This window comes from Ascidiella aspersa, chromosome 6 (assembly GCF_963924565.1).
Source record: "Ascidiella aspersa chromosome 6, kaAscAspe10.2, whole genome shotgun sequence".
Taxonomy (NCBI): domain Eukaryota; kingdom Metazoa; phylum Chordata; class Ascidiacea; order Phlebobranchia; family Ascidiidae; genus Ascidiella; species Ascidiella aspersa.
Genome location: NC_139452.1, coordinates 7,228,861 through 7,300,949, shown reverse-complemented (window position 1 = coordinate 7,300,949; position 72,089 = coordinate 7,228,861). Strand labels below are relative to the sequence as shown.

The window sequence follows — 72,089 nt, the reverse complement described above, 5'->3', positions numbered from 1 at the left end:
CAAAAGTCGGGAATGGTGTTTGGCATTGGTCCTTGGGTAGCAATAAATTTCTTGTCATTTTGGTAGCCCTAAAAAAGTGAAGAAAGTTAACGCTACAAGGAAACAAAGTTTCTGTCAATCAAATTTGTTTTGAAAGTAAAAGCACGAGGCCTTACTGGAATGTAGGAGGCGTTGATGTAATCGTTTCCTTCACTTCCACCAAAAACAAACACTCTAGAGTGGTCGTCTATAAAATATTGTTCATGCTTGGTTAAAATAGTAGGCCGTGTGTATTCACAACAAAGCAATGATTGAAAAGAAAATTAACTTTCTTTGAACAGATTTAAAATTGCCGTAACTAGCTAGCGATTACATTAAATTTAAAACGGATAATCAATGTACACTTACATGTAAATATGTTCTTGTACCGGTTTCGAGGTGCATTTAAATCTGATGTGGCTTGTTTGCAGGATTTCGGTGTGCTTTTATCAATTCGAATGATTTCCTACAAACATTAAAACTAATCAGTTAAAAATAAAGCTTTCTTGAGAGACAAGTCAAGGCCATTATCATATATTTAAATCATATCTTTTAATATATCTGTATACCAGCGGCGTTATTTTATATCAAATCACCAAAATGTTGTCTTACAAAAAACAATACAAATTGTACAGCAAAGATCTTACACAGCCATTTTAGGAAAGTTTAGAGCGGCTGCCTTATTTCCTAATTTTGCGTAGAATCTTTCAGCAACGTTACCTGAAATTCTTTGGAAAATATTTTGCAGTTTTCAGCCGATTTTTTCTCGTAGGCGATCTTCAGCTTAAATTTCTTTTTTGATTCAGCATTTTTCGGTCGTTTGATTTCCACGTTCACGTATGGATTTTCGAACTGTAAATTGAAAAAAAAAACAGTTCCCTGCACGATTTACATTCACGTCTACAATTCTAAAACGTCTACAAACATTTTCCGGTGGTCGCGACGGTCCCGCTTGATTGACGTCATCCTGGCGTTTTTTTTCCACATCTGAAAACATGTATGACAACAACACAATAAACTACAGTAAACTTTGCCCAAAAATGGAAAAATTTAAAAATCAAGGTTTGTTTCGTAAACCTTACCGTTCGAATAGAAACTGACGGTGGATTGAATTTTATCTTGTGGTTTCACATTTCGGGCGTATCTGTAATTAAATTCTCACACCAGTGAAACGTATATAGCATTTAATTCTAATGAGGCTAAAAATTGTAAATAGCTCTGACTAAGAGACATTAAGGTGTCCAAAGATTGCAATGCTATAGTTCAGCGGTCGACAAACTGTGGGCCGCGGCCTAAATGTGGGTCCTTGTGCCCTTTTTAGTGGACCACTGGATAATTTATTTTATAGGGTAAATTTGTGATGTCGTACTAAACATTTTTATGCACTCGTTAACGAAATGCTAAATCCTCCTTATTGTCGTGAATTATTCATGCCAGAGCCCAATGATATAGTTGGTAATAATATAGCAAACAGTTAAATCTACCCAGCATGAATATATTTGTTTTTTTATAATACAATCAACCTACAATACTATGATATTCATACCTTCTGTATACGACGCACCCAACAGCAATTAGAATTAGGAAAAGCACACCAGCGCCAACAGCGCCACCTAAATGTAAACACAACAAGCGGTTGATCACAGCTAAAGCTTGAAGCAACAAGTACAAGTAAGCAAATCCAAAGAAATAATTTCGCATGTTTCACTTACTGACTATCCGTAATTCAAAGTCAGATGAGGGGTCGCCATCTGTAATACAAGGAAAATTGGCATTGGAAGAAATGCCAGGATTATCTGATATTTTAAAACCTGTTTTAATTTCTTGTTTCGTGGTTGACGGATTTGGAGTAGTCACTGCAGTTGAGGGATCAGGCAAATAACAAAATCCTTCCACGGCCTTAATCGTGCTATCTTCCTCGCACGAAAATGGTTGCACCTGTGTTTCAGTTCGCATTATAATATACGGAGAATTGCTCAAATTTTATTTCTGACGATAATACATGTTGAAAAATAATGCTTCAAAAGAGTAATTCAAATAATAAAAAATTAATTTGCATAATAAGTTTACAATAAAAGTGGCCTGCCCTAAACCGTTGGATAAAATTATGCTCGATTTTTCTTAGATCAGTTAAAATTTCATCATAAGCTTTGCCGTTTTAACTGTGGTTCGGTTGCACAACAATTAATTTTTGAAATTGTGACCTTTATAATTAAAATTGTGTCTTTTGTGTTTAATAACATTTTCGGTTAAATAAACTCATATTACATTTTTGGGATAAATTCATATCACATTTAAGGCCCTATGCCATGCCTTGGAAAGTACAAAAATAACAAACCGTAAAGGTAATATTGACCCCTCTTCCATGACTACTAGTGTCAATTGTAACTCCACCAAACCCTTGATAATTATGTGTGGTAAGTGTATGATTGGCTTCACCGTTGACACTAGAGGCGGTGATCTATAAACAAAATTCAGATTGAAGTCTAGAGAAAATAAGGTAAATAAAGAAACATTACTTTGTACGAGGTAGCATTGTCTTGCCAAGAAGTTTCACGAAAGGCGATAACACAAGGCTGTGATGACTTAATGTAGGCGTCAGTGATTGGATCCGGTATGCCAAATCCAGTTGTGACGTTATGAGTTGACGCAATACTGAAGTTGTTGGAATCGTAAAATATAACCTTAAAGCAAATGTGGTATTCAAGTAGGCTAAATCGGAATTTACTCTAAAACTCTAAAAAAAATCGAATAAATTTACTTTTACGTGGTAGTTGGTACGTTGCTCTAATCCTGATATTTTGATGCGGTCAGTTTGCAGTGCCTTGCTTACTTTAAACAGCTTGCTATTTTTTCTTTCGATTTCAATCTGCGGATAAAACAATTCCGAAAACTATGTTACTATTTTCTTCGAAAAATAAACAAAATACCTTTACAGTAAGATCAAATTTCATTTTGGTTGCCACTTTGTTAAAATCGTTAGACCAGTTCACGTAAATAATTGTGGAGTTACATTTCTCCGTTGTTATCCATGTTGTCACTAAATGTTGAACAATAAATCACAACATGTTTATTGTAATCAGTTTCTACGTTGTAATTATGATGTGAAAAGTGGTTTGTTGGTTGTGCATACTTACGATTTGATTTCACTTCACACGAGTAGTAGGCCAGTTGCCCAGAGCAGTTTCTATCTTCCAGATCTTTCATTTCATACGACAATGCTTTCTGTTTACATGTTGTAGGTGTTGTGGTAAAGTTGGCCATGGTTCCATCATTCCAAAGCCATAGCTTAGAACTTGTGTTGTATTGAGCTCCCACAAAAACGCTTCTCACTATATTAATTAAATGACGCATCATTTATTGTTATCAATATTAAAACCCTCTTACTCGAATATACGGATGTAACTTTGCTATGTGTAGAAGCGTGGAGAGCTGTAACTCGTATGGAAACAAACATATGTATAGGTCAATTTGAATTAAGTATACAGCAACTCGCTGTTCAAGTCGTGATTTCTAACAGTCTATTTGCAAACTAAGTCTAAACTTACACCTCTCCCATCTAATTTAATCCCGTGAAAGTAAAGCGGTCAATTTGTTTTTTTAGAAAGGATAAAGTCGATTAGATTTATTTTTGTATATATAAAATATAATAGCCGTAGTTAATAGGCATTTTTAGTTAAATAATAAAGTAAAATATTTTAAGTATAACATACACAAAACCATGTACAGCATACAATAATATATAATTTAAAATTTGTTAGTTTACTAACATGTCTAGATATTTACGGAGGGCTGTAAACCTTTTGTGATATTTTTCGGATACCTGGTAAATAAAATGTTTTCTTTAATAGATCAAATCCACCGTAAGGACCATTCACATTAGTCAACCTGCTTCCACGTGGATCAAAATTTCTCAAGAAGTTGTATATGGGTTCATATCCTGTAGCTGGCGAGCTTCGTGCGTATAGGTGGAAGTCGTCTGACCAACCTACATAAGCATATAAAGCTGTCAGAAAATCTTGAGTCTATAGACCCCTTATACTTGGTTTACCAATTTAACCCTTCCTTTAAATATGATTCACAGCTTCGTTTATTTGTTGATTTTATAAGAAACTTTATACTGTGTTACAGCGTACCGACTATAATCAATATTAAACTGTTAAATCTGTAGGAGTTCCAAACTTTGACAAACATGTTTCAAATAGTTTTGTTTTGGTACATGTATATTGTATGTATACTTGTGTCCAAACACATATTATTCACACTCTGACTCAACACTCACCTTCGGAAGTTGGGCAACCGTCGGTAATATTACCGCTATCTGATGGTTCTCCTATAGTCACCACCCTCCATCTTTCGTGTAGATATCGGCAAAAGTAAACCGCTTCTCGCTGGGTATCATCACTGTGATGCATGTTGATTATTTGAAGTAACGATAAACATATTGGCTCATATAACAGCGGAGTATGTGATAATTCGGGCCGTCACATAAATTACAAGTTCAAAGAAATCACTGTTTAAATAAATAAATTTACTTTAACCTATAGTGCAATCTTAAACAAATAGCAAATCCATGTTATTATAGTTTAGGCCAGGGAGCACAGACCCTTTGCATATATCAACATTTTCCGTCATCCCTTCATGTTAAAAAGTATACTTATAATATGCAGGTCGAAAAGGGCTAGCATACTACATTGCTCTACTAAGTGAACTACACAGGCTCAGAGCGAAAAACGACCGTTGCCTGCCGCATCCTGTCTATACCCACACCCTAAATTGAAGAAATTTATTCGACTAAAAACGTTCATATGCACAATGTGTAATCAGACCTTGAGTGAGTGGGCTGTTAATTTAATCCTGTTTAATTGAGGTTGTTTGTAGACACAGGCAAATGTACTGTGATCGTTGCCCTCTGAGCCTGAGTAGCTTAGTTGGTAGACCGGTGGTCCCGGAATGGCCGGAGGTAGTGAATACGAACCACACTGCAGGCTATTTGTTTATCTAGCTATCTGATGTAATATATAATGTGAGTCGTTATCGTTGGCCAGACCGACTTCAGAAGGTCCTGTTGACAAAAACCAAATTGTGCAGATAAACGTTTAACTTAGCTTATACCAATTACAACCATTAAATTATGTTTGATCCAGTGATTCCTAAACTTTCATAGTATATAATTAATTTTAATTTTAATAAATTCCCTTACGTTTTGTAGAAGTCCAAATACGAGAGTTGCCAAAGTTCGTTCGCATTTAACCAACCTCCCAGAATTGCTGAGTCATTGGAGAATTTGTAAACTGTTTTGTTCTTAACTTTGCCGTAAAAGATGTAAACTCTTTGAAGATCTTAACAAAAGTGCGCTTTAATACATTTCTTAAAGTTTTAGAAAATCAAAACTTTTAGAATTTAGAAAAACAGCTAACTCAAAGGAGAAGATAGAAATGTTATTTATTTCATTAGCTGTTTAGTAAACAAATACCTTAGTATCAATGTCAGTGGTATTATATTTTCACATAACTGATAAAATCTATTAGAACGATTAGAGCTTAAGTAATTACTTGACTTATGTCTGTGTATATAGTGGATTCTGTGTTTAACTCAGGGTTTCCCAAACTTTTTTGGACCACGGACCACTATAAAAAAAAAATCTGTTTTTTCGCGGACCGCTAAACAAAGCAAAAATTAAATAAATCCCAATTGGGGGTATTCCGGCATTTCTTTCAAATTTCTTGCAAGTTTGTATTACATTTCAAAAATAAAAATTAAAAATGTATGTTCAATATGATTTAATACGTTTTCCGTTTGTACGCGACGCACTTTGGCACTTGGCAGTTAGTCAGTCTTACACAGCACAAGAAGCGCTAATCTAGTTCAAATGGCAGCATCATAACGTAAACAAACCTGACGTATAAAGATCGTTAACGCAAAGCGCGAAAATTTGAAAAGTCAAAAAGTACAAGAAATGGACTCATGTCTAGTTTGTCAAAGAGGCTGCGGGTCGGATAAATTACATACACAGGCCGGATCCTAGGTTGTCGACTCCTGCTGTACAACGTATATGCGCAACTTTTTAATTTCTTGTCATATCGCCACGGACCACCTGTGCAGTCGTCACGGACCACCAATGGTTCGCGGACCACAGTTTGGGAAACCTTACTTTAACTAATTTAACCTAATTGCGTTAAGAGGAAGTTGGATTGTTCCATCAACAATTTCTGTTAAGTACAACACATCAACTAAACAAGCATTTGACTCACGTTTTGTTACGAATCCAGGTTATACTGTCAACTGGGGATGTCAAATACTAAATACTTTAATCCAATTCGGATAGCAGATATTTTCGGCAAAACGTAGCTTACCGGAATCCGATCCGATAACGAATGACGTCATAACAATCGCCCAGTTAGCAAATTTGGTCGATTTGTTGTTTAAATCTAATACCGCGAAGAATCATGTTCAAGGTATTGAACTTAAATTTTACGTTTTCGTTAGGAATTCTATTTGTCGATTTGTTGATTAATATATCTCAGAAATATATGTTTCCATGATAAAACCCTACATAAGATCGCAAAACATGACTGTAATGCATAGTTCAATTATGTGTCGGATCGGCACCAATACCACCCGACTATTGGACGGACAGTGATAATATCACTTTGCATAGAGTTAGGCTACGATTCGAAATTTTCGAACAACCTTTTGTCAAAAGCAGCAAATGTTTCACACCACCTTTATCGTACAAATAGACTTACCCGGGTTGTAATATCTGTTTTGGATCTCCTGGTAAAGCTTATCCCTAACAGATTGATCTTTCAAAACAGCAAGAGCTCCACCCAACAGTTTACACTTCGCTGCTGCCGTGTTCGCATCCACAAGTTCATCAGATAATGTGTAAATCGTATCTTCAACGTTAAATAGCGTAAAGTTGTGCGCTGCAAACAATAAATAAAAGGTCATCGCAGATTCAGACTAAATAGCGTTAATCTTTCTTAAAACAATCGTAAAACGTTGTTCACAAAATAAATCTTTTAAACTACATTTTGTTAAAAAGCTATACTTCTAAATCAGACGTCATGTAGAAATAAACTTGAAAACAGCATCGCAGCGTTAATTTTTGTACTTTTTTTAGATCAGTTTAAATGAAAAAAAGGGCCAATCTGTTTTATAGTGTATTTTAAAAATACGTCTTATAATTTTTATTAGAACGACGGAAAACCGAAGTGGCCACGAACGTCATCTCAAAGGGTGCGATAAGCAGCGCAGTATCTTTAAACAAAAAAGTGTTTTTGTAAACTGGTTAAAACATATTAAAATAAAGATTAGTTTCGCGCAAAGCGTGAAACATTATGCATTAATATTTTTTAAATTGGCAAAATATACAATTTGGGGGAGCATGGAATCGAACCAACATTAGATCCGACCCTGCCTTTAAAATGAATTAAAATATTCAGCAACAAACGAACCTTCTCCTTTTGTTATCCGCATAGATGAAATTAAGGCTAATACTAACAGAAGCCATAAACGAGCCACTTTGTCTGCCATTGAATTACAAGAACAAGTTTCAGTTCGGTATAGTGATAAACAGCATAGGATAGATTGGTACCTCGCAAACTGCTTTCCAACTACTTTAAAAGTTAAGAACCACGCTCGATCATTCTAATAATATTTATTTTTCTTGTTCTGTGTAGGTTGCGCGGGTTGAGTTATGTCACACGTTTGTGGTGCCGAAGCAATCACAATACCAAACGAACACAAAAAAAAGTCGCCCAATCCATTGCTTTCATAGTATAATAAAATAAAACTAGGAATTTGTTTCTGTTTGATTAAATAAATGCAGTAGACACATGACAACTCTATATGTCAGGAGTCACATTATTTATGTTTTGGCATCAAATTAAATATTTCTTTTTGTTTTAATCTTTTAAAAAATCGTACGTTTTCTGTCATGCTAATTGGAGGTAATTGTAAAGTGCCATTGGCTTTACTTGTGGTAAAAAACTGGTATTTTGAAAATATTGCAAATTTAGAAAAACAAATCTATATATTAATGGCAATAATCGGTATTATGGATTTTTTGGCAAAAAAAAAATCACAACACGATTCTTTGAGATATTTGATGTTTTTTTAATCGTGATACGATAAATAACTTTCGAAGATGCCATAATGTGGCGAAGAAATAAGGACGTAGGTTTATTTATTATTTTAACTTTGTTTACTTCCAACGACCAAACACACGATGAAAAACGATCTGCTGCTTTACTCTCCCAGTCGATTATATGTCATATATTGAAGTTTGTATGTTAAAATAGGCTAAACTGTATTCTAAATGTCTGACATGGAATAACGTGTTATGCACTTATATGGGCTGATACTCGCAATAGAACATGAAACTGAAACATTGCTGATATAAATTGTTTGTGTTATTTACAGGTCGTCCTACTATAACGACACACTAATTTATTTATATTAAAACAATGGGTGCTGTCTAAAATGCTTTATCGAAATTGTAGTTCTAACTGGCCAATAATAGGCTACCATGAGCCCTTGTCAAAGGTAACGCATGGGCCTTATTTCCAAACCTTTGTAGCAACTCTCATTTGTAATAAATCGGCAAGCGTAAGTAAACTAGACGCAGTAAGTAGTTTTTAGGGATAAATAATCGGCGTTGTAGTCTCCAAAAGTCCAAAGAAATTTTCCCGTTTAAGCGATCGTGGGTTAAACGCTTTTAACAGTAGGTTTAACCACGCCAAATGTTCGCACTATAGCGCATTTATGGCGGCGGTTTTTCTTTTATACGGATAACCGATTTTTCTAACGTCGGAAGACATCTGATGCGGGTATTACCTTTTTGCGTTTGCTTAAATATCATGCAAATTACACAACTTCTGCTATCACACGGACCGCATCCTTATACCATAGTTCTCTTAAGACACTTGAGAACTGACACGGATATCGTAAATAAACCACCAAAAAATATATTTGAATAGTGATTATCCCTGCAACATCTAGGCAGAGTTCACAAAAATATCGCGTTTATTGCAGCAGACATTAGGCAATTTTTATTTTATAACGAGTATTTCTTACGTTTGATGCAGTTTGGTACAGGGATTACTTGAATATCACGGAAAGTTAAACAATTGCTGCTACGACCTAAGGTTTTTGCGTAAAACGTTTTTTTCCCACCAAGCGGATCTGTTAATAACGGTGAATTTTTTTTATTATCACGCCCTTTGTTTGACGGCGAATGGGGGTTGGTAATTGTTACCACTATTAGCTCTTTAATGGCAATCATCAGCAGCAAATATTAGGGTTCTGATAATACAACTCCCTAAATCCTTTTACAGGGAAATTAAACTCAACCAACCATATACTTTTACCACAACGTTGGATTTCCTTATTATAATTTATTTAAAATAGGTCAAGGCACGCATGTTACGGCATGGTGTGCAATCAAACGATATAGAACACACGAACGCAGAGCAGAACAGCACCAAACAGCTTTATCAAAGATCGAAGCGTATGCGGTGTTATGCCTCCCTCAAAGAGGCAAAGTCTGAGAAAGCAGGAGAATGGACAACTCTTTGGTTAGCTGGCAAAGTCCTTGTTTATCAAATAAGTTTTGATGCTTGCCGCGGTTGGTTGCTACATAATTTGAAAATACAATTTTTTTATAGCTTTGTGTAGCAAAACGTGAACAGAATGTGTGCAAATTTCTTTTCTCAAAGCAAAACATGTTGTAATCGAAAATATGTGGTAAATTAAAATATATTTTTCCCACAAACGACAGTCAAAAGCAAAGCAGAGGAGAATTTGCCACAAATCAAAAGGAAAATGCAATAATACATTGGAGAGGTGCCACCACAGTTACAAGGAAAAAGCGTAAAACCAAAAGCATATACAATTGTTCGATAAGCACGCAAAAGAGCCTGACACAAATTTGGCACTTTGGATATGGCGTTTACGACTTTTGATCCAACATTTTAAAAATTGCGACCAACGATCAGCTATTGCACTACAGTCGCTGTTTTAAAATCCTCCTCCCCTATTGTCGTGAATTATTAATGCCAGAGACCAATGATATAGTTGCTAATAAAATAGCAAACAGTTAAATCTACCCAGGAAAATATATTTCTTTATTATAATACAATCAAGCTACCATACTATGATGTTCATACCTTTTGTATACGACGCACCCAACAGCAATTAGAATTAGGAAAAGCACACCAGCGCCGATAGCGCCACCTAAATGTAAACACAACAAGCGGTAAGTCACAGCTAAAGATTGAAGCAACAAGTATAAGTAAAGCAAATACAACGAGATACTTTCGTCTGTTTCACTTACTGACTATCCGGAATCAAAGTCAGATGAGGGGTCGCCATCAGTAATAGAAGGAAAAGTGGCGCTAGAGGGAATGCCAGGAATTCCTGATGTTTTAAGACCTGTATTGATTTCTGATTTCGTGATTGACTCGTAACCTTTGGTTGACTTCCCAGTGAGAACTGTGTTTGGATTCGGAGTAGTCACTGTAGTTGTGAGTTCAGGCCAATAACAAAATCGTTCTACGGCCTTGATCGTGCTTTCTCCCTCGCACGAAATGCCTGCACCTGTGTTTGTGTTGCGCGTAATTAGTGAAGAGTTGCTTAAAGTTTATTTCTGACGATAATACTTGCTGAAGTTTAAATAAAGCCTCAAAACAGTAATTCGACATAAAGAAAATTACATTTCAGCACATTAAATATGCATAAACAGCAAGTGCCTAATCCACGTTCCTTTATGTAACATACAGAAACCATTGTTTTGCTTATATTTTTCAGAAACCATTGTTTTGCTTATATTTTGTCTCGTAGGATTTTTGCAAGACAGCAACTGGGGGTTTCCTCATAGGGTTAAATAAATTAAAGTGACGGTAATTTTATTTTTTTATTTTTTTAAATTAGGAAAATGCAGACAAATCCCTGAAGATTTTTATTAGATGGGCCGTCATTTGTAGATTATTATAGAAACCGTTAATCGTGAGTTTTGTTTTACATCGGTCCAGTGCATGTCGTCTTTAGTTAGACGTTAGTGCGCCTCTTAGCGGATCGATTTTCATATGGAAAATACTTTATACCTGTTGAAAAAAACATGGTAGCCTTACTTTTGGCAACTGTGTTGTCATTAAAACAGTTCTAAATTCCTAAATTTGAACCGATCGTGTGGCATACTTATACGGATGAAGTCTTGCACAATGCTTTGCAGCCTATAACAGCACAGCATTCACAACAATTATTACGGACAATAAATATATGCCGATTTTATCTTTGATGTATTTATATAAAATAATGTCGTAAGGAAATATGCATAAATACAGCGTAAATCCGATTCATATTCAATCATGAGTGAAGATGATTCATTGCATCGCTAATTTTAATAGGAATAGCTTTTTACGTTAAAAAAACACCAAAATATCCCACAATTATAACTAGAACACTACTAATTTATATGTCGTTCTGCTCAGGTCCGGTATTACTGGACCATTTTTTCTGCAATGTACCAAATTATTAGGCTACGTCTGTGGCTTAGTCAAACCACAAATGTTTCATAATTATTCGATTAATTTGAAATTATCACCAAAAGTTACAATTTCACGTATATTAAATGTGAAATGAAGTTACATATTCATTAATAGTATTTTATCCAAACACACATCTAAAACTATATAGCTTTTCGAGCGAATCGTCATACCTTTTCGTGCATTTAATATTTAAATTATTGTGTTACTCATGCCTTAGCTATTTAATAAACAGGAAAAAGACCTTTATTGTTTATTGTGAATGGATATATACGTCAGATTGTTCAGCGAGGAGTGAACATTAAAAGACATATTATAAATTTGTTCACCCTGTTTTTGTTTTCGTAATAAATGTAATATTCAGATAAAGCACTATGTTTAGATAAAAAGAAACGCCGTGCACGTAAGTCGTAAGATGTCATATTCCGGTATATAAAATCACGATAGTTCATATCACACGTACTCACGTACTACTAGCAGTGTTACAAAAGAGTGTTTCCGAAGGTGTTAGACGATTTGTTCGCAAAATAACTTAAGTTTTGGTCTTAAGTCAACTTAACTTGAAGTACGGGTTTAAGTTGACACTTGCCCGAGAAAAGAATTATTGAATGTGGCAAGCAACAAACAAATACCAAGCAAAGAATATTAAACGCTAAAAATGAAATACACATTTCATTATTACAAAAATGTTTCAAGTGAAACATAAATTGTAATATAAGTCATTTGACAAATTAACTTGTCCAGGTCAAGTATATAGTCTATATAGTCTATTTACATGACTTAATTCAAATCTTTGTAGTCCTTGCAACACTGCGTATTACATGTAGCAAAGTTTTACACGTTTAAAACTATTAAAACCGTGAACATAAATTGTTTAAAACACTCTCTTGTTTACGCTTACAGTACGCTTCAAACCAACATAGAATCAAATATTACTAGAATTTACCATTTAATCCCAGAAAGTAAAAATATAAAATCACAAAATGACATACAAGCCTTATCCTAATTATTTAATAATCATAAGCGACATTGATAAAATTGCTACAACTTTATGACAATAGGTTTTTGATATTTTAATTGCCTTGACTCTTAAGTCAACCTTTGTGTTGGCAGGAAGAAGACAAAAATGCCAAAATCATGGTGTAGATCAGCACGTAGGAATCCTAAATAAAAAAATTTTGAAGTATTAATAAAAGTAACAAAAAATTATTGGTTTCTGTGGCAAAAACCCACCACATTGTCAACCATGTTTGGTCTCATATCGCGCAGATCCTTCACGGTCCTGAAGACATCTACTTTGTTCTGAGCTTTCAGACGTTCCAGAATGTTCACCAGGGCGATGAATACCCCGGTTCGGTTCCTTCCATCCCTATATAAAAATGCAAAAGCCTCGTCATATTAGCTTTATTAAAAAAAGAACACAAACTAGGCTTTTGGTTTTATTATTTTTGATTATGGAAAAAGAACGAGTTTAACATATTTTCATATAATGATTAAAGTGGTTGGAATCTTTGCCTCTGGTGTAAAGCTTTTAGTAAAAAAAATTAATTGGTATTTGTCAGCTATATGAGTACAGCCATGGAAAATGCCTTAGATGCAGGACGCGTGGTAAAACGGGGAAATCAATTGCCCTCCTTTTTGTTTTTAACGTAAATTAAAGTGTAATGTATTTTATAAAAGTTCAGTAATGTTTTACGCAAGTGGTGAGAAAATGTTTTAGCCAGTGAGCCATATTTCGACATTATGTAGTGGGTAGCAAAAAAGTAAATAAGGTTGTGTTTGCAAGTCAGAATACCGGAAAGCAGATTGGTTTAAAAAAAATTGTCACAAATTATGGATATAATGTAGTTTTTTCGCACTGTTCTTAAGCTTTTTTATCTTGTGGCACATCAAACAAATCTTACATATTTCGCGGAACACATGTTTTAAAAAAACAGCAAAGTAGATTTGCAATCGCCCTTAACACAAGACATACTATATGCAAATGTCTTAATGTTATCACTCGTATGATGGATGGCGCATATACAAGTCTGAAATGCTTTGGTGTATGTCAATTTATAACACAAATAACTTCGAACATTACAGAAAGTTTCACGGTACACCTAATGATCTTACAAACACACATATGTGCCACGTCATACAATTTGAGAATCACTGCATTACGGTAAGCAATCAAAGCAAGTGGGAGATTACGAAAAAAATATTTTATCATCACTTCACATAGAAAAAGCGTACGGTTGGCTTATCTGTGTTTCACCTTGTCTGATAAATACGGAAAATCAAATATGCATACTTGCAGCAAACTAGAACTCTCCCATATCTAGTGGCACTGCGTTGCAATTCTTGCATCGTTTCGATTGCTTCAAGTACTGAATGTAAACTAGGTGGCATACGAGGGTCGTTCCAGTCCTTAACGGCCAAGTATAGGATTTCCTTAGCTATCTGCAAAAACAGAAGGGCTAAATAAAACTGACAGCGAGTGAAAGAGACGATTTAAGCAATTTATCGCCCGGTCAAATACATAAAACATAATTTAGATGCGACGCAAGTCTTCAGGCGTTTGTGAAAATTTTGATCGACGCTTTATGAGCTGAAATACCTTGATTGAGCCATTGATTTCTATGCAGAGTGACTTTTGTGAAATATATTCTCCTTCCTTGACAGATGTTATATGAATATTTACGTTGTTTTCAAATTTAATTCTAAATTCCGAATCTGCTGAGGGAAAAGGGTCTCGGCAATCGTCCTGCGAAGAAACGAAAACAAAAGATTAAGCGATAGCTGTTAAATATGTTTTTGATTCTGTAACGAAATACAAAATGGCTAGATTTGTATCGTCGCAATTAAATAAAAAATAGTAAAACTTAAGTTACAATCATTGTTACACAGCCTGTTATTTTGAAATCAGATGTACTACATAAACGCTTTATAAAGAAAATATAACATAAGCACAAATGTATGAATGTATGACCACCCGCCTGGCCTGGTTCGAAAAAATTAGGTCAAGGTATTTGCAGCAAATAATAAGTCGATTTACATAAAAAATAAAGTTTTCTATTTTATTTTTCAACACACCAAACGCCTAAAACTTAACAATAGCATTAAAACCGATTTGCATAAAAAATGAATATCCCTTCGTATTTACTTTTTACAGTGCTAAAAGCTAACATTTTGATAGAGTTAAAGTTTAACATTGTCTTTATCAAAAAGTACGATATCCGTCGATATGCTTATGATTGGATAGGTAAAAAAATCATTTATTCTTTCAGCAACGAAATGCAAAATGTGCAATAGTAGATTGATATGTTCACAATTAAATCAAAAACATTAAAATTCAGGTCAGAAAGATTGGTAGATGGAACGAAGCATTGGCTATTGCTAAAAACACTTTACAAACGGGTTACCTGTAAGGAAACGACCACATTGACTTGTTTCTCCACTGCTGCTTTCCAAAACATTTGCTCAGTTTCACTGGTCGGTTGTTGAGATGCAATAAAATCTGTTGGACATCCCAGGTCCTGTAACACAAAACTCGGGCAGAAAATTACAATAAGAAAAGGAAACAGTTCAGCTTAGTATCTACATTGGAAATCGTATTTTGACAAAGCAAATTAACGTGATCGGTTGTATTGCACACCGTAATAAGATAAGTGGATTTGAAATCGTATACTATATACTATGTATACCTTTGAACGATGTAATTTTAATTGTAAACCGCTTTTGGGGCATTGAGTTCAAACACATGAGGCTAAATCACAGGAGTTGTACAATTTATACAAACATTGGACTTATCATTTTATAATATTTAATACTCCATTTTTTATTATACAATATTATAAATTTATGTTTTAATATATGAAATTCTTTTGTATCTAATTTCTGTAAAACATATTTTTAATTGATTTTCCCTCAAAAGCTAATCGAAAGGCTATAAGTGCAATAATCATGCAGCGAAAAAATTTCGCGAATTAATATTTTCTTAAACCTGTATAAAGGAAGCATTCAGCCTAACCACTTCCTGATATTCATCCACCCATATTGTGACGCCGAAGCTGTCGTCTAAAATTAAAACAAATCTCTGACTTTAATATACTGAAAGGTAAACTGAAGTTATTTGGCTAGAATACAGGGTATAGGTGTTTAACACTTACAAACTCTTTTATCATTTCCCAACGCTTCGGACAGAAGATAAAACTCGTCAAGTGCAATCCGGTTGCTGTAAAAAAGAAAATATTATGTTATTCACAAAAAGTAAAAAATGTGTGCCTTCTTTGGTACAATACATAACTTTCTATGTACTAGTAACAGGTCAATATGCTCAATAACTTTAAATGTCATTGAACTTTGTAACAGGGGATATTTTTATATGAAATGAGGTAAAAAAACGAGAATTACGTTTATATCACTAATGTAAAATATCGTAAAATTTTACCAGAAAAATAAAATTCGATTTTTAAATGTTTCCTAAAATAAAACTCTCTTTGAACTCTTCTCGCTTACATTTCGTCTTCAGTCATGGATTGAAGATCGCTTGTCGATCGGTCAAAGTCAGGAAACATTTCTTGCTCAGCAAGCAGTTTGTGGATGAACTTGTACTGTTCCTGTTTCAATAAAAATAATATTTCTTGCTCAAACACCGAAGCAGGTTAGCCACATGTTGGGTATATGTTATACAATGGTGGAGGCTGGAAACCTTCGCCTGTCACATAAAAAAACTGTTTTACTCACTAGGGTCTGAACCATGTCTGTTCGGCATTCCCTCATCCTTGACACAACAGAAGAAACATCGATGTTCTCTTTAGCGTCCAGTTGGTCAAATAAAGTGTCCATGGCGATGTAAGTCCCCGTACGCCCTACTCCAGCACTGTGTGGGTAGGTTAGCGTATTTAAAATTTAGTAGGCCTAATATTTAAAGTTTACCTTGAGCTAGAATGAAAGTAATCATACCACTTTAAATCATTAACATTCCGAGATAAATGTTCAGCAGCTACTAAACATTTTGCGTATTAGTATCAAGCAGTGTCAAAATGCCAATAAAAGGCTAAACTGGAGGGTTTATTCTTGTTTTGATTTGGGACAAAACATTCACCTGCAATGAATGACTAACGGTTTGGACGTGTCTCTTTCCTCTTCCACCATTTTTCTAAGGTAAATCATGTTTGTTGTTGTCACTGGAATGCCGTGGTCGGGCCAGGTGGTGTATTGAAAATGAGTAACTTTCAGGGAATTCTATTAGAAAATCCTTTGTAATTTATTAAAGTAAAAATTAGTTATTAAACCTTGAGACTGTAAAAAATCCTCGCTATGAATAATACTTTTTAATAGTGAATGAGCTTTATTAGATGAATGTTAAAGAAAATGTTTAAATACTACCAACCTCTTCCTTTTTTAAAGTATATTGTCTTCGAACTATTCCTCCAATGTTTATCTCTTCTTCCAGGGCGACAATTATAAGACCATGAGTCTCCTCACTTCTCAAATTTGGCCAGTAGAGATCACATTTTTTCTAAAACCAAGTTAAACTTTTAAGTCACTTATTTACTTCTAAAATATAAAAGCTATTCGCATTCAACTAGCAGTTTAATAATGCCATGTTTTCCATGTCTAACATATATAGTGGTTAGATGCAAGTATTTGTCATTTTCTATGCAACAGCATTTAATGTATTTGAACTGTACAGTCCGTGAAGAAATATCTACCTTGCCGTATTCCGACAATCCGGTTAGCATTACTACTACCGGTGCTTTCTGTTGCCAAACCATAAGCCAAAAGTCTGCAATGGTGTTTGTTTTTGGTCCTTGAGTGGCAATAAACTTTCTGTCCTGTTTGTAGCCCTGTATAAATTAACCATGTAATTTTATGCATGTAAGTATGCATTAATCTTATTGGCAGTTTATTGGTATATTCAAGTAAATTAACAAAGTCTCACGGGAACGTAGGAGGCGTTGATGTAATCGTTTCCTTCTTCTCCGCCCAAAATAACTCTGGAGTGATCGTCTGCCAAAAGTTATGATAATAAAGGTAGGCTGACTGTATTCACAACAAACGAATGATGTTATAACACAATACCAACAGTTCATTGTTGTTGTTAGGATATGCCAGGTATATGCGTTGCCAGTTCAAACAGTTAGGCAAACACTTACATGTCAATATATTCTTGTATCGGTTTCTTGGTGCGTTATGATCCAAAGTGGCTTGCTTGCAAGACTTTTTGGTGCCTTGGTCTATGCGAATAATTTCCTGAAAAAGCACAACGTAAATTTTTCGTCACGTAAATCTTTACCTAAGTGACGAAATGAAAGTATATTAAAGTCCGAAGTAGTGATAAACAGGGCAGCGAAGTCGGTTGAGAATAACCCGTGTCCGACTCCCGAGTATAACTCTAGCCCCACAAAAAGCCCCAACCTGACTCCCGACTCCTGAATCCGAGTCCAGCCAATTGTGCAATATCGTCGAGTTCCAAATCCGACTCTACTGTTTGTATTACCCCTATTTACGCAACTGAAATTAGGTGGATATTCAGCAATTCACTTATTAGGGTGTAATATATTTAATCCACCTACGGGATATATTGTTGGAAACTATTACATCTACACAATTTACAGTTTGCGATCTAGTTTCAAAATATAAAACTGTGCATGCCCCGTTAGACTCGGAACTCGGGTAGTCCTACTTAGTTCTACTCGAGTGACGAGTGCGACTTCAGCAAAGAAAACCGACTCCTTCGAGTTCCGAGTGCGAGTCCGATTTCGCTGCCCTGTTTATATAAATCCATCTGTATCATACAACTATACATACAACTAGGAATGTCCGATAATTGATGCTTTATTCCGTCAGCGATACCCGCTATTTTGAGCGAAAAGTGTCAAGATGCGATCTGATACTGAATGACGTCATTACCATGATCCAATAAGCAAAATTGGCAAAGTGACAAAAAAGTTCAATGGTAATTTGCAGCGTATTAGGCCGAAATATGCTATTGTGCTAGGAAGCTTGTTTATAAAACTTTGGGTTTGATGGCAAACATGGATATAAATTAATTAGGTATCGGATAGGCACCAATACCACATAAGTATCGTTCGAGTACCGATACTATCACTTGACATCGGGAATCGGATCCGATCCGATATTATCGGACATCCCTTGTTTAGCTTATAAAATATCGGTGGTGTTCATTTCTTGAATAATGCAAATATAAACACACTAATCTTTGTGAAAGTGGGTGCATTTTTTTTTGTCTATACACCTTACTTAACTTGCCTGAAAATTGTTTTTAAAAACTTTATCGTTTTCCAAAGATTTTCTTTTGTAGTCGTCCCTCAGTTTAAAAACTTTTTTGTCTGCAGTTTGAGGGCGATTAGACACATCATTTTCGCAAGGGTTTTCGTTCTTTACAAACCAAAAAAACAAGGCATTATAGGTGAATTAAATGAAGCTATTATGTACATTTAGGTTTATTGTAATATCAAAGAAAAAACATATGCATGTGCAGGACAACCTCGTATACAGGCCGCGCGTCAACTTTTACGCTGGCTTCATCGTCGGAAATTTCTTCTACATCTATAAAGAAATATTTTACAGCAATAGAGAGAACGGAACGTGCCCTATTTACGAAGTTTACATTTGTAAGAAGGGTCTTATACTAAAAACGTACCACTTTGATTAAAGCGAACGGTAGGTGCGACTTTATCATTCGGCTTTCTATCACGACCATATCTGCAACAACGTATGAAATAAAAATAGTTAAAATATGTTTAAAGAAGCAATGTCGAAAGACACATTATTGACTAAACATTTGAACAATAAAACTTCGCATCTTAGTTAACATTAGAAATACATTTTTCGATAAAGTTTTGATTAAATTATATGACTCATTTAGGATTGAAAAATAAAACAAACTAAACCTAAAGTTGTATCATGATAACAAATTTTTAACACAATATTTTTTGCGTGGCTTTAGTAAAATTTGCCATTAGTTGGTACGAGAGTAAGGTAATTCCTATATAAAATAGGTAAAAACGGCAATAATCAGCACAAATAAAGCATAGAAACTTCTATGTTTTATATACAAATAAATAATGTTCATCCTTTTTAGGTAAGTTTGTTGTAACCTCAAAGTAAATAAAAAATATGGTAGGTTCTTACCTTCTGTAACCGGTGTATGCCGCAATCAACAAAACAAGAACAAATATTACCGCCCCTACTGCAACACCTGTACCTGTGAAGAAAACCATGTGTTGTTTAAGATAAATGCGAAAATAATTGATCTTTGATGTACAAAACAATGTCTTGTATTTGCAACTTTAAAAAAGTATTTGCAAACTTAACGAAAGTATATCTTGGACTAATAGGTGTATTCTTTGCTTGGCGATTTTTGTGGAAATTTTAAAAGGAAAGAGCTTCAAACCAGAATTGTTTTAGGTGAAAACTCTGCTGCAATTTCACCTAGGCTGTGTGCTCATCTTATCTTACTTAGTCAATCGGCCATCCTGTCTGTAACATATTATTTATAACTATATGCACCTGTGATGCTCGCGGTATCGTTGCCATTCATGGTTGTGGTTCCATGAGGTAAAAGACAAATTCCCTGCACCGTAGCCACCTCGCTTGAACTCTCGCAATTCGAGGCTTGAATCTTTAAGCGCAATGATTAAAACAAATGTTGCTGCACAAGAGAGGATCCATAACTTTCACTTGGAAATGCCGAGAATAAAGTTGAATGGATGATGTCAAAAATTTACGTGATCACGTGGCGTCACAAATTACGTTGTAAAGTTACGTAAAAACGTGACACAAATAAAAAAGCCCTTGCGCGCAGCGTTTAAAGTTTCTTTGTATCGTTTAAGCTGCCCAACTTTTGTCTATGGTGGAATGAGACGCACGGCGCCTTGGAGCTCAACTGATTTTGCAAAATCGGCAAAAGCCTTACCGAAAACATAATTTCGCTCCAATCGCGAGTTGTTTTTGCAAATGTGTTCATTTTGAGTAGCCATAAAATACAACTGATTTTTTATTTTTCGGGAAGGAGGGTGGTTAACCACGCCACTTCCCCATCAATATGCCTCTGCTGCACTTTATGTAATTGTCCGCAAATTGAGTTTGTATATAGGCGTATTTCAGGAAAAGTTTCCGCTATTGTGGATTTTGTGCTGTATTATTAAAATTATCACTCTACTGGGTCTATTGCCATGGCCTAAAACAGTATTTGAAAACTTGTAATGTACCCTATCATAACCAGTGTTAAAATGACAATTCTTTTTTAGTGGATCTGTAACGATTGGTCAAGGGTCCTGTACCTCTTCGGGCTAAGGGTCGGGGGCCACTGCCCTAAGCTAAACAAAGCTCAAAAATATGTCAATATGAACCGTAAAATTGATGTCCACGCCTCCTTCGTAATCACTGATGATTAAGGACACCTCGGACCCATTGAAATAACTATTGGTAATCTTGTAATTGGACACCTTTTTGCTGTCCGTGGCTGTAATCTGTAAATAAAAAGTTCGATTCGCAAAAAATAGGATTATCTCAGAAGTAAATAGATTTACCATGTATGAAGTGGCATTTTCCTTCCACGAAGTTTTACGAAATGCGATAACACAAGGCTGTGATGACTTAACGTAGGCGTCAGTGATTGGATCCGGTATGCCAAATCCAGTTGTGACGTTATGAGTTGACGCAATACTGAAGTTGTTGGAATCGTTAAATATAACCTTAAAGTAAATCTGGTATTCAAGTAGGCTAAATCGGAATTTACTGTAAAACTCTAAAAAAATCGAATAAATTTACTTTTACGTGGTAGTTGGTACGTTGCTCTAATCCTGATATTTTGATGCGGTCATTTTGTAGTGACTTGCTTACATTAAACACATTGCTATTATTTCTTTCGATTTCAATCTGCGGATAAAACAATTCCGAGTACTATGTTACTATTTTCTTCTAAAAAGAAACAAAATACCTTTATAGTAAGATTGAGTTTCATTTTGGTTGCCACTTTATTAAAATCGTTAGACCAGTTCACGTAAATAATTGTGGAGTTACATTTCTCCGTTGTTATCCATGTTGTCACTAAATGTTGAACAATAAATCACAACATGTTTATTGTAATCAGTTTTTACGTTGTAATTATGATGGTGAAAAGTGGTTTGTTGGTTGTGCATACTTACGATTTGATTTCACTTCACACGAGTAGTAGGCCAGTTGCCCCGAGCAGTTTCTATCCTCAAGATCTTTAATTCCATACGACAATGCTTTCTGTTTACATGTTGTAGGTTTTGTGGTAAAGTTGGTCATGTTTCCATCATTCCAAAGCCATAGCTTAGAACTTGTGTTGTATTGAGCTCCCACAAAAACGCTTCTCACTATATTAACTATATGAAACTCGATAGTTGTTATCAAAAAATTAACACCCTCTTAATGGAATATAAGGATGTAACATGAAACAATGGGCCGAACTTAGGTTTGGCCGAATAAAACTTCACCCTCTTTGGAAGCGTAGAAAGCTGTAACATTTTCAAATAGTCGTGATGCAAGTCGCTTCGAAACAAACCTAGGTCAATTTGAGTTTAGCAAACAGCAAATCGCTTGTCAAGTCGTGGGTTGCAACAGTCTATTAAGAAACTAATTCTAAACTTACCATACTCCCATTCAATATAATCTCGTAGAAAATATGTGGTCAAGTTTGTTTTTTAAGGGGGGAGTCTGATAAATTTATTTTACATGTCGTTATATACAACAATAACGTTTATATTAAATATAATAGCCGTGGTTTGTAGGTATTTTTAGTTAAATAATAACGTAGAAGATTTTAAGTATAACTTACACAAGACCATGTACAGCATACAATGACATATAATTTAAAATTTGTTAGTTTTCTAACATGTCTAGATTGTTACGGAGGGCTGTAAACCGTTTGTGATATTTTTCGGATACCTGGTAAATAAAATGTTTTCTTTAATTGATCAAATCCACCGTAAGGACTTTTCACATTAGTCAACCTGCTTCCTCGTGTATCAGAATTTCTCCAGAAGTTGTATATGGGTTGGTATCCTGTAGCTGGCGATCTTCGTGCGTATAGGTGGAAGTCGTTATACCAACCTACATAAGCATATAAAGCTGTCAGAAATCTGGAGTCTATAAACCCATTATCCTTGGTTTAACAATTTGACCCTTCCTTCAAATATGATTCACAGCTTCGTTTATATGTGGATTTTATAGGAAACTTTTTACTGTGTTACATCATACGTACTATAATCAATATTAAACTGTTAAATCTGTAGGAGGTCTAAATTTTGACTAAAAGTTTCAAATAGTTTTGTTTTGGTACATGTATATTGTATATAAACTTGTGTAAAAACACATATTATTCACACTCTGACTCAACACTCACCTTCGGTAGTTGGGCAGCCGTAGGTGATTGCACCGTTATCTGATGGTTCTCCTTTAGTCACCACCCTCCATCTTATGTGATCATATTGACAAAAGTAAACTGCTTCTCGCTGGGTATCATTACTGTGATGCATGTTGATTATTTGAGGTAACAATAACCATATTGGCTCATAGAAATATGGGACTCCGTTGTTATATGAGCCGTTACGTAAAAAGTTAAAATAAATCACTTTTTAAACAAATAACTTTATTGCAATCTTAAACAAATAGTAAATCCATGTTATTATAGTTTAGGCCAGGGAACAAAACCCTTTTCATATATCAACATTTTCCGCCATCCTTCATGTTAAACTACACTTATAATGTGCAGCTGAAGAACGGCCAACATTTTGCATAACTTTGTCCCATTTATTTAAAAAAAAATCAGAAAATAAAACTTGTTTTCACATCTGCCTATATGCCGACCAACTTTTATAAAATTTGATTCATTTTTTTTACTGTTAATGGGTCTGTCGCATTGGTGTAGCTCAAGGAAGGGAGACTTTTTACACCCTATGTAATTACATTAAAGGGGAATTTATTCAACTAAAAACGTTCATATACACAATTTGTAGTCAGACCCTGAGTGAGTGGGCTGTTAATTTAGTCCCGTTCAATTGAGGTTGTTTGTACAAACAGGGTGCAACAGGCAAAGGTGCTGTGATCGCTGCCCTCTGAGCCATAGTAGCTTAGTTGGTCGACCGGTGGTCCGCAATGGCCGGAAGTAGTAAGTACAAACCACACTACAGGCTATTTGTTTTATCTAGCTATCTGATGTAATATATAATGTTAGCCGTTATCGTTGACCAGAACGTCTCCAGAAGCTCCTGGTCACAGAAAACAAATTGTGCATACGAACTGTTCACTTCGCTTATTACAATTACAAAACATTACATTCTGTTTCGTCCAGTGATTCCTAAACTTCTCTGGTCCAAAAACTATGAATTAAATACAAATTGCTCCAATGGTTAGCCACAAAGTTTAGATTAAACAATCTAATATAACCATCAACGGTCGCTCTACATAAATTGCCTATTTTAGCGTAGTGGTTAAACAAGTGTGCTCATTGCGGAAACCTGTAATGACGTAACTTGTTTTATTACAATTGAAAGTAGGATACCCTACAAATCTTGACATGATTTTTAATTCTTGTAATCTTTTTTCTAGTTGGCCTGAAATATCATTAATTGTAATTTTATTAAATTCCCTTACGTTTTGTAGAAGTCCAAATACGACAGTTGCCCAAGTTCGTCCGCCTTTGACCAACCTCCCAAAATTGCTGAATCTTTGGAGAATTTGTAAACTGTTTTTTCCTGAACTTTGCCGTAAAAGATGTAAACTCTTTGAAGATCTTGAAAAAAGTGCGCTTTAGTACATTTCTTAAAGTTTTAGAAAATCAAAACTTTTAGAATTTAGAAAACAGCTAACTGAAAGGACAAAATTGAAATGTTATTTATTTCATTAGCTGTGTAGTAAACAAATATCTTAGCATTAATGTCAGTGGTATTACATTTTCACATAACTGATAAAATCTACTTTGAATTATTTGAGCTTAAGTAATGACTTGACTTATGTCTGTGTATTTACTGGATTCTGTGTTTAACTCATGGTTTCCCAAACTTTTTTGGACCGCGGACCACTATTTGTAAATCTGTTTTTTCGCGGACCGCTAAACAAAGCAAAAAATGAATAAATCCATATTTTACATATATACACAACTGACAGCATCAATGGGAGTCCACACGTCGTTATTTATATTAAAAAGTGTATTAAAACCACTTTGAGAAACGTGATAACCTTAATGGTTAATCTAGTTCAGTGTTTGTTAACCTATTAAAGTGGGGGCGCACCTGGCGAGCGAAGCGAGCGCGACTTTTTGGGGGGAGTATTCCGGCATTTCTTTCATATTTCTCGCAAGTTTCTATTACATTTCAAACATAAAAATTAAAAATGTATGTTCAATATGTTTTACTACGTTTTTCGTTTGTACGCGACGCACTTTGGCACTTGGCAGTCAGTCTTAAACAGCGAAAGAAGCTCTAATCTAGTTCAAATGGAAGCATTATAACGTAAACAAACCTCACGTATAAAGATCGTTAACGCAAAGGGCGAAAATTTGAATAGTCAAAAAGTATGAGAAATGGACTCGTGTCTAGTTTGTCAAAGAGGCTGCGGGTCGGATAAATTACATACACAGGCCGGATCCTAGGTTGTCGACCCCTGCTGTACAACGTATATGCGTAACTTTTTAATTTCTTGTCATATCGCCACGGACCACCTGTGCAGTCGTCACGGACCACCAATGGTTCGCGGACCACAGTTAGGGAAACCCTGCTTTAACTAATATAACCTAAATGCGTTAAGAGGAAGTTGGTTTGTTCCATTAACAATTTCTGTTAAGTAGAACAAATCAACTAAACAAGCATTTGACTCACGTTTTGTTACGAATCCAGGTTATATTGTAACTTGGGATGTCAGATCTAAATGTTTTATTCCGATGCGGATAGCAGATAATTTCGGCTAAACGTTCCGCAATCCGATCCGATAACGAATGACGTCATAACAATCGCCAAGTTAGCAAATTTGGTCGAATGGATAAGTTCAAAGCTAATACCGTGAAGAATCATGTTCACGATTAGGGTATTGGACTTAAATTTTACGTTTTGCTTAGAAAGCTTGTTTGTCGATTTGTTAAGTCATATATCTCAGGAATTTCTTTTCCGTGATAAAATCCTACGTGAGATCGCAAAACATGACTGTGATGCACAGCTCAATTTTGTATCGGATCGGCACCGATACCATCCGAGTATCGGACAAGTAGTTATAATATCACTTGGCATCGGGTTTTCGAAAATATAGGACAACCTTGTTGCCAAATGCATCAGATGGTTCACACCACCTTTATCGTACAAATAGATTTACCCTGGTTGTAATATTTGTTTTGAATCTCCTGATAAAACTTATCACTAACAGATTGGTCTTTCAAAACAGCAAGAGCTCCACCCAACAGTTTACACTTCGCTGCTGCCGTGTTCGCATCCACAAGTTCGTCAGATAAAGTGTAAATCGTACTTCCAACATTAAATAGAGTAAAGTTGTGCGCTGCAAACAATAAATAAAAGGTCATCGCCAATTCAGCTAAAAGGCGTTAATATTTCTTAAAACAATCGTAAAACGTTGTTCACCGTATAAATGTTCTAACCTACATTTTTGTTAAAAAGCTATACTTCTAAATCAGACCTCATATATAGAAATACACTTAAAAACAGCATCGCAACGTTAATTTTTGTACTTTTTTTTAGATCAATTTAAATGAAAAAAAGGGCCAATCTGTTTTTTACGTCTTACAATTTTTATTAGAACGACCGAAAACCGAAGTGGCCACGAACGTGATCTCATAGGGTGCGATAAGCAGCACGGTATCTTTAAACAAAAAAGTGTTTTTGTAAGCTGGCTAAAACATACTATAAGGATGGTCTAATTTCGCGCAAAGCGTGAAACATTTTGCATTTACATTTTTAAAAGGTGCAAAATATACAATTTGGGGAGCATGGATTCGTACCAACCTTAGATCCGACCCTGCCTTTAAAATGAATTAAAATATTCAGCAACAAACGAACCTTCTCCTTCTGTTATCCGCATAGATGAAATTAAGGCTAAGACTAACACAAGCCATAAACGAGCCACTTTGTCTGCCATTGAATTACAAGAACAAGTTTCAGCTCGGTATAGTGATGTGCAGCATAGGATAGATTGGTACCTCGCAAACTGCTTTCGAACTAATTTAAAAGTTAAGAAGCACGCTTTATCATTCTAATAATATTTGATTTCCTTGTCCTGTGTAGGTTGCGCGGGCTGATTTATGCCACGCGTTTGTGGTGCCGAAGCAATCACAATACCAAACGAACACAAAAAAAAGTCGCCCAATCCATTGCTTTCGTTGTGTAACCATTAAATAACACTGGGAATTTGTTACAGTTTTATTAAATCAATGCAGTAGACACGTGACAACTCTATATGTCAGGATTCACATTATTTATGTTTTCGCATCAAATTAAATATTTCTTTTTGCTTCAATTTTTAAAACTTCGTACGTTTTGTGTCATGATGCTAATTTGAGCTAAGTGTGAAGTGCCATTGGCTTTACTTGTGGTAAAAACTGGTATTTCGAAAATATTACAAATTTAGAAAAACAAATCTATATATTAATGGAAAGAATCTGTATTATGGATTTTTTGTAAAAAAACACAACACGATTTTTTGAGATATTTGATGTTTTTTGAATCATGATACAATAAATAAGTTTCGAAGATGCCATAATGTGGCGAAGAAATAAGGACGTAGGTTTATTTATCATTTTAACTTTGTTTACTTCAAACGACCAAACACAAGACAGATAACGACCTGTTGCTTAACTCTCCCAGTCGATTATATGTCATACATTGAAGTTTGTATGTTAAAATAGGCTAAACTGCAATCTAAATGTCTGTCATGGAATATCGTATTATGCACTTATATGGGTTGATACTCGCAATAAAACATGAAACTGAAACGTTGCTGATGTACATTGTTAATATTATTAGCAGGTCGTCCCACTATAATGGCACACTAATTTATTTATATTAAAACAACGGGTGCTGTCGAGAAAGATTTACGCAAATTGTAGATCTAACTGGCCAATAATAGGCCACCATAAAACCCTTTGTTAAAGATAACGCTGGGGCCTTATTTCCAAACCTTTGTAGCACATCCAATTTGAAATAAATCGGCAAGCGTGGGTAAATAAGATGCAGTAAGTAGTTTTTAGGGATAAATAATCCGCGTTGTAGCCTCAAAAGCCCAAAGCAATTTTCCTGTTTACGCGGTCGTATGTTAAACGCTTTTAACAATAAGTTTAACCACGCCAAAGGTTGGAAGACATCTAATGCGGGGATTACCTTTTTGCGTTTGTTTGAATATCATGCAAAACATAAAACTACTGCTATCACACGGACCGCATCCTTATACCATAGTTCTCTTAAGACACCTTAGAACCGACACGGACATCGTAAATAAACCACCCAAAAATATATTTGGATAGTGATTACCCCTGCAACATCTAGGCAGAGTTCGCAAAATATCGCGTTTAGTGCAGCAGACATTAGGCAATTTTTATGTTCTAACGAGATTTTTCTTACGTTTGATGCAGTTTGGTACAGGGATTACTTATTTGCTTGAATATCACGGAAGTTAAACGATTGCTGCTATGACCTAAGGTTTTTGCGTAAAACGTTCTTGTCCCACCAAGCGGATCTGTTAATAACGGTGAAAAGTTGTTACTACCACGCCTTTTGCTTGGCGGCGAATAGGGGTTCGTAAATTTTCCACTCTTAGCTCTAATAGTAATCAACAATAGCAAATATTAGGGTACTGACAATACAACTCGCTAAATCCTTTTTACAAGGCAACTAAACTCAACCAAACAAGAACTTTCACCACAGCGTTGGACTTCATTATTATAATTTATTGGGAAAAGGGCAAGGCACGTATGTTACGGCATGGTGTGCAATCAAACGATATAGAACACACGAACGCACAACAGAAGGGCACGAAAGAGATTTATCAAAGATCGAAGCGTATGCCATTTGTTTTTTGAAAATGAGTATCTTCGTGCTTTTTTAACATAGCCAACATAATCTACATATTTTTTCTGTATAAGTTTAAATTCTTCTTAAATAGTACATTCTTCTTAAATAGGGTAATCTATTTCTTTATGTTATTTTTTGAGTCCAGTTAACGTAGGGGTTGGTTGATGACAAGTAGGCCAGAACAGCATTGTAGATGAACATGTAGCAATCCTGAACAAATAAAGATGTTCTCTTAAGCATTAGCGCAAATACTCTTTAGGGCAGTGTTTCTAAACCTTTTTCCTACCGCGCCCCAATTGGTAATTGCCCTGTGCCTTGCACACTCCCTCAGATATCACATATGTATCCTATCAAACAAAATTAGGAATTCTTTGATAACATATCAGTGGGACTACAATAAGCTACAAAAGTTGACTCTTAATCGGGCAAAGCGTGAAAAAAAATTAAACTTTGCGTTAATCGTGTTTAAAAACATGTGATCATACACAATGCAAAGGCTATATACAACAAATAACATTACACATTCGCGCAAAAAAAAAGTCTGGGTTAAAATATTTTATATTGTCTAAAACACTACAAACTAGCCGAAAAGTTCGCAAATCTCAAAACTATAAGCCATTTTACTTCAGCTATATACATACACATGTGAGAAATGTTTGACGCAGTAGGGGGGGGTTACTGGTTAACAACCACTGTTTTAGGGAGTTAAGAACAACATATTCGAAAATTTGATTTTGAATAGCTCAATACTTACCAGATTATCTATTATATTTGGTCTCAGATCACGAAGATCCTTCACGGTTCGGAAAACATCTACTTTTTTCTGAGCCATAAGACGTTCTAGAATGTTCACCAGGGCAATGAAACTACCAGTTCGATTTCGTCCATCCCTGTATAAGAGAAAACTCGTAATTGAGTTTAACACAAACAACACATTTGACTCGAACTTGAATGGATCGTGGGAACTAAATTAAGCCTTGATAAGCAATGTAAATAGGTCAAACGTTTATTTTAAGGATTATGAAGGATTTTTTATCGAACAAAAGATTTTTGTCCACGTGTACATGCTTCTGTGTTTGTCTGGTTTAAGAATTCTAATAGATGGTTTACTGTTCATTGGTCAGCAATTTGCAGCTATTGTATTTAAGCGCAAATTTATAGTGACTGATCCTATTTTTCATTATTGGTATTTAGTGTTGTCCGATACTTGACATTTTATTCCGGTACCGATGCCAGATATTTTAAACAAAATTTATCACCATCCCATCCAATACCAAATACGTCGTTACGATGCTCAGATATTCATAAAAAATAAAATATGGGATTTTTAAGGGGAATTTTTTTTTCAAGATTATTTGGGCAAAATTAGCTTTTTGGTAAAAAGTATAGGAACATCAAGTTGTTAGGGTTATGTTTTTTGATAAATTTACATTATAAGGTAGATATCGCTGATTTGCATCTCACATTAAGGCTAAAATCCCCATTTTAATTTGGTATCAGATCGGCACTCATACCAGTTTAGTATCGGACGACTACCGATACTACCACTTGGTATCGAGTATCGGCTCCGATCTGATATTATCGGCATCCATATTGTGTTTTAATATTAATGTGGGCACCTGTATTTGCATATACATGTTTTTGTCAAGGTAGTTTCTACCGTAAACTAAAAACAAGCACATACTTGCAGAAAACAAGCACTCTCCCTTCTCTTGTTGCTTTGTGTTGCAATCTGTGCATCGATGAAACAGCTTCCAGTATTGAATCTATACTTGGTGGCGCACCTGGGTTGCACCAGCCTTTGACGACCAGGTAAGAAATCTTCCTGGTTGTCTGTCAAGAGCACATATGTCAGCAGTTAGTCGCCGAAAATATTTTATTTTACAGTTTTTTACTCCTAGAAGATGAAATACAAGATTCAATATGGTACGTTTAAATATATAAAGTTCTATACGGAACCTGTTCGCGCTGTCACGGATATTCGCGGTGAAACGCCTATTTAACTTAAAACGTACAATTTACGTATTGTTCCGTAAGTTCTAAAAGTGGTCATAAAAAAGTCAAGTCTGTTTAAGTCCATACCTTAATAATAGCATTAACCTTGACCAACAGAGACTTCGCTGAATGCCATTCGTCGTCATTGACGGACGTTATTTGAATGCTTATGTTGTTTCCAAGTAAAATCAAAGAGTTTGAATCAAATGAATCAAAACGGTCACGCTGGTCATCCTGAGAAAGAATAAGGCAATGTGATGTTATTTAAAACCTAGTCGGATTTTGGGTTAAAATGCAAACAAATGCATGCAAGTTTTCGAAATCTAAATTTGAAGTAAAGTGTTGGCATAAAATATTTTTGTAAGCAAAAAAAAAGCAGGCCTATATCGTCAATAGAAAATAATGTAAAACTAGTCACCAGACTAACGATGACGTCAACTCGTTGCTCCACGGCAGCTTTCCAAAACACTTGCTCAGTTTTGCTGTCTGGTTGTTGAGACGCAATGAAGTCAATTGCGAAACCTAGGTCCTTTAGTTCAAAAAGTAAGATGTAGGCCTCTTTAGAGTGACTAATCGGCCTCCATAGTGGTTGTAAGTTAATGTAACCAATGACAAACGCAAACCAAATCCTACTGTAAATGGTGAAAAAAATACCTATAGACTTGTTTATTCATTGTAGTCAATTTTACGAAAGCTATCACCAAAAGCCACGAGTAGTACTAAAGCCCAATTTAAAATAAGGGGTACTGTATACCGTATACTGGGATGAGATGTGGTTCTTTTCGAATGCGACTCTACTTAATTACCACAACTTTAATTTCACCTAACCACTTCTAAAATCGATTATTTAAATATCCAGTAGGTTGCATTAACAAGAGAAAACTCCGTGTAAACTATTTGCACGCTCCCTGTAGCAAACGTTTTTACGCTTAACTGTACACAACAAACCTGTATATAGGAAGCATTCATCCTAACCACTTCCTGGCTTCTATCCACCCACGTTGAGAGGCTAAAGTTATCGTCTAAAAGCGCAAAAGCGTTAGCTTTAAAATAAGGTCAAATCGAAAAACATTATCAGGTGATGTTGGTCAATGTGTAGCACTTACATATCTTATCTGAGTTTCCCAATGATTCCGAAAGAAGCGCAAACTCTTCGGATCCAATAAAGTCCCTGTAATTTGTAAATTCATGGTATGAAACAAAGAAAGCAATATAGGTATTGATGTGATACTAATTAAGACATTATTTTCAGTGTACGTGTTCCAAGTGCTCATTATAACGTAAACGCTATACGTAGCGAAACATTGTTTCCTGATAGGAAAATAATTAACCAAAAAATTAAGGGTAGTCTTGGTGATTAGTGGTTTTGGGCTCAAATAGAAATAAACTATGCCTATATGGCGAGTGGGTAAACGAAAAACTTCTACTAAAATTTGTTTTATAAATCTCGCTTACTTACAATTCGTATTTAGTCATAGTTTGGAGATCGCTTGTCGATCGGTCAAAGTCGGGAAACATTTCATGCTCAGCAAGCAGTTTGTGAATGAACTTGTACTCTTCCTGTTTCAAGAGGTATATGTGTTGTTTAACAATCTAATTCAGAAAACAGGCCACGGTACTACTGGTACATTAAAAATAGCATAACTTAATATTACCTGCCTATTACACTTTATTTCTTGTCATATTGCAGAACAAAGTTGAGCCAACTGTCAGGTAAGCTACACGTGGCAATACTCAAATGTTAGGTAAGCTACAAGTAATGATATATAATTGTCAATTAAAAACGGCGTTACTCACTAGGGTCTGAACCATGTCTGTTCGGCATTCCCTCATCTTTGACACAACAGCAGAAACATCTATGTTCCCTTTAGCATCAAATTGGTCAAACAGGGTGTCCATGGCGATGTAAGTCCCCGTTCTTCCTGCTCCGGCACTGTGTAGGCATATGTAGGTAAGTATATCCTATTACGATGTAGTGCAATCTATATAAAATATTGCCGACTAATATAAGTGTAGTGCTAGCTGGTGTAGTTTATTGCATATAGGTCGAGCAGAGGAAAGCAAGGAAAATCAAATAAGTTAAATCTGGTCGTGATGAGAGACAGAGCCGGTCTGTTACAAAGACAGTCGGTACAAAGGCATAAAGCAGACACAAGCCGAAGGCGATGTATGGAATTTCACAGGAATATTGTTGGGCAGATAAATTACCGCTAGGTAGAGGTGCAGAGTCGCTACAACGATATAGATGTGTGTATGACCTTTAAACGACATTGTTGGTAGATTGTAAACATTAGAGGATCAGGACTTGGTGAGTTTTTTAAATAAGCGTCGTTTGATTTTCAGTTATATAAAAAATAAAATAGAAGTCAGATTTACTCTGTAATATTTGGTTTTAAAAGCATATTGATTTGTTTGAAGGGTTCAATACATTACCTGCAATGAATAACTACTGGCTTTGATATGTCTCTTAATTCTTCCACCATTTTTCTCAGGTAAATCATGTTCGATGTTGTCACTGGAATACCGTGGTCGGGCCACGTGGTATATTGCAGGTGGATCAAGGTTCTCTATAAACATAGTGAAAATGCGAAGTAACACATACGGATTACAAATGGAACTATATGTAGTAGGCTAAACGATAAATACAAATACTGTAGTAGACCAACTTGTAAATTTCCCTTTTTCAAGGTGAATTTTCTTCTGATTATTCCCCCGACGTGGATTTCTTCTTCCAGAATGACGATCACAAGACCATATGTTTCCTGTTGTCCCAAATCTGGCCAGTACAGCTCACACTTTTTCTAAAGTCAAGACAACAAACAACAGTATGGTACAGGTAATGAAAAGTGCAATGGGATTTGTTTATTACCTACAAAAATTATTTTTATTTGCGGAAGTTAAGTTGTTAAGGTGTTATTTAGAGCGGTCGGTGTCAGTGCCGCGAAATACAAAAAAAATGTGGATACAAATTAATACAATCGTATTGGCTAGTCACCCAATTTATCCCTCCATAACACGTGCTTGGTAAATGTTCCACCACATGCTATTCTCCTTTACGATATTACAATTTTGGCCTTATCAGTTTCGCAAATTGCTACTGCGGACTCGGATAGTTTTATGTAGTCTTATTCGAGTTTTGAGATCCGATTTCGTATCAAGCAAAACAAACCGACTAGGTCGAGTCCCGAGTCCCGACTGAAGTCCGCAGCCTTTGTCGGTATAGTTAACCTATTTTTTTCGCGTGTTTATATGCTTCAGCATTTGCTAACACATTTTACCTTTCCATATTCTGTCAGTCTGGTTAACATTACAACTACCGAGGATTCTTGCTGCCAAACCATCAGCCAAAAGTCGGGAATGGTGTTTGGCTTTGGTCCTTGGGTAGCAATAAATTTCTTGTCGTTTTGGTAGCCCTAAAAAGTGAAGAAAGTTAACGCTACAAGAAAACAAAGTTTCTGTCAATCAAATGTGTTTTGAAAGTAAAAGCACGAGGCCTTACTGGAATGTAGGAGGCGTTGATGTAATCGTTTCCTTCACTTCCACCAAAAACAAACACTCTAGAGTGGTCGTCTATAAAATATTGTTCATGCTTGGTTAAAATAGTAGGCCGTGTGTATTCACAACAAAGCAATGATTGTAAAGAAAATTAAATTTCTTTGAACAGATTTAAAATTGCCGTAACTAGCTAGCGATTACATTAAATTTAAAACGGATAATCGATATGTACACTTACATGTAAATATGTTCTTGTACCGGTTTCGAGGTGCATTTAAATCTGATGTGGCTTGTTTGCAGGATTTCGGTGTGCTTTTATCAATTCGAATGATTTCCTACAAACATTAAAACTAATCAGTTAAAAATAAAGCTTTCTTGAGAGACAAGTCAAGGCCATTATCATATATTTAAATCATATCTTTTAATATATCTGTATACCAGCGGCGTTATTTTATATCAAATCACCAAAATGTTGTCTTACAAAAAACCATGCAAATTGTACAGCAAAGATCTTACACAGCCATTTTTGGTAAGTTTAGAGCGGCTGCCTTATTCCTAATTTTGCGTAGAATCTTTCAGCAACGTTACCTGAAATTCTTTGGAAAATATTTTGCAGTTTTCAGCCGATTTTTTCTCGTAGGCGATCTTCAGCTTAAATTTCTTTTTTGCTCCAGCGTTTTTCGGTCGTTTGATTTCCACGTTCACGTAAGGATTTTCGAACTGTAAATTGAAAAAAAAAAACAGTTCCCTGCACGAATTGCATTTACGTCTACAATTCTAAAACGTCTACAAACATTTTCCGGTGGTCGCGACGGTCCCGCTTGATTGACGTCATCCTGGCGGTTTTTTTCCACATCTGAAAACAATGCACGACAACAAAACAATAAACGACAGTATACTATGTTTGCTTAAACAAATAATACATTTTATCAAGCGAGATTTGTTTCTTGAACCTTACCGTTCGAATAGAAACTGACGGTGGGTTGAATTTTATCTTGTGGTTTCACATTTCGGGCGTATCTGTAATTAAATTCTCAGACCAGTGAAACGTATATAGCATTTAATTCTAATGAGGCTAAAAAATGTAAATAGCTCTCACTTAGAGACATTAAGGTGTCCAAAGATTGCAATGCTATAGTTCAGCGGTCGACAAACTTTGGGCGGCGGCCTAAATGTGGGTCCTTGTGCCCTTTTTAGTGGACCATTGGATAATTTATTTTTAGGGTAAATTTGTGATGTCGTACTAAACATTTTTATGCACTCGTTAACGAAATCCTAAATCCTCCTTATTGTCGTGAATTATTCATGCCAGAGCCCAATGATATAGTTGCTAATAATATAGCAAACAGTTAAATCTACCCAGCATGAATATATTTGTTTTTTTATAATACAATAAACCTACAATACTATGATATTCATACCTTCTGTATACGACGCACCCAACAGCAATTAGAATAAGGAAAAGCACACCAGCGCCAACAGCGCCACCTAAATGTAAACACAACAAGCGGTTAATCACAGCTAAAGCTTGAAGCAACAAGTACAAGTAAAGCAAATCCAAAGAAATAATTTCGCATGTTTCACTTACTGACTATCCGTAATTCAAAGTCAGATGAGGGGTCGCCATCTGTAATAGAAGGAAAATTGGCACTGGAAGAAATGCCAGGATTATCTGATATTTTAAAACCTGTTTTTATTTCTTGTTTCGTGGTTGACTCGTAACCTTGGGTTGACCAACCAGTGACTACTGTGCTTGAATTTGGAGTAGTCACTGCAGTTGAGGGATCAGGCAAATAACAAAATCCTTCTACGGCCTCAATCGTGCTTTCTCCCTCGCACGAAAATGGTTGCACCTGTGTTTGAGTTCGCATTATAATATATGGAGAATTGCTCAAATTTTATTTTTGACGATAATACATGTTGAAAATTAATGCTTCAAAAGAGTAATTCAAAATAATAAAAAATTAATTTGCATTATAAGTTTACAATAAAAGTGGCCTGCCCTAAACCGTTGGATAAAATTATGCTTGATTTTCGTTAGATCAGTTAAAATTTCATCTTAAGCTTTGCCGTTTTAACTGTGGTTCGGTTGCACAACAGTTAATTTTTGAAATTGTGACCTTTATAATAAAATTGTGTCTTTTGTAGTTAATAACATTTTCGGTTAAATAAACTCATATTACATTTTTGGGATAAATTCATATCACATTTAAAGCCCGATGCCATGCCTTGGAAAGTACAAAAATAACAAACCGTAAAGGTAATATTGACCCCTCTTCCATGACTACTAGTGTCAATTGGAACTCCACCAAACCCTTGATAATTATGTGCGGTAAGTGTATGATTGGTTTCACCGTTGACACTAGAAGCGGTGATCTATAAATAAAATTCAGATTGAAGTCAAGAGAAAATAAGGTAAATAAAGAAACATTACTTTGTACGAAGTAGCATTGTCTTGCCAAGAAGTTTCACGAAAGGCGATAACACAAGGCTGTGATGACTTAACGTAGGCGTCAGTGATTGGATCCGGTCTGCCAAATCCAGTTGTGACGTTATGAGTTGACGCAATACTGAAGTTGTTGGAATCGTGAAATATAACCTTAAAGCAAATGTGGTATTCAAATAGTTTAAATCGGAATTTACTGTAAAACTCTAAAAAATAATCAAATATATTTACTTTTACGTGGTAGTTGGTACGTTGCTCTAATCCTGATATTTTGATGCGGTCAGTTTGTAGTGACTTGCTTACATTAAACAGCTTGATATTTTTTCTTTCGATTTCAATCTGCGGATAAAACAATTCCGAGTACTATGTTACTATTTTCTTCTAAAAAGAAACAAAATACCTTTAGAGTAAGATTGAGTTTCATTTTTGTTGCCACTTTATTAAAATCGTTAGACCAGTTCACGTAAATAATTGTGGAGTTACATTTCTCCGTTGTTATCCATGTTGTCACTAAATGTTGAACAATAAATCACAACATGTTGATTGTAATCAGTTTCTACGTTGTAATTATGATGGTGGAAAGTGGTTTGTTGGTGGTGCATACTTACGATTTAATTTCACTTCACACGAGTAGTAGGCCAGTTGCCCCGAGCAGTTTCTATCTTCCAGATCTTTAATTCCATACGACAATGCTTTCTGTTTACATGTTGTTAGTGTTGTGGAAAAGTTTGCGTTTGTGCCATCATTCCAAAACCATTGGTTAGAACTTGTGTTGTATTGAGCTCCCACAAAAACGCTTCTTACTATAATAATTATATGAAACTCGTTTATTGTTATCAAAATTAACACCCTCTTAATCAGTTATAAGGATGCAACTTGAAACAATGGGCCGAACTTAAGTTTGGTCGAATAAAACTTCGCCCTCTTTGGAAGCGTAGAAAGCTGTAACATTTACAAATAGTCGTGACGCAAGTCGCTTCGAAACAAATCTAGGTCAATTTGAATTCAGCAAACAGCAAATCGCTTGTCGAGTCGTGGGTTGTAACAGTCTAGTCGGATCCAAGTCTAAACTTACACCACTCTCATCTAATTTTTTCCCGTAGAAGGTAAGCGATCAATTTTTTTTCCGGAATGGGTAAAGTCAGATACATTTATTTTGTATGTCGTTATACACAACAAAGTATATAAAAAAATATAATAGCCGTGGTTTATAGGTATTTTTCGTTAAATAATAAAGTAAAAAGTTTTCTAACACGTCTAGATATTTGTGGAGGGCTGTAAATTTTTTGTGTTATTTTTCGGATACCTGGTAAATAAAATGTTTTCTTTAATTGATCAAATCCACCGTAAGGACTATTCACATTAGTCAACCTGCTTCCACGTGGATGAACATTTCTCAAGAAGTTGTAGATTGGTTGGTGTCCTGCAGCTGGAGAGCTTCGTGCGTATAAGTGGAAGTCATCTGACCAACCTACATAAGCATATAAAGCTGTCAGAAAATCTTGAGTCTATAGACCACTTATCCTTGGTTTAACAATTTAACCTTTCCTTTAAATATGATTCACAGCTTCGTTTTTTTGTGGATTTTATAAGAAACTTTATACTGTATTACAGCGTACCGACTCTAATCCATATTAAACTGTTAAATCTGTAGGAGTTCTAAACTTTGACTAAAAGTTTCAAATAGTTTTGTTTTGGTGCATATATATTGTATATAAACTTGGGTTCAAATGCATATTATTCACACTCTGACTTAACACTCACCTTCGGAAGTTGGGCAACCGTCGGTGATTGGACCTTTATCTGATGGTTCTCCTATAGTCACCACCCTCCATCTTATGTGACCATATTGACAAAAGTAAACTGCTTCTCGCTGGGTATCATTACTGTGATGCATGTTGATTATTTGAAGTAACGATAACAATATTGGCTCATATAACAGCGGAGTATGAGATTTGAGCCGTTACATAAATTACAAGTTCAAAGAAATCACTGTTTAAATCAATCATTTTAGTTTAACCTATATTGCAATCTTAAACAAATAGCAAATCCATGTTATTATAGTTTAGGCCAGGGAGAACAGACCCTTTGCATTTATCAACATTTTCCGTCATCCCTTTATGTTAAAAAGTATACTTATAATATGCAGGTCGAAAAGGGCTAGCATACTACATTGCTCTACTAAGTGAACTACACAGGCTCAGAGTAAAAACGACCATTTCCTGCCCCACCCTGTTTGTTCACACAACCTTAATTGAACGAATTTATTCACTAAAAACGTTCATATACACAATGTGTAATCAGGCCCTGAGTGAGTGGGCTGTTAATCAGAGGTGGTGAGTACGAACCACGATGCAGGCTATATGTTTTTCTAGCTTTCTGATGTAATATATAATGCGAGCCGTTATCGTTGGCCCGACCTACTTCAGAAGGTGCTGGTCACAGAAAACCAATTGCGTATATAAACGTTTAACTTAGCTTATAACAATTACAACCAATAAATTATGTTTGATCCAATGATTCCTAAACTTTCATAGTATGTTTTTCTGCTCTCAAAATAATGAATTAAATACAAATAGCTCCAATCGTTAGCCACAAATTTTAGATTAAACAATCTAATTCAACCATCAACGGCAGCTCTACATGAATTGCCTATTTTAGCGTGGTTGATAAGCAAGTGTGCTCATTGCGGAAACCTGTAATGACGGAACTTGTTTTATTGCAATTGAAAAAATATCCTACAAATCTTGAAATCTTTTTTAATTCTGGATTTTTTTAGTTGGCCTGAAATATAATTAATAGTAATTTTATTAAATTCCCTTACGTTTTGTAGAAGTCCAAATACGAGAGTTGCCCAAGTTCGTCCGACTTTGACCAATTTCCTAGAATTGCTGAGTCATTGGAGAATTTGTAAACTATTTTTTCCTGAACTTTGCCGTAAAAGATGTAAACTCTTTGAAGATCTTAAAAAAAGTGCGCTTTAATACATTTCTTTAAGTTTTAGAAAATCAAAACTTTTAGAATTTGGAAAAACAGCTAACTGAAAGGACAAACTTGAAATGATATTTATTTCATTAGCTGTGTAGTAAACAAATATCTTCGTATTAATGTCAGTGGTATTATATTTTCACATAACTGATAAAATCAACTTAGAACGATTCGAGGTTAAGTAATGACTTGACTTATGTATGTGTATATAGTGGATTCTGTGCTTTAACTCAGGGTTTCCCAAACTTTTTTGGACCACGGACACTATTTGTAAATCTGTTTTTTCGCGGACCGCTAAACAAAGCAAAAATTAAATAAATCCCAATTTTACATATATACAAAACTGACAACATCAATGGGAGTCCGCACGTCGTTATTTATATTAAAAAGTTTAATAAAACCACTTTGAGAAAACGCCATAACCTTAATGGTTAATCTAGTTCAGTGTTTGTTAACCTATTAAAGTGGGGACGCACCTGGCGAGCGAAGCGAGCGCTATTTATTTGGGGAGTATTCCGGCATTTCTTTCAAATTTCTGGCAAGTTTGTATTACATTTCAAACATAAAAATTAAAAATGTATGTTCAATATGTTTTAATACGTTTTTCGTTTGTACGCGACGCACTTTGGCACTTGGCAGTCAGTCTTAAACAGCGCAAGAAGCGCTAATCTAGTTCAAATGGAAGCATCATAACGTAAACAAACCTCACGTATAAAGATCGTTAACGCAAAGGGCGAAAATTTGAATAGTCAAAAAGTACGAGAAATGGACTCGTGTCTAGTTTGTCAAAGAGGCTGCGGGTCGGATAAATTACATTCTCAGGCCGGATCCTAGGTTGTCGACCCCTGCTGAACAACGTATATGCGCAACTTTTTAATTTCTTGTCAAATCGCCACGGACCACCTGTGCAGTCGTCACGGACCACAGTTTGGGAAACCCTGCTTTAACTAATTTAACCTAATTGCGTTAAGAGGAAGTTGGATTGTTCCATCAACAATTTCTGTTAAGTAGAACACATCACTAAACATACATTTGTCTCACGTTTTGTTACGAATCCAGGTTATACTGTCAACTGGGGAGGTCAGACACTTAATATTTTATTCCGATATGGATAGCAGATATTCCAAATGTACCGCGATCTAATCCGATAACGAATGACGTCATAACAATCGCCAAGTTAGCAAATTTGGTCGAATGGATAAGTTCAAAGCTAATACCGTAAAGAATCATGTTCAAGGTATTGGGCTAAATTTTAGGTTTTCGTTAGGAATTCTATTTGTCGATTTGTTGATTAATATATCTCAGAAATATATGTTTCCATGATAAAACCCTACATGAGATCGCAAAACATGACTGTAATGCATAGTTCAATCTTGTGTCGGATCGGCACCAATACCACCTGACTATCGGACGGATAGTGGTAATATCTTTTTGCATAGAGTTAGGCTACGATTCGAAATTTTCGAACAACCTTGTTGTCAAATGCAGCCGATGTTTCACACCACCTTTATCGTACAAATAGACTTACCCTGGTTGTAATATTTGTTTTGAATCTCGTGATAAAGCTTATCCCTAACAGATTGGTCTTTCAAAACAGCAAGAGCTCCACCAAACAGTTTACACTTCGCTGCTGCCGTGTTCGCATCCACAAGTTCGTCAGATAAAGTGTAAATCGTATTTCCAACGTTAAATAGAGTAAAGTTGTGCGCTGTAAACAATAAATAGAAGGTCATCGCAGATTCAGACTAAAAAGCGTTAATATTTCTTAAAACAATCGTAAAACGTTGTTCACAGAATAATTCTTCTAACGTACATTTTTTTAAAAGGTACTTCTAAATCAGACGTCATATAGAAAAAACTTCGCAACGGTAATTTAAATAACCTTTTTTAAATCACTTAAATAAAAAAGGGCCATTATGTTTTATGGTGTGGTATGAAAATACGTCTTTTAATTTTTATTAGAACGACGGAAAACCTAAGTGGCCACGAACGTCATCTCAGAGGGGCGATAAGCAGCACGGTATCTTTAAACAAAAAAGTATTTTTTTGTAGACTGGCTAAAACATACTATAAAGATGGTCTAGTTTCGCGCAAAGCGTGAAACATTTTACATTTACATTTTTAAAATGTGCAAGATTTACAAATTTGGGGAGCATGGAATCGAACCAACCTTAGATCCGACCCTGCCTTTAAAATCAATTAAAATATTCAGCAACAAACGAACCTTCTCCTTCTGTTATCCGCATAGATGAAATTAAGGCTAATACTAACAGAAGCCATAAACGAGCCACTTTGTCTGCCATTGAATTACAAGAACAAGTTTCAGTTCGGTATAGTGATAAGCAGCATAGGATAGATTGGTACCTAGCAAACTTCTTTCGAACTAATGTAAAAGATAAGAACCACGCTTTATCATTCTAATAATATTTGATTTCCTTGTCCTGTGTAGGTTGCGCGGGTTGAGTTATACCACACGTTTGTGGTGCCGAAGCAATCACAACACCAAATGAACACAAAAACAAGTCGCCCAATCCATTGCTTTCGTTGTGTAACCATAAAATAACACTAGGAATTTGTTACTGTTTTATTAAATAAATGCAGTACTTTATGTCAGGAATCACATTATTTATGTTTTGGCATCAAATTAAATATTTCTTTTTGTTTTAATCTTTTAAAAAATCGTACGTTTTCTGTCGAAAAGCTAATTTGAGGTTATTGTTAAGTGTCATTGGCTTTACTTGTGGTAAAAACTGGTATTTCGGAAACATTACAAATTTAGAAAAACAAATCTATATATTAATGGAAAGAATCTGTAATATGGAATTTTGCGAATAAAACATAACCCGATTCTTTGAGAAATTTGATAATTTTTGAACCATGATACGATAAATAACTTTCGAAGATGCCATAATGTGTTTGTCGCGAAGAAATAAGGACGTAGGTTTATTTATTATTTTAACTTTGTTTACTTCAAACGAACAAACACAAGACAGATAACGACCTGTTGCTCTACTCTCCCAGTTGATTATGTCATATATTGAAGTTTGTATGTTAAAACAGGCTAAACTGTAATCTAAATGTCTGACATGGAATAACGTGTCATGCACTTATATGGGTTGATACTCGCAATAGAACATGAAACTGAAACATTGCTGTTGTACATTGTTTATATTATTCGCAGGTCGTCCCACTGCAACGGCACACTAATTTATTTATATTAAAACAATGGGTGCTGTCTAAAATGCTTTATCGAAATTGTAAATCTAACTGGCCAATAATAGGCTGCCATGAACCCTTGTCAAAGGTAACGCTGGGGCCTTATTTCCAAACCTTTGTAGCAACTCTAATTCGTAATAAATCGGCAAGCGTGAGTAAACTAAACGCAGTAAGTAGTTTTTAGGGATAAATGATCGTGTTGTAGCCTCAAAAGCCCAAAGCAATTTTCCTGTTTACGCGGTCGTATGTTAAACGCTTTTAACAATAAGTTTAACCACGCCAAAGGTTGGAAGACATCTGATGCGGGGATTACCTTTTTGCGATTGTTTGAATATCATGCAAAACATAAAACTACTGCTATCACACGGACCGCATCCTTATACCATAGTTCTATTAAGACACTTTAGAACTGACACAGACATCGTAAATAAACCACTCAAAAATATATTTTGATAGTGATTACCCCTGCAACATCTAGGCAGAGTTCGCAAAAATATCGCGTTTATTGCAGCAGACATTAGGCAATTTTTATGTTCTAACGAGATTTTTCTTACGTTTGATGCAGTTTGGTACAGGGAATACTTATTTGCTTGAATATCACGGAAGTTAAACAATTGCTGCTACGACCTAAGTTTGTGCGTAAAACGTTCTTTTCCCACGAAGTGGATCTGTTAATAACGGTGAAAAGTTTTTTATTCCCACGCCTTTTGTTTGGCGGCGAATAGGGGTTCGTAAATTTTCCACTGTTAGCTCTAATAGTAATCAACAGTAGCAAATATTAGGGTACTAACAATACAACTCGCTAAATCCTTTTTACAAGGCAACTAAACTCAATCAAACACGAACTTTCACCACAGCGTTGGAATTCTTTATTAGAATTTATTGGAAAAAGGGCAAGGCACGTATGTTACGGAATGGTGTGCAATCAAACGATATAGAACCCACGAACGCACAACAGAAGGGCACGAAAGAGATTTATCAAAGATCGAAGCGTATGCCGAGTAATGCCTCCCTCAATGAATATCTTTGTACTCATTTGTTTTTTGAAAATGAGTATCTTCGTGCTTTTTCAACATAGACAACATAATCTACATATTTTTTCTGTATAAGTTTAAATTCTTCTTAAATAGTACATTCGTCTTAAATAGGGTAATCTATTTCTTTATGTTATTTTTTGAGTCCAGTTAACGTAGGGTTCGGTTGATGACAAGTAGGCCAGAACAGCATTGTAGATGAACATGTAGCAATCCTGAACAAATGAAGATGTTCTCTTAAGCATTAGCGCAAATACTCTTTAGGACAGTGGTTCTAAACCTTTTTCCTACCGCGCCCTATTGGTAATTATCCTGTGCTTGCGCCCTCCCCCAGATATCACATATGTATCCTACCAAACAAAAATTGGAATTCTTTGATAACATATCAGTGGGACTATATTAAACTACAAAAGTTGACTCTTAATCGGGCAAAGCGTGAAAAAAAATTAAACTTTGCGTTAAACGTGTTTACAAACATGTGATCATACACAATGCAAAGGCTATATACAACAAATAACATTACACATTCGCGCAAAAAAAAAGTCTGGGTGAAAATATTTTATATTGTCTAAAACACTACAAACTAGCCGAAAAGTTCGCAAATCTCAAAACTATAAGCCATTTTACTTCAGCTATATACATACACATGTGAGAAATGTTTGACGCAGTAGGGGGGTTACTGGTTAACAACCACTGTTTTAGGGAGTTAAGAACAACATATTCGAAAATTTGATTTTGAATAGCTCGATACTTACCAGATTATCTATTATATTTGGTCTCATATCACGAAGATCCTTCACGGTTCGGAAAACATCTACTTTTTTCTGAGCCATAAGACGTTCTAGAATGTTCACCAGGGCAATGAAACTACCAGTTCGATTTCGTCCATCCCTGTATAAGCGAAAACTAGGAATTGAGTTTAACACAAACAACACATTTGACTCGAACTTGAATGGATCGTGGGAACTAAATTAAGCCTTGATGAGCAATGTAAATAGGTCAAACGTTTATTTTAAGGATTATCAAGGATTTTTTATCGAACAAAAGATTTTTGTCCACGTGTGCATGCTTCTGTGTTTGTTTGGTTTAAGAATTCTAATAGATGGTTTACTGTTCATTGGTCAGCAATTTGCAGCTATTGTATTTAAGCGCAAATTTATAATGACTGATCCTATTTTTCATTATTGGTATTTAGTGTTGTCCGATACTTGACATTTTATTCCAATACCAATACCAGATATTTTAAACAAAATTTATCACAATCCCATCCAATACCAAATACGTCGTTACGATGCTCAGATATTCATAAAAATAAAATATGGGATTTTTAAGAGGATTTTTTCCCTATAGATTATTTGGCCAAAATTAACTTTTTGGTAAAAAGTATGGGAACATCAAGTTGTTAGGGTTATGTTTTTTGATAAATTTACATTATGAGGTAGATATCGCTGATTTGCATCTCACATTAAGGCTAAAATCCCCATTTTTATTTGGTATCAGATCGGCACTCATACCAGCCTAGTATCGGACGTGTACCGATACTACCACTTGGCATCGAGTATCGGCTCCGATCTGATATTATCGGCATCCATATTGTGTTTTAATATTGATGTGGGCACCTGTATTTGCATATACATGTTTTTGTCAAGGTAGTTTCTACCGTAAACTAAAAACAAGCACATACTTGCAGCAAACAAGCACTCTCCCTTCTCTTGTTGCATTGTGTAGAAATCTGTGTATCGATGAAACAGCTTCCAGTATTGAAACTATACTTGGTGGCGCACCTGGGTTGCACCAGCCTTTGACGACCAGGTAAGAAATCTTCCTGGTTGTCTGTCAAGAGCACATATGTCAGCAGTTGGTCGCCGAAATTATTTTATTTTACAGTTTTTTACTCCTAGAAGACGAAAAACCAGATTCAATATGGTTCGTTTAAATATATAAAGTTCTATACGGAACCTGTTCGCGCTGTCACGGATATTCGCGGTGAAACGCCTATTTAACTTAAAACGTACAATTTACGTATTGTTCCGTAAGTTCTAAAAGTGGTCATAAAAAAGTCAAGTCTGTTTAAGTCCATACCTTAATAATACCATTAACCTTGACCAACAGAGACTTCGCTGAATGCCATTCATCGTCATTGACGGACGTTATTTGAATGCTTATGTTGTTTCCAAGTAAAATCAAAGAGTTTGAATCAAATGAATCAAAACGGTCACGCTGGTCATCCTGAGAAAGAATAAGGCAATGTGATGTTATTTAAAACCTAGTCGGATTTTGGGTTAAAATGCAAACAAATGCAAAAGTTTTCGAAATCTAAATTTGAAGTAAAATGTTGGCATAAAATATTTTTGTAAGCAAAAAAAAAGCAGGCCTATATCGTTAATAGAAAATAATGTAAAACTAGTCACCAGACTAACGATGACGTCAACTCGTTGCTCCACGGCAGCTTTCCAAAACACTTGCTCAGTTTTGCTGTCTGGTTGTTGAGACGCAATGAAGTCAATTGCGAAACCTAGGTCCTTTAGTTCAACAATTAAGATGTAGGCCTCTTTAGAGTGACTAATCGGCCTCCATAGTGGTTGTTAGTTAATGTAACCAATGACAAACGCAAACCAAATCCTACTGTAAATGGTGAAAGAAATACCCATAGACTTGTTTATTCATTGTAGTCAATTTTACGAAAGCTATCACCAAAAACCACGAGTGGTACTAAAGTCCAATTTAAAATAAGGGGTACTGTATACCGTATACTGGGATGAGATGTGGTTCTTTTCGAATGCGACTCTACTTAATTACAACTACTTTAAGTTCACCTAACCACTTCTAAAATCGATTATTTAAATATCCAGTAGGTTGCATTAACAAGAGAAAACTCCGTGTAAACTATTTTCACGCTCCCTGTAGCAAACGTTTTTACGCTTAACTGTACACAACAAACCTGTATATAGGAAGCATTCATCCTAACCACTTCCTGGCTTCTATCCACCCACGTTGAGAGGCTAAAGTTATCGTCTAAAAGCGCAAAAGCGTTAGCTTTAAAATAAGGTCAAATCAAAAAACATTATCAGGTGATGTTGGTCAATGTGTAGCACTTACATATCTCATCCGAGTTTTCCAATGATTCCGAAAGAAGCGCAAACTCTTCGGATCCAATAAAGTCCCTGTAATTTGTAAATTCATGGTATGAAACAGAGAAAGCAATATAGGTATTGATGTGATACTAATTAAGACATTATTTTCAGTGTACGTGTTCCAAGTGCTCATTATAACGTAAACGCTATACGTAGCGAAACATTGTTTCCTGATAGGAAAATGATTAACCAAAAAATTAAGGGTAGTCTTGGTGATTAGTGGTTTTGGGCTAAAATAGAAATAAACTATGCCTATATGGCGAGTGGGTAAACGAAAAACTTTTACTTGGCTATCAGAGAAAGAGTTTAGGATGAAAATATTACTAAAATTTGTTTTAGAAATCTCGCTTACTTACAATTCGTATTTAGTCATAGTTTGGAGATCGCTTGTCGATCGGTCAAAGTCGGGAAACATTTCATGCTCAGCAAGCAGTTTGTGAATGAACACGTACTCTTCCTGTTTCAAGAGGTATATGTGTTGTTTAACAATCTAATTCAGAAAACAGGCCACGGTACTACTGGTACATTAAAAATAGCATAACTTAATATTACCTGCCTATTACACTTTATTTCTTGTCATATTGCAGAACAAAGTTGAGCCAACTGTCAGGTAAGCTACACGTGGCAATACTCAAATGTTAGGTAAGCTACAAGTAATGATATATAATTGTCAATTAAAAACGGCTTTACTTACTAGGGTCTGAACCATGTCTGTTCGGCATTCCCTCATCCTTGACACAACAGTAGAAGCATTGATGTTCTCTTTAGCGTCAAGTTGGTCAAATAGGGTGTCCATGGCGATGTAAGTCCCCGTTCGTCCTGCTCCGGCACTGTGTAGGCATATGTAGGTAAGTATATCCTATTACGATGTAGTGCAATCTATATAGAATATTGCCGACTAATATAAGTGTAGTGCTAGCTGGTTTCGTATATTGCATTACACTAGGTCGAGCAGAGGAAAGCAAGGAAAATCAGATAAAAGTTAAATCTGGTCGTGATGAGAGACAGAGCCGGTCTGTTACAAAGACAATCGTTACAAAGGCATAAAGCAGATACAAGCCGAAGGCGATGTATGGAATTTCACACGAATATTGTTGGGCATACAAATTACCGCTAGGTAGAGGTACAGAGTTGCTACAACGATATAGATGTGTGTATGACCTTTAAACGACATTGTTTGGTAGATTGTAAACATTAGAGGATCAGGACTTGGTGAGTTTTTTAAATAAGCGTCGTTTGATTTTCAGTTATATAAAAAATAAAATAGAATGATGTGTTTGAAGGGTTCAATACATTACCTGCAATGAATAACTACTGGTTTTAATATGTCTCTTAATTCTTCCACCATTTTTCTCAGGTAAATCATGCTCGATGTTGTCACTGGAATACCGTGGTCGGGCCACGTGGTATATTGCAGGTGGATCAAGGTTCTCTATAAACATTGTGAAAACGCGGAGTAACACATACGGATTTCAAATGGAACTATATATAGTAGGCTAAACGATAAATACAAATACTGTAGTAGACCAACTTGTAAATTTCCATATTTCAAAGTGAATTTTCTTCTGATTATTCCCCCGATGTGGATTTCTTCTTCCAGAATGACGATCACAAGACCATATGTTTCCTGTTGTCCCAAATCTGGCCAGTACATCTCACACTTTTTCTAAAGTCAAGACAACAAACAACAGTATCGTACAGGTAATGAAAAGTGCAATGGGATTTGTTTATTACCTACAAAAATTATTTGTATGTGTGGAAGTTAAGTTATTAAGGTGTTATTTAGAGAGGTCGGTATCAGTGCCGCGGAGTCGGTTAAAATAACCTGAGTCCGACTAACGAGTCTAACTCCGTACAAAAAAGAAACCCGAGTCCAACTCCGGCAAATGTGGCGATCTCGTCAAGTCCCGAACCGGCTCCAACTTTATAACCGGTATTCAACCAACTTACGTAACTAAAACAAGGTGGATACAAAATAATACAATCATATTGGATAGTCACCCAATTTATCCCTCCATAACACGTGCTTGGTAAATGTTTCACCACATGCTATTCTCCTTTGCGAGATTACAATTTTTGACTTATCAGTTTCGAAAATTGCTACTGCGAATTCGGGTAGTTTTATGTAGTCTCATTCGAGTTTAGAGATCCAATTCCGATCAAGCAAAACTAACCGACTAGGTGAGTCTTAATCGAATATAACGATGTAACATGAAAAAATGGGCTGTACCATTTACAAATAGTCGTAAAGCAACTCGTATCAAACATGCATAGGTCAATTTGAGTTCATCAAACAGCAAATGTTCAAGTCATGGGTTGTAACAGTATAGGCGTAATCCAAGTCTAAACTTACACCACTCCCATCTAATTTTATCCCCGGGTCCCGAGTCCCGACAGAAGTCCGCAGCCTTTGTCGGTATATTTTTTGTCGCGTGTTTATATGCTTCAGCATTTGTTAACACATTTTACCTTTCCGTATTCTGTCAGTCTGGTTAACATTACAACCACCGAGGATTCTTGCTGCCAAACCATCAGCCAGAAGTCGGAAATGGTGTTTGGCTTTGGTCCTTGGGTAGCAATAAATTTCTTGTCATTTTGGTAGCCCTAAAAAAGTGAAGAAAGTTAACGCTACAAGGAAACAAAGTTTCTGTCAATCAAATTTGTTTTGAAAGTAAAAGCACGAGGCCTTACCGGAATGTAGGAGGCGTTGATGTAATCGTTTCCTTCACTTCCACCAAAAACAAACACTCTAGAGTGGTCGTCTATAAAATATTGTTCATGCTTGGTTAAAATAGTAGGCCGTGTGTATTCACAACAAAGCAATGATATTAAAGGAAATTAACTTTCTTTGAACAGATTTAAAATTGCCGTAACTAGCTAGCGATTACATTAAATTAAAAACGGATAATCGATATGTACACTTACATGTAAATATGTTCTTGTACCGGTTTCGAGGTGCATTTAAATCTGATGTGGCTTGTTTGCAGGATTTCGGTGTGCTTTTATCAATTCGAATGATTTCCTACAAACATTAAAACTAATCAGTTAAAAATAAAGCTTTCTTGAGAGACAAGTCAAGGCCATTATCATATATTTAAATCACATCTTTTAATATATCTGTATACCAGCCGCGTTATTTTATATCAAATCACAAAAATGTTGTCTTACAAAAAACAATACAAATTGTACAGCAAAGATCTTACACAGCCATTTTAGGAAAGTTTAGAGCGGCTGCCTTATTTCCTAATTTTGCGTAGAATCTTTCAGCAACGTTACCTGAAATTCTTTGGAAAATATTTTGCAGTTTTCAGCCGATTTTTTCTCGTAGGCGATCTTCAGCTTAAATTTCTTTTTTGATTCAGCATTTTTCGGTCGTTTGATTTCCACGTTCACGTATGGATTTTCGAACTGTAAATTGAAAAAAAAAAACAGTTCCCTGCACGCATTACATTTACGTCTACAATTCTAAAACGTCTACAAACATTTTCCGGTGGTCGCGACGGTCCCGCTTGATTGACGTCATCCTGGCGGTTTTTTTCCACATCTGAAAACATGTATGACAACAACACAATAAACAACAGTATACTTTGCCAAAAAATGGAAACATTTAAAAATCAAGGTTTGTTTCGTAAACCTTACCGTTTGAAAAGAAACTGACGGTGGGTTGAATTTTATCTTGTGGTTTCACATTTCGGGCGTATCTGTAATTAAATTCTCAGACCAGTGAAACGTATATAGCATTTAATTCTAATGAGGCTAAAAAATGTAAATAACTCTGACTAAGAGACATTAAGGTGTCCAAAGATTGTAATGCTATAGTTCAGCGGTCGACAAACTGTGGGCCGCGGCCTAAATGTGGGTCCTTGTGCCCTTTTTAGTGGACCACAGGATAATTTATTTTTAGGTAAATTTGTGATGTCGTACTAAACATTTTTATGCATTCGTTAACTAAATCCTAAATCCTCCTTATTGTCGTGAATTATTCATGCCAGAGCCCAATGATATAGTTGGTAATAATATAGCAAACAGTTAAATCTACCCAGCATGAATATATTTGTTTTTTTATAATACAATAAACCTACAATACTATGATATTCATACTTTCTGTATACGACGCACCCAACAGCAATTAGAATAAGGAAAAGCACACCAGCGCCAACAGCGCCACCTAAATGTAAACACAACAAGCGGTTAATCACAGCTAAAGCTTGAAGCAACAAGTACAAGTGAGCAAATCCAAGGAAATAATTTCGCATGTTTCACTTACTGACTATCCGTAATTCAAAGTCAGATGAGGGGTCGCCATCTGTAATACAAGGAAAATTGGCATTGGAAGAAATGCCAGGATTATCTGATATTTTAAAACCTGTTTTAATTTCTTGTTTCGTGGTTGACTCGTAACCTTGGGTTGACCAACCAGTGACTACTGTGCTTGGATTTGGAGTACTCACTGCAGTTGAGGGATCAGGCAAATAACAAAATCCTTCCACGGCCTTAATCGTGCTTTCTCCATCGCACGAAAATGGTTGCACCTGTGTTTCAGTTCGCATTATAATATACGGAGAATTGCTCAAATTTTATTTCTGACGATAATACATGTTGAAAAATAATGCTTCAAAAGAGTAATTCAAAATAATAAAAAATTAATTTGCATTATAAGTTTACAATAAAAGTGGCCTGCCCTAAACCATTGGATAAAATTATGCTCGATTTTTCTTAGATCAGTTAAAATTTCATCATAAGCTTTGCCGTTTTAACTGTGGTTCGGTTGCACAACAATTAATTTTTGAAATTGTGACCTTTATAATTAAAATTGTGTCTTTTGTGTTTAATAACATTTTCGGTTAAATAAACTCATATTACATTTTTGGGATAAATTCATATCACATTTAAGGCCCGATGCCATGCCTTGAAAAGTACAAAAATAACAAACCGTAAAGGTAATATTGACCCCTCTTCCATGACTACTAGTGTCAATTGTAACTCCACCAAACCCTTGATAATTATGTGTGGTAAGTGTATGATTGGTTTCACCGTTGACACTAGAGGCGGTGATCTATAAACAAAATTCAGATTGAAGTCTAGAGAAATAAAGTTAAATAAAGAAACATTACTTTGTACGAGGTAGCATTGTCTTGCCAAGAAGTTTCACGAAAGGCGATAACACAAGGCTGTGATGACTTGACGTAGGCGTCAGTGATTGGATCCGGTCTGCCAAATCCAGTTGTGACGTTATGAGTTGACGCAATACTGAAGTTGTTGGAATTGTAAAATATAACCTTAAAGCAAATGTGGTATTCAAGTAGGCTAAATCGGAATTCACTCTAAAACTCTAAAAAAGTCGAATAAATTTACTTTTACGTGGTAGTTGGTACGTTGCTCTAATCCTGATATTTTGATGCGGTCAGTTTGTAGTGACTTGCTTTCATTAAACACATTGCTATTTTTTCTTTCGATTTCAATCTGCGGATAAAGCAATTCCGAGTACTATGAACAAGGTTACCTTTTTGAATTACCATTTTTACTATATTGTTTTGAAAAGAAACAAAATACCTTTATAGTAAGATTAAGTTTCATTTTGGTTGCCACTTTGTTAAAATCGTTAGACCAGTTCACGTTAATAATTGTGGAGTTACATTTCTCCGTTGTTATCCATGTTGTCACTAAATTTTGAACAATAGTTCACAACATGTTGATTGTAATCAATTTCTACGTTGTAATTATGATGGTGAAAAGTGGTTTGTTGGTTGTGCGTACTCACGATTTAATTTCACTTCACACGAGTAGTAGGCCAGTTGCCCCGAGCAGTTTCTATCTTCCAGATCTTTCATTCCATACGACAATGCTTTCTGTTTACATGTTGTAGGTGTTGTGGAAAAGTTTGCGTTTGTACCATCATTCCAAAACCATTGCTTAGAACTTGTGTTGTATTGAGCTCCCACAAAAATGCTTCTCACTATATTAATTATTAATAATATGAAACTCGTTTGTTGTTATCAATATTAACACCCTCTTAATGGAATATCAGGACGTAACTTAAAAAAACAAAGGGCTGAACTTAAGTTGGGTCGAATAAATCTTCGTCTTTGGAAGCGTAGAAAGCTGTAACATTTACAAAAAGTCGTGACGCAACTCGTATCGAAACAAACCTAGGTCAATTTGAATTCAACAAACAGCAAATCGCTGTTCAAGTCGTGGGTTGTAACAGTCTATTCACAAACTAAGTCTAAACTTACACCTCTCCCATCTAATTTATTCCCGTAGAAGGTAAGCGATCAATTTTCTTTCCGGAAAGGGTAAAGTCGGATAGATTTACTTTGTATGTCGTTATACACAGCAAAGTATATAAAAAAAATATAATAGCCGTGGTTTATAGGTATTTTTAGTTAAATAATAAAGTAAAAGTTTTTCTAACACGTCTAGATATTTGTGGAGGGCTGTAAACCGTGTGTGATATTTTTCGGATACCTGGTAAATAAAATGTTTTCTTTAATTGATCAAATCCACCGTAAGGACTATTCACATCAGTCAACCTGCTTCCACGTGGATCAAAATTTCTCCAGAAGTTGTAGATTGGTTGGTGTCCTGCAACTGGATACCTTCTTGCGTATAAGTGGAAGACGTCTGACCAACCTACACAAGCATAATAAAGCTGCCAGGAAATCTTGAGTCTATAGACCCCTTATCCTTGGTTTAACAATTTAACCCTTCCTTTAAATATGATTCACAGCTTCGTTTTTTTTATGGGTTTTATAAGAAACTTTATACTGTATTACAGCGTACCGAACAATCAATATTAAACAGTTAAATCTGTAGGAGTTCTAAACTTTGACTAAAAGTTTCAAATAGTTTTGTTTTGGTGCATGTATATTGTGTATAAACATGTGTACAAACACATATTATTCACACTCTGACTCAACACTCACCTTCGGAAGGTGGGCAACCGTCGGTGATTGGACCATTGTCTGATGGTTCTCCTATAGTCAGCACCCTCCATCTTTTGTGATGATATTGACAAAAGTAGATTGCTTCTCGCTGGGTATCATTACTGTGATACATGTTGTTTATTTAAAGCAACGATAACTATATCGACTAACAGAACAGCTGAATATGGGATAATTCGGGATGTTACGTAAATTACAAGTTCAAAAAAATCACTGTTTAAACAAATAATTTTACTTTAACCTATAATACAATCTTAAACAAATAGCAAATCCATGCTATTATAGGCCAGGAAAGCACAGACCCTTTGCATATATCAACATTTTCCGTCATCCTTCTTGTTAAAAAGTATACTTGCAATATGCAGGTCAAAAAGGGCCAGCATATTGCATTACTTTAGACATTATATTTGAAGAAAAATCAGAAAATAACACTTGCATGGATGTCGTGACGTTCAGACCGGGTAGCTATGAGTTAGTCAATTGTTATTCTAAGTTAGGGTTTCACAACTCATATTTTGCATATCTGACTATAACAACCAACTTTTATAAAATTTGAATAATTTTGTTTATTGTTAATGGGGCTTTCGATTTGGTCTAGTTCAAGGAAGGGAGACTTTTTAAGTCCTATGTAATTACACTAAAACGAATTAATCTTGAAATGTACCAATCTCAATTTAAACAAGTTGTTTAAGGAGTCCCTTTAGAAAAAGTTATTAATTTTATTACTACCTTATTACAACACCCGTATGCCTTCGAATAGGCTTACCGAAATCGTTAGGCTTATTCAGGATAATAGTAAACGCAAGGCCCGGCTAAAACAATAACTAGCCTGGGTGAGTTTTGAACCTACGATCACCCGTCCTACAGGGACCGACTCGCTCTATCAAGTGAACTACACAGGCTCAAAGCGAAAACGACCATTTCCTGCCGCACCCTGTTTGTTCTCACACCCTTAATTGAAGAAATTTATTTAACTAAAAACGTTCATATACACAATGTGTAATCAGACCCTGAGTGAGTGGGCTGTTAATTTAGTCCCGTTTAATTGAGGTTGTTTGTACAAACAGGGTGCAACAGGCAAAGGTGCTGTGATCGCTGCCCTCTGAGCCATAGTAGCTTAGTTGGTAGACCGGTGGTCCGCAATGGCCGGAGGTGGTGAGTACAAACCACACTACAGACTATTTGTTTATCTAGCTATCTGATGTAATATATAATGTTAGTCGTTACCGTTGACCAGAACGTCTCCAGAAGGTCCTGGTTACAGAAAACAAATTGCGTATGCGAACTGTTCACTTCGCTTATTACAATTACAAAACGTTAAATTCTGTTTGATCCAGTGATTCCTAAACTTTCATAGTATGTTTTTCTGGTCTCAAAATAATGAATTAAATACAAATAGCTCCGATCGTTAGCCACAAATTTTAGATTAAACAATCTAATTTAACCATCAACAGTCGCTCTACATGAATTGCCTATTTTAGCGTAGTGGTTAAACAAGTGTGTTCATTGCGGAAACCTGTAATGACGGAACTTGTTTTATTGCAATTGAAAAGTAGGATACCCTTCAAATCTTGAAATCGTTTTTAATTCTCGTAATTGTTTTTTTTAGTTGGCCTGAAATATAATTAATAGTAATTTTATCAAATTCCCTCACGTTTTGTAGAAGTCCAAATACGATAGTTGCCCAAGTTCGTTCGCCTTTGACCAATCTTTTAGAATTGCTGATTCATTTGAGAATTTGTAAACTGTTTTATCCCCAACTTTGCCGTAAAAGATGTAAACTCTTTGAAGATCTTAAAAAAAGTGTGCTTTAGTTCATTTTATAATGTTTTAGAAAATCGTAAAACAGCTAACTTCAAAGACAAAATTGAAATGTTATTTATTTTAATAGCTGTGTAGTAAACAAATGCCTTCTTATCAATGTCAGTGGTATTATATTTTCACATAACTGATAAAATCTATTAGAACGATTAGAGCTTAAGTAATTACTTGACTCAAAGCTGTGTATATAGTGGAATATAGTGGAAACTAAATGCGATAAGATGAAGTTGGATTGCTCCATTAACAATTTGTGTTCAGTAGAACGATTCAACTAAACAGGAATTTGACTCACGTTTTGTTACGAATCCAGGTTATATTGTCACTTGGGATGTCAGATCTAAATGTTTTATTCCGATGCGGATAGCAAATAATTTGGGCGAAACGTACCGCAATCCGATCCAATAACGAATGACGTCATAACAATCGCCAAGTTAGCAAATTTGGTCGAATGGATAAGCTCAAAGCTAATTCCGTGAAGAATCATGTTCACGATTAGGGTATTGGACTTAAATTTTACGTTTTGCTTAGAAAGCTTGTTTGTCGATTTGTTAAGTTATATATCTGAGGAATTTCTTTTCCGTGATAAAACCCTACATAAGATCGCAAAACATGACCGTAATGCATAGTTCAATTTTGTATCGGATCGGCATCGATACCATCCGAGTATCGGACTAGTAGTTATAATAACACTTGTCATCGGGTTAGGCTCCGATTCGACAATATAGGACAACCTTGTTGTCAAAAGCATCAGATGTTTCACACCACCTTGATCGTACAAATAGACTTACCCGGGTTGTAATATCTGTTTTGAATCTCCTGATAAAACTTATCCCTAATAGATCGATCTTTCAAAACAGCAAGAGCTCCACCCAACAGTTTACACTTCGCTGCTGCCGTGTTCGCATCCACAAGTTCATCAGATAATGTGTAAGTCGTATTTTCAACGTTAAATAGAATAAAGTTGTGTGCTGCAAACAATAAGTAGAAGGACATCGCAGATTCACATTAAAAAGCATTACTATTGTTTAAAACAATCTCAATAACGTTGTTCACAGAATAAATCTTCTAACCTACATTTTTGTTAAAAGGTACTTCTAAATCAGACGTCATATAGAAATAAACTTCGCAACGTTAATTTAAATAACCTTTTTTAATCACTTAAATAAAAAAGGAAAAAAAGGGCCATAACGTTTTATAGTGTGGTATGAAAATATGTCTTTTAATTTTTATTAAAACGACGGAAAATCTATATGGCCACGAACGTGATCTCATAGGGTGCGATGAGCAGCACGGTATCTTTAAACAAAAAAGTGTTTTTGTAAACTGGCTAAAACATAGTATAAGGATGGTCTAGTTTCGCGCAAAGCGTGAAACATTTTGCATTTACATTTTTAAAATGTGCAAAATATACAATTTGGGGGAGCATGGATTCGCACCAACCTTAGATCCAACCCTACCTTTAAAATGAATTAAACTATTCAGCAACAAACGAACCTTCTCCTTCTTTTATCCTCATAGATGAAATTAAGGCTAATACTAACAGAAGCCATAAACGAGCCACTTTGTCTGCCATTGAATTACAAGAACAAGTTTCAGTTCGGTATAGTGATGAGCAGCATAGGATAGATTGGTACCTCGCAAACTGCTTTCCAACTAATGTAAAAGTTAAGAACCACGCTCGATCGTTCTAATAATATTTGATTTCCTTGTCCTGTGTAGGTTGCGTGGGTTGAGTTATACCACACGTTTGTGGTGCCGAAGCAATCACAACACCAAACGAGCACAAACAAAAAGTCAACCAATCCATTGCTTTCATAGTATAACCATAAAATAACACTAGGAATTTGTTTCTGTTTTATTAAATAAATGCAGTAGACACGTGACAACTCTATATGTCAGGATTCACATTATTTATGTTTTCGCATCAAATGAAATATTTATTTTTGTTTCAATCTTTTAAAAAATCGTACGTTTTCTGTCAAAAAGCTAATTTGAGGTGATTGTGAAGTGCCATTGGCTTTACTTGTGGTAAAAACTGGTATTTCGAAAATATTACAAATTAAAAAAAACAAATCTATATATTAATGGAAAGAATCTGTATTATGGATTTTTTTGTAAAAAAACACAACACTATTTTTTGAGATGTTTGATGTTTTTTTAATCGTGATACGATAAATAACTTTCGAAGATGCCATAATGTGTTTGTCGCGAAGAAATAAGGACGTAGGTTTATTTATTATTTTAACTTTGTTTACTTCAAACGAACAAACACAAGATAGATAACGACCTGTTGCTTTACTCTCCCAGTCGATTATATGTCATACATTGAAGTTTGAATGTTAAAACAGGCTAAACTGTATTCTAAATGTCTGTCATGGAATAACGTGTTATGCACTTATATGGGTTGATACTCGCAATAGAACATGAAACTGAAACGTTGCTGTTGTACATTGTTTATATTATTCGCAGGTCGTCCTACTATAACGGCACACTAATTTATTTATAATAAAACAATGGGTGCTGTCGAAAATGCTTTATCGAAATTGTAGATCTATAACTGGCCAATAATACCGAAAAACCCTTGTCAAAGGTAACGCTGGGGCGTTATTTCCAAACCTTTGTAGCACATCTAATTTGCAATAAATCGGCAAGCGTGGGTAAATAAGATGCAGTAAGTGTTTTTTAGGGATAAATAATCGGCGTTGTAGCCTCAAAAGCCCAAAGCAATTTTCCTGTTTACGCGGTCGTATTTTAAACGCTTTTAACAATAAGTTTAACCACGCCAAAGGTTGGAAGACATCTGATGCAGGGATTACCTTTTTGCGTTTGTTTGAATATCATGCAAAACATAAAACTACTGCTATCACAGGGACCGTATCCTTATACCATAGTTCTCTTAAGACACCTTAGAACCGACACGGACATCGTAAATAAACCACCCAAAAATATATTTGGATATTGATAACCCCTGCAACATCTAGGCAGAGTTCGCAAAAATATCGCGTTTATTGCAGCAGACATTAGGCAATTTTTATGTTCTAACGAGATTTTTCTTTCGTTTGATGCAGTTTGGTACAGGAATTACTTATTTGCTTGAATATCACGGAAGTTAAACAATTGCTGCTACGACCTAAGTTTGTGCGTAAAACGTTCTTTTCCCACGAAGCGGATCTGTTAATAACGGTGAAAAGTTTTTTATTCCCACTCCTTTTGTTTGGCGGCGAATAGGGGTTCGTAAATTTTCCACTGTTAGCTCTAATAGTAATCAACAGTAGCAAATATTAGGGTACTAACAATACAATTCGCTAAATCCTTTTTACAAGGCAACTAACTCAATCAAACAAGAACTTTCACCACAGCGTTGGACTTCATTATTATATTTTATTGGGAAAAGGGCAAGGCACGTTTGTTACGGCATTGTGTGCAATCAAACGATATAGAACCCACGAACGCACAACAGAAGGGCACGAAAGAGATTTATCAAAGATCGAAGCGTATGCCGAGTAATGCCTCCCTCAATGAATATCTTTGTACTCATTTGTTTTTTGAAAATGAGTATCTTCGTGCTTTTTCAACATAGACAACATAATCTACATATTTTTTCTGTATAAGTTTAAATTCTTCTTAAATAGTACATTCTTCTTAAATAGGGTAATCTATTTCTTTATGTTATTTTTTGAGTCCAGTTAACGTAGGGGTTGGTTGATGACAAGTAGGCCAGAACAGCATTGTAGATGAACATGTAGCAATCCTGAACGAATAAAGATGTTCTCTTAAGCATTAGCGCAAATACTCTTTAGGACAGTGGTTCTAAACCTTTTTCCTACCGCGCCCCAATTGGTAATTATCCTGTGCTTGCGCCCTCCCCCAGATATTACATATGTATCCTACGAAACAAAAATTAGGAATTCTTTGATAACATATCAGTGGGACTACAATAAGCTACAAAAGTTGACACTTAATCGGGCAAAGCGTGAAACAAAATTAAACTTTGCGTTAATCGTGTTTACAAACATGTGATCATACACAATGCAAAGGCTATATACAACAAATAACATTACACATTCGCGCAAAAAGGGGGGGTTACTGGTTAACAACCGCTGTTTTAGGGCGTTAAGAACAACATATTCGAAAATTTGATTTTGAATTGTTCGATACTTACCAGATTATCTATTATATTTGGTCTCAGATCACGAAGATCCTTCACGGTTCGGAAAACATCTACTTTTTTCTGAGCCATAAGACGTTCTAGAATGTTCACCAGGGCAATGAAAATACCAGTTGAATTTCGTCCATCCCTGTATAAGCGAAAACTCGTAATTGAGTTTAACACAAACAACACATTTGACTCGAACTTGAATGGATCGTGGGAACTAAATTAAGCCTTGATAAGCAATTTGAATAGGTCAAACGTTTATTTTAAGGATTATCAAAGATTTTTTATCGAACAAAAGATTTTTGTCCACGTGTACATGCTTCTGTGTTTGTCTGGTTTAAGAATTCTAATAGATGGTTTACTGTTCATTGGTCAGCAATTTGCAGCTATTGTATTTAAGCGCAAATTTATAATGACTGATCCTATTTTTCATTATTGGTATTTAGTGTTGTCCGATACTTGACATTTTATTCCGATACCGATGCCAGATATTTTAAACAAAATTTATCACCATCCCATCCAATACCAAATACGTCGTTACGATGCTCAGATATTCATAAAATAAAATATGGGATTTTTAAGGGGTATTTTTTTTCAAGATTATTTGGGCAAAATTAGCTTTTTGTAAAAAGTATGGGAACATCAAGTTGTTAGAGTTTTGTTTTTTGATACATTTACATTATAAGGTAGATATCGCTGATTTGCATCTCACATTAAAGCTAAAATCCCCATTTTAATTTGGTATCAGATCGGCACTCATACCAGTCTAGTATCGGACGACTACCGATACTACCACTTGGCATCGAGTATCGGCTCCGATCTGATATTATCGGCATCCATATTGTGTTTTAATATTGATGTGGGCACCTGTATTTGAATATACATGTTTTTTGTTAAGGTAGTTTCTACCGTAAACTAAAAACAAGCACATACTTGCAGAAAACAAGTACTCTCCCTTCTCTTGTTGCATTGTGTAGCAATCTGTGCATCGATGAAACAGCTTCCAGTATTGAATCTATACTTGGTGGCGCACCTGGGTTGCACCAGCCTTTGACGACCAGGTAAGAAATCTTCCTGGTTTTCTGTCAAGAGCACATATGTCAGCAGTTAGTCGCCGAAATTATTTTATTTTACTGTTTTTTACTTCTAGAAGACGAAATACAAGATTCAATATGGTACGTTTAAATATATAAAGTTCTACAGGGAACCTGTTCGCGCTGTCACGGATATTCGCGGTGAAACCCCTATTTAACTTAAAACGTACAATTTACGTATTGTTCCGTAAGTTCTAAAAGTGGTCATAAAAAAGTCAAGTCTGTTTAAGTCCATACCTTAATAATACCATTAACCTTGACCAACAGAGACTTCGCTGAATGCCCTTCGTCGTCATTGACGGACGTTATTTGAATGCTTATGTTGTTTCCAAGAAAAATCAAAGAGTTTGAATCAAATGAATCAAAACGGTCACGCTGGTCATCCTGAGAAAGAATAAGGCAATGTGATGTTATTTAAAACCTAGTCGGATTTTGGGTTAAAATGCAAACAAATGCATGCAAGTTTTCGAAATCTAAATTTGAAGTAAAGTGTTGGCATAAAATATTTTTGTAAGCAAAAAAAAAGCAGGCCTATATCGTTAATAGAAAATAATGTAAAACTAGTCACCAGACTAACGATGACGTCAACTCGTTGCTCCACGGCAGCTTTCCAAAACACTTGCTCAGTTTTGCTGTCTGGTTGTTGAGACGCAATGAAGTCAATTGCGAAACCTAGGTTCTTTAGTTCAAAAATTAAGATGTAGGCCTCTTTAGAGTGACTAATCGGCCTCCATAGTGGTTGTAAGTTAATGTAACCAATGACAAACGCAAACCAAATCCTACTGTAAAAGATGAAAAAAATACCCATAGACTTGTTTATTCATTGTAGTCAATTTTACGAAAGCTATCACCAAAAGCCACGAGTAGTACTAAAGCCCAATTTAAAATAAGGGGTACTGTATACCGTATACTGGGATGAGATGTGGTTCTTTTCGAATGCGACTCTACTTAATTACTACAACTTTAAGTTCACCTAACCACTTCTAAAATCGATTATTTAAATATCCAGTAGGTTGCATTAACAAGAGACAACTCCGTGTAAACTATTTGCACGCTCCCTGTAGCAAACGTTTTTACACTTAACTGTACACAACAAACCTGTATATAGGAAGCATTCATCCTAACCACTTCCTGACGTCTATCCACCCACGTTGAGACGCTGAAATTATCGTCTAAAAGCATAAAAGCGTTAGTTTTAAAATAAGGTTAAATCGAAAAACATTATCAGGTGATGTTGGTCAATGTGTAGCACTGACATATCTTATCCGAGTTCCCCAATGATTCCGAAAGAAGCGCAAACTCTTCGGATCCAATCAAGTCCCTGTAATTTGTAAATTCATGGTATGAAACAGAGAAAGCAATATAGGTATTGATGTGATACTAATTAAGACATTATTTTCAGTGTACGTGTTCCAAGTGCTCATTATAACCTAAATGCTATACGTAGCGAAACATTGTTTCCTGATAGGAAAATAATTAACCAAAAAATTAAGGGTAGTCTTGGTGATTAGTGGTTTTGGGCTCAAATAGAAATAAACTATGCCTATATGGCGAGTGGGTAAACGAAAAAACTTTTACTAAAATTTGTTTTATAAATCTCGCTTACTTACAATTCGTATTTAGTCATAGTTTGGAGATCGCTTGTCGATCGGTCAAAGTCGGGAAACATTTCATGCTCAGCAAGCAGTTTGTGAATGAACTTGTACTCTTCCTGTTTCAAGAGGTATATGTGTTGTTTAACAATCTAATTCAGAAGGCCACGGTACTACTGGTACATTAAAAATAGCATAACTTAATATAACCTGCCTATTACACTTTATTTCTTGTCATATTGCAGAACAAAGTTGAGCCAACTGTCAGGTAAGCTACACGTGGCAATACTCAAATGTTAAGTAAGCTGCAAGTAATGATATATAATTGTCAATTAAAAACGGCTTTACTCACTAGGGTCTGAACCATGTCTGTTCGGCATTCCCTCATCTTTGACACAAAAGTAGAAGCATCGATGTTCTCTTTAGCGTCAAGTTGGTCAAACAGGGTGTCCATGGCGATGTAAGTCCCCGTTCGTCCTGCTCCGGCACTGTGTAGGCATATGTAGGTAAGTATATCCTATTACGATGTAGTGCAATCTAAATAAAATATTGCCGACTAATATAAGTGTAGTGCTAGCTGGTGTAGTTTATTGCATTACACTAGGTCGAGCAGAGGAAAGCAAGGAAAATCAGATCAGTTAAATCTGGTCGTGATGAGAGACAGAGCCGGTCTTTTAAAAAGAGAGTCGGTACAAAGGCATAAAGCAGACACAAGCCGAAGGCGATGTATGGAATTTCACAGGAATATTGTTGGGCAGATAAATTACCGCTAGGTAGAGGTACAGAGTCGCTACAACGATATAGATGTGTGTATGACCTTTAAACGACATTGTTGGTAGATTGTAAACATTAGAGGATCAGGACTTGGTGAGTTTTTTAAATAAGCGTCGTTTGATTTTCAGTTATATAAAAAATAAAATAGAAGTCAGATTTACTCTGTAATATTTGGTTTTAAAAGCATATTGATTTGTTTGAAGGGTTCAACAGATTACCTGCAATGAATAACTACTGGTTTTGATATATCTCTTAATTCTTCCACCATTTTTCTCAGGTAAATCATGTTCGATGTTGTCACTGGAATACCGTGGTCGGGCCACGTGGTATATTGCAGGTGGATCAAGGTTCTCTATAAACATTGTGAAAACGCGGAGTAACACATACGGATTTCAAATGGAACTATATATAGTAGGCTAAACGATAAATACAAATACTGTAGTAGACCAACTTGTAAATTTCCATATTTCAAAGTGAATTTTCTTCTGATTATTCCCCCGATGTGGATTTCTTCTTCCAGAATGACGATCACAAGACCATATGTTTCCTGTTGTCCCAAATCTGGCCAGTACAGCTCACACTTTTTCTAAAGTCAAGACAACAAACAACAGTATCGTACAGGTAATGAAAAGTGCAATGGGATTTGTTTATTACCTACAAAAATTATTTGTATGTGTGGAAGTTAAGTTATTAAGGTGTTATTTAGAGAGGTCGGTATCAGTGCCGCGGAGTCGGTTAAAATAACCTGAGTCCGACTAACGAGTCTAACTCCGTACAAAAAAGAAACCCGAGTCCAACTCCGGCAAATGTGGCGATCTCGTCAAGTCCCGAACCGGCTCCAACTTTATAACCGGTATTCAACCAACTTACGTAACTAAAACAAGGTGGATACAAAATAATACAATCATATTGGATAGTCACCCAATTTATCCCTCCATAACACGTGCTTGGTAAATGTTTCACCACATGCTATTCTCCTTTGCGAGATTACAATTTTTGACTTATCAGTTTCGAAAATTGCTACTGCGAATTCGGGTAGTTTTATGTAGTCTCATTCGAGTTTAGAGATCCAATTCCGATCAAGCAAAACTAACCGACTAGGTGAGTCTTAATCGAATATAACGATGTAACATGAAAAAATGGGCTGTACCATTTACAAATAGTCGTAAAGCAACTCGTATCAAACATGCATAGGTCAATTTGAGTTCATCAAACAGCAAATGTTCAAGTCATGGGTTGTAACAGTATAGGCGTAATCCAAGTCTAAACTTACACCACTCCCATCTAATTTTATCCCCGGGTCCCGAGTCCCGACAGAAGTCCGCAGCCTTTGTCGGTATATTTTTTGTCGCGTGTTTATATGCTTCAGCATTTGTTAACACATTTTACCTTTCCGTATTCTGTCAGTCTGGTTAACATTACAACCACCGAGGATTCTTGCTGCCAAACCATCAGCCAGAAGTCGGAAATGGTGTTTGGCTTTGGTCCTTGGGTAGCAATAAATTTCTTGTCATTTTGGTAGCCCTAAAAAAGTGAAGAAAGTTAACGCTACAAGGAAACAAAGTTTCTGTCAATCAAATTTGTTTTGAAAGTAAAAGCACGAGGCCTTACCGGAATGTAGGAGGCGTTGATGTAATCGTTTCCTTCACTTCCACCAAAAACAAACACTCTAGAGTGGTCGTCTATAAAATATTGTTCATGCTTGGTTAAAATAGTAGGCCGTGTGTATTCACAACAAAGCAATGATATTAAAGGAAATTAACTTTCTTTGAACAGATTTAAAATTGCCGTAACTAGCTAGCGATTACATTAAATTAAAAACGGATAATCGATATGTACACTTACATGTAAATATGTTCTTGTACCGGTTTCGAGGTGCATTTAAATCTGATGTGGCTTGTTTGCAGGATTTCGGTGTGCTTTTATCAATTCGAATGATTTCCTACAAACATTAAAACTAATCAGTTAAAAATAAAGCTTTCTTGAGAGACAAGTCAAGGCCATTATCATATATTTAAATCACATCTTTTAATATATCTGTATACCAGCCGCGTTATTTTATATCAAATCACCAAAATGTTGTCTTACAAAAAACAATACAAATTGTACAGCAAAGATCTTACACAGCCATTTTAGGAAAGTTTAGAGCGGTTGCCTTATTTCCTAATTTTGCGTAGAATCTTTCAGCAACGTTACCTGAAATTCTTTGGAAAATATTTTGCAGTTTTCAGCCGATTTTTTCTCGTAGGCGATCTTCAGCTTAAATTTCTTTTTTGATTCAGCATTTTTCGGTCGTTTGATTTCCACGTTCACGTATGGATTTTCGAACTGTAAATTGAAAAAAAAAACAGTTCCCTGCACGCATTACATTTACGTCTACAATTCTAAAACGTCTACAAACATTTTCCGGTGGTCGCGACGGTCCCGCTTGATTGACGTCATCCTGGCGGTTTTTTTCCACATCTGAAAACATGTATGACAACAACACAATAAACAACAGTATACTTTGCCAAAAAATGGAAACATTTAAAAATCAAGGTTTGTTTCGTAAACCTTACCGTTTGAAAAGAAACTGACGGTGGGTTGAATTTTATCTTGTGGTTTCACATTTCGGGCGTATCTGTAATTAAATTCTCAGACCAGTGAAACGTATATAGCATTTAATTCTAATGAGGCTAAAAAATGTAAATAACTCTGACTAAGAGACATTAAGGTGTCCAAAGATTGTAATGCTATAGTTCAGCGGTCGACAAACTGTGGGCCGCGGCCTAAATGTGGGTCCTTGTGCCCTTTTTAGTGGACCACAGGATAATTTATTTTTAGGTAAATTTGTGATGTCGTACTAAACATTTTTATGCATTCGTTAACTAAATCCTAAATCCTCCTTATTGTCGTGAATTATTCATGCCAGAGCCCAATGATATAGTTGGTAATAATATAGCAAACAGTTAAATCTACCCAGCATGAATATATTTGTTTTTTTATAATACAATAAACCTACAATACTATGATATTCATACTTTCTGTATACGACGCACCCAACAGCAATTAGAATAAGGAAAAGCACACCAGCGCCAACAGCGCCACCTAAATGTAAACACAACAAGCGGTTAATCACAGCTAAAGCTTGAAGCAACAAGTACAAGTGAGCAAATCCAAGGAAATAATTTCGCATGTTTCACTTACTGACTATCCGTAATTCAAAGTCAGATGAGGGGTCGCCATCTGTAATACAAGGAAAATTGGCATTGGAAGAAATGCCAGGATTATCTGATATTTTAAAACCTGTTTTAATTTCTTGTTTCGTGGTTGACTCGTAACCTTGGGTTGACCAACCAGTGACTACTGTGCTTGGATTTGGAGTAGTCACTGCAGTTGAGGGATCAGGCAAATAACAAAATCCTTCCACGGCCTTAATCGTGCTTTCTCCATCGCACGAAAATGGTTGCACCTGTGTTTCAGTTCGCATTATAATATACGGAGAATTGCTCAAATTTTATTTCTGACGATAATACATGTTGAAAAATAATGCTTCAAAAGAGTAATTCAAAATAATAAAAAATTAATTTGCATTATAAGTTTACAATAAAAGTGGCCTGCCCTAAACCATTGGATAAAATTATGCTCGATTTTTCTTAGATCAGTTAAAATTTCATCATAAGCTTTGCCGTTTTAACTGTGGTTCGGTTGCACAACAATTAATTTTTGAAATTGTGACCTTTATAATTAAAATTGTGTCTTTTGTGTTTAATAACATTTTCGGTTAAATAAACTCATATTACATTTTTGGGATAAATTCATATCACATTTAAGGCCCGATGCCATGCCTTGGAAAGTACAAAAATAACAAACCGTAAAGGTAATATTGACCCCTCTTCCATGACTACTAGTGTCAATTGTAACTCCACCAAACCCTTGATAATTATGTGTGGTAAGTGTATGATTGGTTTCACCGTTGACACTAGAGGCGGTGATCTATAAACAAAATTCAGATTGAAGTCTAGAGAAATAAAGTTAAATAAAGAAACATTACTTTGTACGAGGTAGCATTGTCTTGCCAAGAAGTTTCACGAAAGGCGATAACACAAGGCTGTGATGACTTGACGTAGGCGTCAGTGATTGGATCCGGTCTGCCAAATCCAGTTGTGACGTTATGAGTTGACGCAATACTGAAGTTGTTGGAATTGTAAAATATAACCTTAAAGCAAATGTGGTATTCAAGTAGGCTAAATCGGAATTCACTCTAAAACTCTAAAAAAGTCGAATAAATTTACTTTTACGTGGTAGTTGGTACGTTGCTCTAATCCTGATATTTTGATGCGGTCAGTTTGTAGTGACTTGCTTTCATTAAACACATTGCTATTTTTTCTTTCGATTTCAATCTGCGGATAAAGCAATTCCGAGTACTATGAACAAGGTTACCTTTTTGAATTACCATTTTTACTATATTGTTTTGAAAAGAAACAAAATACCTTTATAGTAAGATTAAGTTTCATTTTGGTTGCCACTTTGTTAAAATCGTTAGACCAGTTCACGTTAATAATTGTGGAGTTACATTTCTCCGTTCTTATCCATGTTGTCACTAAATTTTGAACAATAATTCACAACATGTTGATTGTAATCAATTTCTACGTTGTAATTATGATGGTGAAAAGTGGTTTGTTGGTTGTGCGTACTCACGATTTAATTTCACTTCACACGACTAGTAGGCCAGTTGCCCCGAGCAGTTTCTATCTTCCAGATCTTTCATTCCATACGACAATGCTTTCTGTTTACATGTTGTAGGTGTTGTGGAAAAGTTTGCGTTTGTACCATCATTCCAAAACCATTGCTTAGAACTTGTGTTGTATTGAGCTCCCACAAAAATGCTTCTCACTATATTAATTATTAATAATATGAAACTCGTTTGTTGTTATCAATATTAACACCCTCTTAATGGAATATCAGGACGTAACTTAAAAAAACAAAGGGCTGAACTTAAGTTGGGTCGAATAAATCTTCGTCTTTGGAAGCGTAGAAAGCTGTAACATTTACAAAAAGTCGTGACGCAACTCGTATCGAAACAAACCTAGGTCAATTTGAATTCAACAAACAGCAAATCGCTGTTCAAGTCGTGGGTTGTAACAGTCTATTCACAAACTAAGTCTAAACTTACACCTCTCCCATCTAATTTATTCCCGTAGAAGGTAAGCGATCAATTTTCTTTCCGGAAAGGGTAAAGTCGGATAGATTTACTTTGTATGTCGTTATACACAGCAAAGTATATAAAAAAAATATAATAGCCGTGGTTTATAGGTATTTTTAGTTAAATAATAAAGTAAAAGTTTTTCTAACACGTCTAGATATTTGTGGAGGGCTGTAAACCGTGTGTGATATTTTTCGGATACCTGGTAAATAAAATGTTTTCTTTAATTGATCAAATCCACCGTAAGGACTATTCACATCAGTCAACCTGCTTCCACGTGGATCAAAATTTCTCCAGAAGTTGTAGATTGGTTGGTGTCCTGCAACTGGATACCTTCTTGCGTATAAGTGGAAGACGTCTGACCAACCTACACAAGCATAATAAAGCTGCCAGGAAATCTTGAGTCTATAGACCCCTTATCCTTGGTTTAACAATTTAACCCTTCCTTTAAATATGATTCACAGCTTCGTTTTTTTTATGGGTTTTATAAGAAACTTTATACTGTATTACAGCGTACCGAACAATCAATATTAAACAGTTAAATCTGTAGGAGTTCTAAACTTTGACTAAAAGTTTCAAATAGTTTTGTTTTGGTGCATGTATATTGTGTATAAACATGTGTACAAACACATATTATTCACACTCTGACTCAACACTCACCTTCGGAAGGTGGGCAACCGTCGGTGATTGGACCATTGTCTGATGGTTCTCCTATAGTCAGCACCCTCCATCTTTTGTGATGATATTGACAAAAGTAGATTGCTTCTCGCTGGGTATCATTACTGTGATACATGTTGTTTATTTAAAGCAACGATAACTATATCGACTAACAGAACAGCTGAATATGGGATAATTCGGGATGTTACGTAAATTACAAGTTCAAAAAAATCACTGTTTAAACAAATAATTTTACTTTAACCTATAATACAATCTTAAACAAATAGCAAATCCATGCTATTATAGGCCAGGAAAGCACAGACCCTTTGCATATATCAACATTTTCCGTCATCCTTCTTGTTAAAAAGTATACTTGCAATATGCAGGTCAAAAAGGGCCAGCATATTGCATTACTTTAGACATTATATTTGAAGAAAAATCAGAAAATAACACTTGCATGGATGTCGTGACGTTCAGACCGGGTAGCTATGAGTTAGTCAATTGTTATTCTAAGTTAGGGTTTCACAACTCATATTTTGCATATCTGACTATAACAACCAACTTTTATAAAATTTGAATAATTTTGTTTATTGTTAATGGGGCTTTCGATTTGGTCTAGTTCAAGGAAGGGAGACTTTTTAAGTCCTATGTAATTACACTAAAACGAATTAATCTTGAAATGTACCAATCTCAATTTAAACAAGTTGTTTAAGGAGTCCCTTTAGAAAAAGTTATTAATTTTATTACTACCTTATTACAACACCCGTATGCCTTCGAATAGGCTTACCGAAATCGTTAGGCTTATTCAGGATAATAGTAAACGCAAGGCCCGGCTAAAACAATAACTAGCCTGGGTGAGTTTTGAACCTACGATCACCCGTCCTACAGGGACCGACTCGCTCTATCAAGTGAACTACACAGGCTCAAAGCGAAAACGACCATTTCCTGCCGCACCCTGTTTGTTCTCACACCCTTAATTGAAGAAATTTATTTAACTAAAAACGTTCATATACACAATGTGTAATCAGACCCTGAGTGAGTGGGCTGTTAATTTAGTCCCGTTTAATTGAGGTTGTTTGTACAAACAGGGTGCAACAGGCAAAGGTGCTGTGATCGCTGCCCTCTGAGCCATAGTAGCTTAGTTGGTAGACCGGTGGTCCGCAATGGCCGGAGGTGGTGAGTACAAACCACACTACAGACTATTTGTTTATCTAGCTATCTGATGTAATATATAATGTTAGTCGTTACCGTTGACCAGAACGTCTCCAGAAGGTCCTGGTTACAGAAAACAAATTGCGTATGCGAACTGTTCACTTCGCTTATTACAATTACAAAACGTTAAATTCTGTTTGATCCAGTGATTCCTAAACTTTCATAGTATGTTTTTCTGGTCTCAAAATAATGAATTAAATACAAATAGCTCCGATCGTTAGCCACAAATTTTAGATTAAACAATCTAATTTAACCATCAACAGTCGCTCTACATGAATTGCCTATTTTAGCGTAGTGGTTAAACAAGTGTGTTCATTGCGGAAACCTGTAATGACGGAACTTGTTTTATTGCAATTGAAAAGTAGGATACCCTTCAAATCTTGAAATCGTTTTTAATTCTCGTAATTGTTTTTTTTAGTTGGCCTGAAATATAATTAATAGTAATTTTATCAAATTCCCTCACGTTTTGTAGAAGTCCAAATACGATAGTTGCCCAAGTTCGTTCGCCTTTGACCAATCTTTTAGAATTGCTGATTCATTTGAGAATTTGTAAACTGTTTTATCCCAAACTTTGCCGTAAAAGATGTAAACTCTTTGAAGATCTTAAAAAAAGTGTGCTTTAGTTCATTTTATAATGTTTTAGAAAATCGTAAAACAGCTAACTTCAAAGACAAAATTGAAATGTTATTTATTTTAATAGCTGTGTAGTAAACAAATGCCTTCTTATCAATGTCAGTGGTATTATATTTTCACATAACTGATAAAATCTATTAGAACGATTAGAGCTTAAGTAATTACTTGACTCAAAGCTGTGTATATAGTGGAATATAGTGGAAACTAAATGCGATAAGATGAAGTTGGATTGCTCCATTAACAATTTGTGTTCAGTAGAACGATTCAACTAAACAGGAATTTGACTCACGTTTTGTTACGAATCCAGGTTATATTGTCACTTGGGATGTCAGATCTAAATGTTTTATTCCGATGCGGATAGCAAATAATTTGGGCGAAACGTACCGCAATCCGATCCAATAACGAATGACGTCATAACAATCGCCAAGTTAGCAAATTTGGTCGAATGGATAAGCTCAAAGCTAATTCCGTGAAGAATCATGTTCACGATTAGGGTATTGGACTTAAATTTTACGTTTTGCTTAGAAAGCTTGTTTGTCGATTTGTTAAGTTATATATCTGAGGAATTTCTTTTCCGTGATAAAACCCTACATAAGATCGCAAAACATGACCGTAATGCATAGTTCAATTATGTATCGGATCGGCATCGATACCATCCGAGTATCGGACAGGTAGTTATAATAACACTTGTCATCGGGTTAGGCTCCGATTCGACAATATAGGACAACCTTGTTGTCAAAAGCATCAGATGTTTCACACCACCTTGATCGTACAAATAGACTTACCCGGGTTGTAATATCTGTTTTGAATCTCCTGATAAAACTTATCCCTAATAGATCGATCTTTCAAAACAGCAAGAGCTCCACCCAACAGTTTACACTTCGCTGCTGCCGTGTTCGCATCCACAAGTTCATCAGATAATGTGTAAGTCGTATTTTCAACGTTAAATAGAATAAAGTTGTGTGCTGCAAACAATAAGTAGAAGGACATCGCAGATTCACATTAAAAAGCATTACTATTGTTTAAAACAATCTCAATAACGTTGTTCACAGAATAAATCTTCTAACCTACATTTTTGTTAAAAGGTACTTCTAA

General features: G+C 35.5%; 5 protein-coding genes across 5 annotated transcripts in view; all 5 read right to left on the bottom strand.

The window, feature by feature from the left end:
• The window catches only part of LOC146139426 (receptor-type tyrosine-protein phosphatase epsilon-like), a 5,114-nt gene extending 5,088 nt beyond the window's left edge, over positions 1-26 (bottom strand). Inside the window, exon 1 of the mRNA XM_083392440.1 lies at positions 1-26. This exon is cut by the window's left edge and continues 67 nt beyond it. Within this exon, the coding sequence (XP_083248566.1) occupies positions 1-26 (26 nt within the window).
• Positions 27-12,353: 12,327 nt separating this feature from the next.
• On the bottom strand, positions 12,354-26,046 carry LOC146139425 (receptor-type tyrosine-protein phosphatase epsilon-like). The gene is made up of 28 exons (XM_083391926.1): positions 25,914-26,046; positions 24,204-24,342; positions 22,954-23,075; positions 22,497-22,661; positions 21,731-21,934; positions 21,523-21,632; positions 21,354-21,461; positions 21,113-21,277; positions 20,933-21,052; positions 20,091-20,202; positions 19,713-19,785; positions 19,222-19,283; positions 19,066-19,127; positions 18,828-18,956; positions 17,711-17,807; positions 17,497-17,564; positions 17,267-17,401; positions 16,945-17,073; positions 16,657-16,796; positions 16,296-16,431; positions 16,068-16,168; positions 15,719-15,783; positions 15,553-15,626; positions 14,972-15,085; positions 14,167-14,313; positions 13,861-14,009; positions 12,801-12,936; positions 12,354-12,730 (listed from the first exon to the last, which is right to left on the bottom strand). The coding sequence occupies exons 5-28, from the start codon at positions 21,855-21,857 to the stop codon at positions 12,662-12,664; spliced, it is 2,628 nt and encodes an 875-aa protein (XP_083248052.1). The 5' UTR covers positions 21,858-21,934; positions 22,497-22,661; positions 22,954-23,075; positions 24,204-24,342; positions 25,914-26,046; the 3' UTR covers positions 12,354-12,661.
• Positions 26,047-28,741: 2,695 nt separating this feature from the next.
• On the bottom strand, positions 28,742-34,017 carry LOC146139424 (receptor-type tyrosine-protein phosphatase epsilon-like; the record flags this gene model as incomplete). Its single annotated transcript, XM_083392439.1, has 12 exons — positions 28,742-28,828; positions 29,373-29,508; positions 30,303-30,451; positions 30,701-30,847; positions 31,032-31,142; positions 31,562-31,635; positions 31,720-31,784; positions 32,073-32,173; positions 32,411-32,546; positions 33,047-33,180; positions 33,280-33,414; positions 33,892-34,017. Coding segments are annotated over 12 exons (1,401 nt in total), but the record flags the coding sequence as incomplete, so codon positions are not given.
• Positions 34,018-43,920: 9,903 nt separating this feature from the next.
• Positions 43,921-49,458, bottom strand: LOC146139423 (receptor-type tyrosine-protein phosphatase epsilon-like). Its single transcript, XM_083392438.1, has 12 exons — positions 49,396-49,458; positions 48,458-48,592; positions 48,225-48,358; positions 47,621-47,756; positions 47,283-47,383; positions 46,892-46,956; positions 46,734-46,807; positions 46,204-46,314; positions 45,875-46,021; positions 45,477-45,625; positions 44,548-44,683; positions 43,921-44,007 (listed from the first exon to the last, which is right to left on the bottom strand). The coding sequence occupies exons 1-12, from the start codon at positions 49,456-49,458 to the stop codon at positions 43,921-43,923; spliced, it is 1,338 nt and encodes a 445-aa protein (XP_083248564.1).
• Positions 49,459-59,167: 9,709 nt separating this feature from the next.
• Positions 59,168-64,813, bottom strand: LOC146139422 (receptor-type tyrosine-protein phosphatase epsilon-like). Its single transcript, XM_083392437.1, has 11 exons — positions 64,697-64,813; positions 63,759-63,893; positions 63,526-63,659; positions 62,886-63,021; positions 62,552-62,652; positions 62,198-62,262; positions 62,040-62,113; positions 61,179-61,325; positions 60,781-60,929; positions 59,854-59,989; positions 59,168-59,442 (listed from the first exon to the last, which is right to left on the bottom strand). Exons 1-11 carry the CDS (start codon positions 64,757-64,759, stop codon positions 59,356-59,358), a joined length of 1,227 nt encoding a protein of 408 aa, XP_083248563.1. The 5' UTR covers positions 64,760-64,813; the 3' UTR covers positions 59,168-59,355.
• Between the last annotated feature and the right edge of the window lie 7,276 nt (positions 64,814-72,089).

Coding starts and splice junctions, on each gene's coding strand:
- LOC146139422 (XM_083392437.1), bottom strand. CDS start 64,759: ATGGTTTGGCAGCAAGAATCCTCGGTGGTTGTAATGTTAACCAGACTG. Junction 63,022..63,525: donor CCAGTAGTTATTCATTGCAG/GTAATCTGTTGA, acceptor ATGCCTACACAG/TGCCGGAGCAGGACGAACGG. Junction 62,114..62,197: donor GGGGAACTCGGATAAGATAT/GTCAGTGCTACA, acceptor TTATGCTTTTAG/ACGATAATTTCAGCGTCTCA.
- LOC146139423 (XM_083392438.1), bottom strand. CDS start 49,458: ATGGTTTGGCAGCAAGAATCCTCGGTGGTTGTAATGTTAACCAGACTG. Junction 46,957..47,282: donor ACTATGACTAAATACGAATT/GTAAGTAAGCGA, acceptor TACAAATTACAG/GGACTTTATTGGATCCGAAG. Junction 46,315..46,733: donor TGAATGCTTCCTATATACAG/GTTTGTTGTGTA, acceptor GTTGAACTAAAG/GACCTAGGTTTCGCAATTGA.
- LOC146139425 (XM_083391926.1), bottom strand. CDS start 21,857: ATGACCAACTTTACCACAAAACCTACAACATGTAAACAGAAAGCATTG. Junction 20,203..20,932: donor GCGTGGACATCAATTTTACG/GTTCATATTGAC, acceptor TTGCGCTTAAAG/ATTCAAGCCTCGAATTGCGA. Junction 12,937..13,860: donor AGAGTTCTAGTTTGCTGCAA/GTATGCATATTT, acceptor ATTTTTATATAG/GGATGGAAGGAACCGAACCG.